Consider the following 72,089-nt stretch of genomic DNA (forward strand, 5'->3'; position numbering starts at 1 on the left):
CATTCATACCAGACATCATAACATTTTGTGGGCTGAATGGCTGTTGAGGAGAAGACCCCGGCCTGTAAGGTGGGGACAAACCTGTAGGTGACATGGTTGGCCAGTTGGGAGTCTGCCCCTGCTGCTTAGATGAAGACCCTTGTTTACTTGCAGCCAGTTGTTTAAGCTGTTGCGCATGCCAGTTTGCACTAGGCATGTTTGCCATGGATACTGGTAACATGGACTGTGGCTGGCTCTTATTTTGTGAAGGGGGTATGGGAGACTGAACTGGTTTATTTGAAGGAACTGAATAATTTGTTCCAGTGGATGATGGTCTAATTTGAGGGGAGCCCACGCTAGTAGGATTACAACCAGTGGAAAAATCTTTGCTTGAAATATGGTTGTCCATGTGAGATGTGGATTGTGGGGACAGCTTGGGTGTTGTACTCAAGCTTGGTTGAGAGTGACTTATAACAATTGGCTCCTCGGCCTTACTTCCCAATATATTTTCGAGGTCCAACTCATTTGGAGATGGATCAGGCATTTTAGTGAGCTCTTCTAAGAGATCCTGCAGTTCTTGGTCTACAGACTGGAGGTTACCAGACTTTTCTTCATATGGCGCTTTCTGACCCATTTCTGTATTCTGAGATACGGAAAAGGGAGACGTCATGCCTGTACCATTCATATGGTTATTTTCCAGCAAAACTGAATGACTGCTCACTCCCATGGATGAAGAACTATGATTGGTCGAGAATGGGGAATGCTGTAAGTCTGAGCAAGATATGGCAGAATTGGTATTTTGGGCTTGGCCCATAGAAAGGGTAACATCGTCAAGACAAAGTCTTTTGCTGTCACTTGGAAATATTATATCATTCATTCCAGAGGACACTGGGGAGTTGTCATCTTCGATTTTTCTCTTTATGGATCCTTGCAGCTGGAAGAGAGGGATATACATTATTATGTATACTTGAAAATCAATATGAATGTAATCAAAGCAGTGATTTCAATGTGTATGTTTGAACAGCTTATACATATGTAAGACTCGGTCGCTGAAGGGAAAATATCACTACAAATTAGATAAAGTATAGATATATATCCAATGTCAAAAGTAAACTGAAATCTTTAATTAATGTTAGATCTTCCCATGATGTCTCGACAACAAACTATATTACTATAGGGTCAAAATATTGGAAGCAGCACCTGATAACACAAGAATAACAGCCATCTGCAGTAATGTTTAGAGAGCACCATATATTTCTATTAATAAAGGGCACTGCTATTATAGGTTAGAAACTTAAATGTTATTTAACAAAATAGATAGATAGCATTGTGTGGGTGAATTTTGGTTCAAATTCATTTTTGGAAATAATCTTTGGAAATAAATGTGGGATGTCTAAAATCTAAGATTTTTATCTTTCCATACATACAATTTAAGGTAGTTTATTTGAGCAAATGTATTGAGAAGGTATGAATCACAAAAAAATGATATGTTCCCTGTTCATTTGACAACTCCCATATTGTAGAAGCATTGGACATGCCATCTCACCATCTCTGCCCCATATTCAGCAACAGGGGGGTCTGGTCACTAAATGTGCTGCTATGTCACTCGAGTAACTTTTGACGAAGAAATGAGTTGCAGCATATTTACTGTGTGATCCATGTGAACCCACCCAACAGACATTGACCTCCCTTGTAAGTAAGATGTCAGTCCATTACACAAGATGCAGAAAATCTTGTTTACGCAATACAGAAAGATAACGGAACAAATCTCAAAATTCCAATCTCCATTAAGCTGTATAATGTGCAGCCTCTGTTTTAATAGCTATGACCTGTGTGTCAACTTGATTAATCTATCATTAACACCACTGCCTCACGTAATGAGAAATAATCTTTATGGTCCAGAAGATCAGCAAACAAAGAATAAGAAATCTTTGCATTGTTATCAAGACACTAAGAATGCAAGGCAGGATAGAAAGGAAATATACATGTTGATTGTAATTACGGCTGTCCAGTGGTGTAATGAGTAATGATGCTCTGCTGAGACCTTCCAGCTTTTGCCTGACAACTAGAAGGGCGAGATTTCTATTTTTCAGACAATATTACCTCCCAACACTCTCAGTTTTCACAGGACTGTTTTTTTAGGAACTGCCCCGCTGTCCCGGATAGCTGCTCCGCTCTCCTGTTTTATTGGGCAGTGGGGATCCCCTGATCTCCTCTGACCCTTCTAGTAAGCTGTTAAATCAATGTAGGTCTGTGGCTCTTCTGGTTAGGTGGTTGGATGGCCACCTTTCTCCTTTATGGATACTCCTTGCCTCACCTCCTCAACACAGGTGTCCCGACACCTGAAATGATGGGAAGTATGATATTTTGTATCGCAACACAGTGCAACTGAAATCAGTGAAGCACTACAAATGATAAAGTAGGAGGTAGTTATTTTTTAAAAATTATAATTATGTTTTCCACATAGTTAAGAAATACCTGCATACCTGTATATCTTACAAATGGCGAAGTTTAATGGTCAACAATTATACTGTATATGCATGAACACCACACATTAGTGCAGCTTGAGGCCTCCAAGTTGTGAACACGCAGAACACTACGTCTTATAAGTTCTTCGGGTTCAGAAGCAACACATTTTAAAGGGAAATTCCTCCAAATGTATCAGTTACATAAATTACATTTCTCATGGTTACAGGACACTGTGTCCTTGAGACTGTGGTGTATAGCACTTTACATGAAGTGTATCTGTTTATTTAAGTGGTTATAATTTACAAATCAGAAGATCGAGAACTAGGAAGCTGCTTAGGCAAAGGTGCAAAGGCAGCTAATGCAGTGATCCCATATAAAAGACATATAGGTCAAGTGAACCTATGCGAACCTATACGGCACATAACTGCTGTGTGTGCAAAGGATTAGAGATGTGACAAAACAGGTAAATCCACATTCAGTGTTCCTGAATACTATTTATGTATTTGACTTAACCTGTGACTGTTTGTATTGTGGTAGAACCACAAGGCAATTGAATTCTACTACCCATGACCTGCTTGTAAATGACATGAAATGAGGTCTTGGACTTTGCTGTCCACACAAGCAAGAAACTGAATGTAAAGAAAAGGGGGTAATGATTTGAAACCATAGATTCTGGTTTACACAAACCAAAGCTTTCAAACACTGGCAACATTATTATGACAGTTCATGTTGTTGACAGATCATTTGCGCATAGACAAGGGCATGATTTAGACCAGGGATTCTTTTTTCTTAAATTAAGATTCCATTATATGAAAAATTATGTGAAAAACCAATACTCGTTAACAATAGGCTGTAAGCTTGGATGTAGTCAAACATCTACTGCAACACGTGTATACATAACTGTGTACACCCAATGGGGAATGCTTTGATCCAATAATAGGCAATTCTCCTCCTGGCTTAGATATACAATACTATATGGACATTATTATATGGACATTGTCGTTTTCAGGAACTATAGATAAGCACAGTTCCTGAAAATAGTTTGTAAAGCATGTCGGTGACATCATCATGTGTGTAACAAAAACCAGTTCTTCCCAGGGATATCTCTCTATTAGGGACACCTTTTGGGGGTCTTAAGTGCCTCTGCCCCTCTTCCCCGCCTCAAGTTCATCTTCTGTAGGATCTCGGAATGTTTGGAAGGGATATAAGTAACACAGTGTTCTACAGTCCTATAGGACACAATAATTTCTCTAAAATACCAAAACATTTACTTCTAAATACAACTGTAAAAGGGAAATATATTCTTCATCTAAATACTTTATTCGGTTAAATAAATACCAGTGAATATCAGTAGGTCACAAAGACACATAAAAAGTCTTGGTAAAGACCTTCTCCCTAGTCATGTCTCTAACCCATAAACCCAAAGAATTGCACAGATGTAGGGTGGTATGTGAAAATCACAATTAGAACTCATACATTTTAATGTTTCCCATTTAGCTGATATCTATTTTTGTCAATATTTCTATTTTGGTATTGCTTTGCTTATCAACTCCCATGCAATCTGTTTCATGCACTACAATTCAGCCAAAAGTAAAAAAGCAAAACAAAAACAAAAAAATTGAATCTTTGATAAAAGAACACTCTGTACTGAATCTCAATTTGTTGCTGTACCTGTAATAATGAACCGTGTACAGGATAAGCCAGATCTAGCTCTTTGTATCACACTGAGATCTTACAGTTAGCTGCTGACCTCACAGAATAAACATGAGCGCAGTTTATAAATGTGAGTCCTATAATTGATTGTTCGCTGCATTAAACAAGTTATAGGCTAAAACTATTTAAGCTCTTCTACCTTTTTAATAAACTAGCAGTACGGACATTACAAAGTAGTATCCTTCTTCTTTTGGACATGTAGAGGGCTAGCAGGGAAGAAGGTGGGTGAGTCTCCTGAAGCTAATCATTAGATGACTAAATTAAATCTCCTCCTCCTGCCAGCTCATACCTAAGTCCTTAGATCTCCCATGTGTTTTGACTATATCCGGGAAGTATGTGGGTTTGATCCGCAGTCTCCAGGTACACTACTTTCTTCAGGTAGGGGAGAAGCATGTGGCCATGTTAACTCCCTCCCCACCCACTTTCCTCTCCTTTCCCCCAGTTCTCCCCACTAAAGGCTCCCTGGTGCCCCACTCTTTCAGACTCAACCTTCAGTTATTAAAACACAGATATTGTAGATTATACAATGATGAGGGAGCTAAATACCAAAAAAAAAAGCTTTTTAGTGCAAAATTATAATAGATACCTGCTATTTATGCATATTTCAGAAAACTAGTTATTCTTTCAGTGAGCATCTCTGGCTACGAAGAGGATGTTATGAAAATTTAGTCCAAACCATGACTTAACAAAATATTTGCTGACATTATAAGGCACATCACATGACAACAGCTGGATTCCTTAAGAGCTTTTCAAAGGACAGATGTAAAACACAGAGTAGGATTTGTTTTCCAACAATTAGCACACACAAAAGTCCCCTAAATGCGCAGCAAGGCACCAAGGCTGAAATGAAAATAAAACAAGAATGTTTTGATAAATATCTATTATGTTTTCCATAGGGCCCTGGTTAATGTAATTATTGCAGAAATCTTAAACATGAAATTGCAAGGTCTTAGTGAATCCAGCGATTATGCGAATGAATGAGGAACAGAGCTTGTTTTCACATATTTATTCCAGAAAAAAAACATCCTGACCTTTGTTTGCTGTAATTATCACCAGAAAGCATTAATCTTTGAAAGATATTACTCCCAAACAGCGTGAAATAAAACACACATAAATATATATTTGTCAGATGCTACATGGCAACAATTGCATGTGCAGACACTCAAGGTCATTTGAAGGTTAGTCATCTGGCTCAATATGATTACCCTATACTATATCTAGTAATTTGTATATTCTTTAAACTTATAAAACAAAGACACATATATCATTCTTAAAATTGTATTTCTGGATTCTAATATTTCGATTATACCATTCTCCATAGATGTAGCTCTTCTATCTGTCGAACAATCTATACAGGCCAAATTGGAATGTAGATAGCTCTCACATTCTGGTATTTTAAATAACCAAACAGGAGCACATTTATTTTAGAGGGACTGGTAAAGGTGTGCATACATTACAATATTTAGTACTGCTCGATTAAAATATTTGGCTAATGCCAGGGCTAGGGTGTCGCTTTGCATATACAGCCACCTCGCGACATAAGAAAATTTTGTCTATAAGTTATGGGGTGGCCACGTGGGAACTGTGATTGAGTTTTTTGCTGCAAAAGTGCAGACCCCAATAATTTCTACAGCTCTAGGGGCCAATCTGGGAAGATCCACCAATCTCTCCAACTTGCCTATGATCACCAGAACCTGCAATGGTGGGAAACGAATCACAGCAGGACAGTCCACGGAAACTGCCACTGTCCAGCTTAAAGGGACTCTTGTGTGGTATAGGAGTAATCTGCTCATGGAATACTGCAATTTCACATTTTTTAAGGGGAAAAAAGAGGGACGCAAGGGGCGGATATGGAAGTTTGTAGATACAGAGATCAGTAGATCTTGTATCGCATGACCGGATCAGCTCCAGAAGCCCTGTGAGCTAAAATTTCCACAAGTGGATTCTTTGTAAAAAATAAAATTAATTAGCAGCATTTCTATTTTAGAAGCATATTTACATATTAGAGGGCAGCATGTTCTAGCACTGTGCACAATATCCAGTGTGCTGTGAATGTTAAGGAGAAATAAGACTATTTGTTAAATGCGCGATTCACTCTGATGTCCGCAATTTGTTTAATAAATAATTCGGTTCCTGGGTCAGTTAATTGAGGACATTTCTCTTTGTGATGCTTCTGTATGCATTTGGCATTCATGCTGTTCATTATGAGGATTGTAGATACGCGCTTTTGTGCGCAAACGTTGCATATACCTGCCAACATTTAAGAAGTTACTTTGGGTAACAATGTTAATAAATGCTACTTTTTTACATTGATTCTATAAACATAGTAAAATAGTATATTTGAAGAATTGGATATCGGGATGGCTGAAGAGTCACTCACTTCAGTCCCCTTGCAATTATAAATGCCAGTTGTTTTTTTTCTCTTGATCTAATGGAGTACAAGTAGTTTCCAACGCATTTGTTTCTTGTCCTGCAAACAGTGTTTACAGGTACAGTCAGGTCATCTAGTGTTTCATATGCTTATTCTTTGGTGTGCCCACTGATTCCCCATACATCCTAAATGTTCATGGATCCTTTAAAGTATAAAACACATTGATGTCCTTCAACTACAACCCTTTGTCATATGTCCTCCAATAGGCAGTTTAACATAGAATAATTAACTGGTATATATATATATATATATATATATATATATGTGACAGAAAGTAAAACATAACAGAATGCAATCATTTGATTTTTTCACAGCACAACCAATTCCTGACCTCCACAAATGTGGTCTAATTTTTATTTTCATGTCTCCACGCAATGAGAAAAAAAAAATCAGATTCTCTCCTTACAAAGTCACAATACTAAAAGGCTGGACCACCAACATAAACACTGACTTTACTGAAGGATGGACTGAAAGGGCAGCTTACAAATAGACAGCCATGCATTTAAGGTTTCTGGACACAGTGCTTGGGATGTTGGCTACAAACCAAATCCGTATTTTCATGGGAAGTTCACAAGGGAAGCATGGGAAATTTTACCAAACTGTCTTCCGCTCCTTCTACAATGAGAAAATAACATTTTCACAGAGTAAAAACCTTTCAAATCATAAACGACTTTTACATCAGGTACGTTCCCATTAACACAAGGAGTTACAAAATCATTCAATTCTACCTCAAGGGCTATAGCCATAGGCATCTGCATGGAAGGGCAAGAAATTTGCAAATCTAAAACACAGGATATACTATTATATTTAAAACTAGGAAAACTTTATAAATTTAGTTATGGATTTATACCGTTGCCGTTCTGCTAAAACTTTGGTGTCCCATACCATTGACATCTAAAAATGGCCAGTAAACACCAATTGGCCGAAAAAGAAATTAAAGTATATGTATGTTCAATGATTTAACAAATCTAGCACAGCATCATTAAAGATGACCATAGATTGTGAAAATATGGGAAAACAACATTATTATCTTCCATTACTCATATATAAGAAGTTTAGCTTTGTAATGGCATCTCAAATTATTTCAAAACTGTAAAAATGGTTTATTTGTGGTTTAAAAAATCCATGATTAATTAGTGATCCCAACGATGAACAAGTTCTGACTAGATCCCATGTACAACCAACGAAACCACAAAAAGAAACTAAAAACTAGACATTCAAAGAGCTATAAAGATCAACAGGCTTGTGGTTTTAGATATTTACCGGAGCCAGGATGTGAAACGCCATATGCACCAGGGTTCAGCTTGAAAGCATTTAGTTGGACAGTAATAAAAGCGGTGATGTAAAAAAATTCAGGTCAACCTCTTCTAAACATGGTTACATTGAACACTAAAGCTAAGATCCATCATCCATCTCAAGCAAAAAACTGTGGGTCAGAGACAGTGAACCCCTCATGGCAGAAGCTTAATTCAATGATGACTTTGTATATATTATTCACCCCCGGAAACACAATATAACTTTGAGTCTGGATCTCTGAAACGTAGCAAGGGCTAAACAATAGGAATTTTAGAAATTCTTACAATGCCAGTACTGCTAATGGAAGTCAGGCGTTATGGACCACATGTAGAGGTTTCCCATACCTGTCCTTAAACATGTGTTCAAGTATGAGGAGGTAAAAACGTATGACAAAAAAAACTATAACCCAAGGACTCGCGATCTGACTTTAGTTCAGTGAGGAATAACAGGACCATAATCACATAAGTAATCACATTTTAATTTTATGTTGACATTCGCTGTTTCTTTGCACAAACTGTAGCAGTTCTGGGCACATGAATGTTTGCTGGTGGACATGTTGCCAAAACGTAGCCTGACCTGGACTTTTTACTCTTGCATCTTTCAGCAAAGAAGCTTGCGAGCTCCATGACCATCAGTCTATGTAAAAACTAAAATTACAACTTAAACCTCACTCTTACCAGCCCAATGATCTCAGAAACAGCAAATGCTTTAATAACTACTTAAATACTGATACTTCCCACCCTTCCCCTGACTTTTAAATGGTTCTTTTTTCATGACCTGCTTTTGGTCTCAGATATCTCGGGTTACTTCCTGTGACATCAATTGTTCTGGACATCAATTCAGTTACCAGTGTTCCATTTAGATATACAGAGTTCAAGGGAGCTGGAGAAAGAGTTGCATAGCCTGCAGGCACTTGGAATCGAGCAGTAAAAAGTGTGTAATACTAATATTAAATGAACATGTTGTAAATGGTATACATTCATCAATACTCATTTCTTATCCTAACTTAAGTATCATTTCTTTGAACAGACGGTTTAATGTCCCAGGCAACCTAACTAAAGAATGCATTTGATAAACGTTTGTGAGTACTTTCATATGGATTCTTTAAAAATAAGATCCGACTGGAGGTAAGTAGACCACATTTTGGGAGATGTGTTGAGCTGACCACACACCCTGTAACGGCATATAGCAGGGGGTTGGGGAAAGGGACAAACGCACATGGGGCATTCTGCAGAATCCCCTCCTGCATTTCCAAGGAGTGCACCACGTAAGCTGAAAAGGACCACTCAGCTATCATATGCACTAAAGTAATTGTGATGGCTGGAGTGGCCCTTTAAGGGAAGACATTGTAACTGCAGGTTATCTCCATATTGATTGTTTATTTCCACATTTTCACATCAATTGCAGTTTTATGTCCTCTGGGTCAAGAAAGCCTCATTAATAAGCTCCATAGAATGAAGAGAGAGACTAATTAGGTCAGAGACAGAACCAGACAGCATTTTTTTTTTGAGTATGCGTTCTTCTTAACAACCTTTCCAATTAGCATACTAAATACAATGCATATATGTGTCTTTCCTTATGGGATTACGGAAACTACAAGAGAGCCCTCCACAGGTTTAAAAAGTTAAAAGTATTTGTCTTAATGCACTACAGCTAGCAAGCGGTCTACCAGGCACTAAATCAAATCGAAAAATAAAATGTCCCACGCTCAATGTAAGGGAATACGCCTTATAAAGTGCTCAGTGTTAAAATACACCTGATATACTGCATTTGAATACTGAGCACTTTATACGGTGTATTTACAAGATTATTTACATCCATTACCTTATCTCTGCCTTGCTGTTAACATGCTGATTGTTTTTGATTGGTTCAGGAAGCCTTTGTCAGGGTGGGTGAGAAGAAGGGAGAGAACTTTGGGACAGGAAATGAATTAGATAACACTGGCTGTGCCATTCCAACCAACAATTCTGTATTCTTTTGGTGGGTCAAACATGACATCCTCTGTAATCTTACGCCAACATAGGTATGAATAAGACTGACACAAGCACAAAAGGCATACAACATGCACACAAAGGCACACGATACGTCACACTTTGATTCCTTACATACGGTTACGTAGGCGCCCTTGTGTGTCATTTTAAGACACAGATCTCAACATCCTTGAGGTTAATGTTTAAACTAAATATCTCTATCAGATTGCCAAACAAAAGGCACGAGCTATAGGTATTTTTTTTATTAACAAATGACTTATTCTAAATGACTATTCCCCTTTAAACTATAAAAACAAAAGATAAAAATAGCTCTAGGAGGATAATCGCAGGTACGAGGAAGCAGTTTGTCAGTACAAATAAACTTAAATGCCATTGTGTTATTTTCAAACCACCCAGATATTCATATAACCGACAGAACATAAAAGACTATTTTGACATGTTTTTTTTCGTTGGATAAGCAGTTTTTTAAGATCTTAATCTATGTGCTACATGCTTGACATGTATAAATACAAGCTGATTAGCTATAATTTAAATCAATAAATGATTGTCCTAAATTTTATTAAACCCACATATACTAATCTTTTTTAATGACCAATCTGTCTTTGTACTTATTTTCTACATATAGATTTCTACAACAACTGGCCAATTGCTGTATTTTTTCATTTGCTTTGTACTTTGTAGTTAATAATGAAACCATACCTCTTAAGTGTCCCAGTTTTCACAGAATAGTCACAATTTGGAGGTACTGTCCCTGTTCGCTGGCCCTCTGTCCTGCTTTTACAGGCAGTGGGGATAATGGGTCAGTTGGGTTCAAATCAAATGTTGGGAAGTAGGACACATAATTTGTATGGATATATACCGTATTTGCTCGATTATAAGACCTCGATTATGAGGTATGACTATTAGACTAAGATCCAGATCGCTGCAGGGGACCTGGATTCTCCTGTATGGTAACCTCAGCTGCTGCCGGCGTCTATCACCGAGCGCCGGCTAAAGTGCCGGCAGCAGCCGAGGTTGCATACGCGCGTACCTTCCTGCTCCCGGGATAGCCCGCCCACTGCGGGGAAGCAGAGCCGGTTGGGGAGATTGTTTCATGTAAAGAAATCAAGACACAGTATTTGCATAATAACTCCATAACAGAGATTGCTCCAGAAGCAGGACCGGGACCCGGCGGCACTGTGCCGTCCCAGACCGGATCCAGTAGACCTCTTCAATTTTCTGGAGGAGGCGGGGCCTAGCGGGGGGTCACACAGCGTCATGCCGTAATCCCGTGGGAGCTGCAGCAAGCGCCTGCTGAGGCATCGTGGTGAGTGAAGTGCTTGAGTGGGTATATTAGTGTCTGGGTATCTAAGTGTCAGAGTGGGTAGGTAAGTGTCTCAGTGGGTAGGTAAGTGTCTGGGTGGGTATATTAGTGTCTGGGTATGTAAGTGTCCCCCTATATGCCACTCTGTCCCATTATATGCCTTTTAAAAGGCATAACATGGGGCAGAGTGGCATATAGGAGGGTATAAGGCATGCCTGGGGGCAGATGTGCATAACTGAGGGCAGATGAGCATAACTGGGGGCAGATGAGCATAACTGGGGGCAGGTTGGTAAAGAAAGGGAAAAAAAAAATAGTTTACATTAATTAATATTTACTAGTAAAACTTTTTTCCTATAGGGTCGTCTTATATTCAGGCTTTTTCTTTTTTTCCTAAATTAATATTCAGATTTGGGGGGTCGTCTTATAATCGAGCAAATACGGTATATATATGTGTTTTAGCTATTGAGCGCTAATAGATTTCCTTAGTGCTTTAAAGTTTACAGTATAACAAAGGGCGGTACAATACTTTTACTGGGGTGCAATAGGTATGAATTTACTTTACTGATTGAGTGGTAGATTGATGGAACTGCCTCCCAACGGAAGTACAGTGAGATCATTTAAACATGCATAAGCTATCAAGGCTAGAGTGGTTCTTATCCGCAGTCAAATCCTATGTTTTTATTAGGAAAGGAGGTTTCTGTCCCATAGAGCTTACAGTCTAAGTAAGACCAGTACAGTATTGATGTGAAAACACATCTGTGTAACCATGGGCCAGTCGTGGTCAGTAGATCAGCAACACACTAAACAAACAGAAACTAAACCAGGGCTTTCCAAGAAAGATCAATTTAGGAATTCAAGAAAAAAAATCAGTTGTTTTTTGGAATTTTGAGAGGCACTATAATTAAAGGCATATGCCATTATCACAAGTGGTACACTTCCTGCTCTAAGTCTGAAAATAACCATTTAACATTTATTTATATATATATATATATATATATATATATATACACACACATATATATATATATATATGTGTGTGTGTATATATACATAAATAAATGTTAAATGGCTATTTCATATATTTATATATATATATATATATATACATACCTGTAAATATATATATATAAATGTTAATTATTATCATTATTATTATAATAATCTTTTATTTTTATGGCGCCAACAATTTACGCAGCTCTTCTTACAATGCATACATTCTGGGGTTTTTATAAGACAGACTAAGAAAAACCTTAATGCAGATTTTACAAACAATACTAAAAACACATTTATATTTATGATACTTGGTAATAGATTGCAAGCTTGCATGCACCAGTTTGTCTTTACATGTGTTAATCCAGGTAACGTAATACACAAGGTGAAGTGAACTTTTACAAATAACAGACACAGCATCGACTCAGCAGAGGCTGGAAAGCACACAGCACGCCCGATTTCTCTTTTCTGCACTATTTAATTCTATTCACTTTCAATGGCGTGTCTCATTGCAGTGGGAGTACCCACGTTTTATTAAACACATAAAGCTACGTTTTTCCATACTTGGTGATATGTCTCATTTAATTTGAACTGAAAAGCAAACAATCTGAGACAAAATTCAGGGGCCTACGTGGAACGCCTGGGGCATGAAATAAACTGCGTCTATCAGCCACGTTAAGCTGAGACTTGGCGTGTGAGCCAGATAGAATGGGCACCAACGTACATCTCCATCATGCTTATCTACCTTCTCTCCTGACCACAAATCATAAAGATTTCACTCAAGTCCTAAATCGCAAGTACCACCAAAACACAGGGGAGTTGGCGGCTATGGTAAATATGTGAGAGCCGCCAAGCAGATATAATGGACTTGGTGTCCATTTGTGTTGATTAATTAATTTGGCTCCTTGAGGCTGAGAAAGCTAATGACAGAGAAGAAAAGATATCAGGGAGATGGCATCTTGAAGCAAAAAGATAATTGTCAGCAGGATACATAACAAAAGTTAAACAGAAAATTTATATTCTAAAACGGGTCCCAAGGAAAATAGTCAAAGAATATGTAATATCTCACAGTGGACCAACAGTCATGGAATAAAATGAACCGTCACACCAGACCTCACCCTAATATGTGAAGAAGCCACCCCTGAGGTCTTAAGCAATTATATCACAAAAAACTATTACAAAATACCATGAATGAATACAAATAAATATTGTTTTTATAAGTAAGCATTTCCCTGAAATTAAGTTAATAGGATAATGATTATATTGGAAAATACCGTAATTTTAAAGTGGCCGGAAACTTTTTTGGCGGTTAAGAAACCAATTAAGTAAACCTTGTTTCAGAAGTAAGGTTTGCAGAATCATTTAAGAGTTTCTTACCACTGGGTGTTCATCACCGCAGACGCCTGTCATCGATAGTACAAGCAGAGACGTATTTACCTCTGCAGCTGCCCCTGACCCAGGGAATCACCCCGAGGCGCCCCCTTCCCAGTGGCTGCCATCCTCGCTATGACATCATATCCCGGCGCTTTGTGTCTTAATGGTGCAGCATTCAATGCAGTCTATGGAGGCCAATGTCGGCTCAGCACAGGCCACCATAATGTAAATGGTTGGTAACGAGCCCATTGAGAAGCAGCACACCAGGGGGCCTGATTGCCCAAGAGGTATAGTTGGCCTAGGCCAGAATACATTGCTGCACACATGAGCCAACTGCTTCCAAAATGTGCTCTTGGCTATTCATTTATTTAATTAAAACCAAAGTTTAATTCTGCTTTAACTTCATGTTTGACAAGTAGAGAAACCAGTTTCATTTCATCTGGAGCAGTCAGGCATTTTCCACCCAGACACTTTGCGGAAAATACTGTTTTTCTTTGAACAAGTTGTAATTAAGGGAGGTTATGACAGAAGTTATTTGCGTGGGTGCAACACATGTATTCCGGCCTGGGCATAGGGCAGCTGGTCCAGGGGGAAGGCAGTCCGCCGACACAAGACCTGGTGGTAGATCATCCTGTTGGGTGATCAGGACCCCAGGTTTGCCGCTGTTCAATGGGCCGGTTACAGGGGAGATCTCTGATATATCCAACCGGCCCATTCACACTATAGAGGCGTGTACTGCGCCAACACAGGCCTTCATAGACTCGACTGCCAGAGCGCCAAGTTACGATGAAGCTCGAAACTTATATCTGTGGTTGTTGATTACCTTGTACAGAGGACATTTGGCATTCATGTTCCAGAGCGGCTATGACTGTAGTGCTTGCTATGAAGCAGAGCTCCTCTGCTGAGCTGTTTTCAAACTTTTTGGTATATGATTTCACCCTTTAAATAAGATGTACACTGGTTCTCTACGGATAAACCTTGGGGTAGCCTCCACCTATCCTCTATGCAATTCCAGCACAGACCTTATAAAACTCACCTAAAGCCTGCAAAAATCTGTGCAAAAGAGACTATCTATCAACAGATCCTGAAAGGCACTCATGTTTTAATTACCGTAATTATTTTTGTCGTCTCCTTTAAATAATTTTATGTTCAATCCTGACCCTATTAACCCCACTTTATAAAAAATGCCCCGATTAGGGCAAGAAGAATCACAAGAGTGAAAGGGAAGACAAAATAAAAAGGGGGGAATAAAAGGCTAACGCAAAAAAAACAAAAAACACCCACAAGGGGCAAAATGAATGATGTAATGTGTTATTCAGGAAAGCGAATTACACAAAATGTTCATTTTAACACAGACTAAAATAACGTCTTTACAACATACACTGGTAAGTACTGCGTTCTAGATTTAACCATAAGATCCTCCTTATCCTTTATTTACTGTAAATGTTTAGTCATTTCTAAACCACTTCTTTCCACTGAAATATAGAAATACAATCCATTATTAGAAAGCTTGTAAAACGTAACTGATGCTTATGATTTTAATGCAGTGGGTGTCTCTGTTTCTCTAACGTTTATCATAACAGTCCTCACTAAGAAGATTTTGCACTAACAAGCTTCTTCGGATAAAGAGAATTTAATTTGTTGCAATTAGCAGCTGATGAGTGCCGTGTCTCCAGCTTCATAGAATCAGACTTGTCAAGTGTTGTACTGATGACTGTCACTTATTTTTAAATCCCTAAAATAACTTTAGTTAACTCTTTTTAAGATGTACTAACCAACAAGTTATCTAAATAGTGATTATTTATTACTCGTTGTTTAGTGACATTACCTAACTCTAGAGTTTTAGCTCTAGACGTCAGCTGCTCTTCGGTTTGACTTAGGATACAATAAACTCTGCAGATGATGCGGATTTGGCCAAGTCACAGTTTACTGAATTGCTTGATGTCCTACTGGGTTCTGTCAAGCAAAAACTCCACTAGCTTCAATGGAAAATCAGGGTATAAGCAAAACTTGGCTAAACACTGCAGCACTCCATGGACTTAAAACTGGGTTATGGGGTATACTGAGTTCAGTTTATTATATAGTATAACATTAACTTAACCCTGCTGGCAGCACATGGGCTCTCAAATATTTGTGAATGCCCATTCATCCCTGAATAATTGCTAGGCTCTGTGGTGTCCTTCCCATTCCAACAATACAGCTCTATTGGATACAGTAATGGGAATCTCTCAGGCGTTCAAAAAGAACAAACTCACAGGCACTCTCTAATAAGAAATACGACTTGTTGTACACAACATCATCACTTCGGTATATACAAAAAAAATATATCAAAGCAAAAAAATGAGAAGCATATATCACAAAGAGCTTACAGTCTAAATATGTCACACGTTTTTGTTGAATTCTCTGTCCTATTTGATTTTTGTTCTTCCTTACTATTGATTATCGTAATCAATAACGCTATTCCAGTAACCTAATACATCACGAGACAGGGCAAATCAAGAGATTGTAAATATTCTTAAGAAATACCATTAGCGTGGTGGACAGAGTAGCAATGCCACCAGTTATGTGTTCAATGGTTGCAATCAACAGCTGTAGTCTTTCTCTGCGTAGCATCAATACTGCTAGTGTTTGCCTGTCCACAAAGAGAGACTTACATTATCAGAACCATATCTATCAAGTTAGATTAAAGCAAGCTGAAAACGATGGAGTAATCAAGTAAAACATTTAATTGGTTGCTATGGTGACTGCTCCAAATATAGTTCTGTGATTCCAGGTTTACACTCAAAAACATATTTCTCTAACTGAAAGCTTTCACCAAAAAAAATCATTACGGAGACAAAGACTTATGTCAGCTAATAACAGTCATATTATTATATTGTTATTTAATTACAGGGTTATGGCGTTACAATGTGTTTGAAAATATAAAATATTTATTAACTTGTTCCACAATTGCCCTGAGTACAATAAAACGCATTGATTTATTAAGGAAATTGTCCTTGTGGATGTGTTCAGTCCCTTAGAACCGCGGTAGCCACCCTTTTGTAAGTATATTCTGTTCAAGGAAATAATACCGGTCTTCACGACTCTTAGTAACAATACTGTCTGCATTAGTAAAACTAGAATGTTCGTGGCTCTGAGGCCTCGGGACATGCCCATCTGTTTCTAAACACAATGAAAGCGCATCACCAGCAGGTATCTTGTCCTTGGAGATTCTCCATTGTACCTGTATGACTAATTACACGGTGACAAGGATGAGCCGTAGCAGGAGAAACAATTCTCTCTGGACAGCAGCAAATCCAGTGACTCGGTGCAGCATTAAAACATAGCAATCTTACCTAAAAAGCCCCAAAATGTGTTCATAAGTAACAATAGCTACGGTTACAATAGCTAAATAGTATAAAAAATTATAATAAATATATATATATTTATTTTTCTTTGACCTTAAACTCAGTCAGCGACTGAATCCAATCCCTTACCACAGGATACAAGCTATTGTTATGGAGATTTCCTGCCACATTCCAGACCTCTGTCTCCATTTGGCTCCACAGTAGTGAGGCCCAAACCATACATACCCTAACAAGCATGGTTATCTCTTTCTCGCTTTTAAAATTAAAACACCCTTTTCAGTTTCCTGACTGAAAAATATCCGACTGATTTTCTCAGAATCACATAATCTTCATAGAATCGTTTGAAAATGTAATTCATAGAGTGTATGTGATATATAAACATGACAGTATTACAATAGAATGCTTACAAACACACAATGTGACCTGAAACCTTCAGTCCAATTTCAGAAGTCATATGACTTTGAATGATCCCTTCATTCATTTGGTGCTAAAGACAAAACCAAAATCTTAGACATATTACAGAAAGTGCCTGGAATGGATTAATCTGTGGTACGTTAGTTTATTAATCTGCAGCACAATCAAACGGCCCCTCTAGCTCTGGATATGTTAAGGATCTCATAATGATAGCACAGCCGCAATAAGCCACATAAAATGCAGCTTCTACAACCATCTTCTGAAATATAAATGATAACACACAATACAAAATTTGATAACGATAATACGCTTTTGTCCAAAAGATAATGTCACTGAACAGAATTGTTCCTTTGGTCTATGAATATATATATACGGTACTGAGCAAAAGTTTTAGGCAGGAGCGAAAAAGTGCTATAAAGTAAGAATGCTTTATAAAATAGACATATTAATAGTTTATTTTTATCAAACAAAATGAACAGAAGAAAATTCTTAATAAAATCCATTTGTGGTGAGACCACCCTTTGCCTTCAAAACAGCATCAATTCTTCCAGGTACACTTCCGCACAAAGGCAGGGATTTTGAAGGCATATAGTTGGGTGTATGATTAAACAATGACACCAAACAGGTGCTAATGATCATCAATTTAATATGTAGGTTGAAAACCAAGCATTAACTTGAACAGAAACAGCTGTGTAGGGGGAATAACACTGGATGAGGAACAGCCAAACAAGGTGAGGTTGCCGAAGACAGTTTAATGGCAAAAGTCATAGATCATGGCAAGACTGAGAACAGCAAGGAGACACAAGGTAGTTATACTGCATGCGCAAGGTCTCTCTTAGGCAGAGATTTCAAGTAAGACAGGGGTTTCCAGTCCTCAACATCACATTTGTCTGGGATTACACGAAGAAAGAAGCAACTGAGGCTGCCTGTGTGCAAGTGTACTTTGAAGATTTGATGATTTAAATCAGAGCCTCTGGTGTAGGGGACTGCATCAAAACCAGAGCAATGTCCGAGGTCATGTGATCATGATTCCCCCCCCCTTTATCTTAGAGGGATATTTCTTTAGTTTGAACTAGTTTTATGCAATTTGCCTTGCCCATCATGAAACAAAAACTTTATGAATATGCTTATCTTTTAGTGAACCGGCCCACCTGCATACCAGAAAAATAATTTTTTTAAACGTCCATTTCAAAAGAGATTTTTTAGTCTTGTGTTTTTCACATTTTTTTTTTTGCAGTGTATGTGGGATTTTCTATAATAAATGGCTGGTGAAATCCGCAGGTGAACCCAATAACCCTGCTTCCCTGTGAGATTATTCTGGAGTGAAACAAGTAAAATGTATTCTAACGTATTAGATAACTTTATAATTTAGTAAGGAAGCCATGCCGTCTTCAGCAGAGAACCCAAAAAGCACATTGATGAAAACCTGCAATACACAACTGCTTACAAATACCGCCCGTTCTTATCATAACCCTGACAATTCCCGGAGCAGTTACTTACAATCATCTATGTACAAGTTGGTAAAATAGGAGCAATCAAAGCAGCCACCTGAATGTCCTGTTGACTACTCCATTTTTATAAATGTTCTTTATGTATAAAATCTATATAACTGTGAAATAATATTCTAATTGCATTTCATTTCCCACGTTCTTAATACAAAAGATGTCACTATATGGAAGCATGCAGTTGTGTGCAGCGTGATTCTTATATAACGTGTGCAAACCAATCTAATCATTTCCATGTCCTGAGCTTCTCTCCTGTCCCTGGCAAAGGCTGCCTGAGCCAATCAACAATAACCATGAAGGAGTAGTCATGAAGGTCCTGAGAACAGGAAGCTAAGGTGGTCTACTCCACCGTTGTACACCCAATGTAAGTGCTTTACACATATGGTGCTTAATTTTGGTGTATAAATTTGCTAAATAGGCACAAGTGGCGCATTAAACTGTAGAATCTAGGATTTTGGTGGCCTCCTCCGCCATATGATGGGCTTGAAAGATGCCTTTTTAAATTTGGGACCTAGACATCAAGTCACAATAGAGCTTGTTACTCAACAAGAAAAATGCGGCATCCTAGTTTGAATCTAAGATAAACTGGACCATACTCCTGAGCTTCAATGGTTGCAAGTCAAAATCTGGATTGGTATTTTTCTGTGGTTGGTATTTAAATAAACTTCTAAAAAAAATTGTATCTTCATGTGTCCTTATTTCAACATACATAGTAGAAGTCAGCTACATTAGCTAATTTATCACCTTGGGTACAATTAACACAAGCAAGAAATAAATCACATTATCTGGTTTATATTATGACTCATAAAGCACTTTACAAAAACTAAGAAAATAAACAGTTTATTAAAAAATGTTTAAAGCAGTACCAAAATATAGCATACGAGGGAAGATACTATTTTCATATATTGTGTGTGTGTGTGTGTATATATATATATATATATATATATATATATATATATATATATATATATATATATACATATATGTATTGTGATTTTGTTCTAATGTATGCATTTAACAGGCCTCACTTTATTTTTTTTTTTTAAAGATCCGTGTATGAGTTTTGTTTTAACAATGTCATTATCACCCCCCCACAGCTCCAAATTATAACAAAGTAAACTAATTTATCACCATCTTAAACTCCTGTGACCTGTATCTTAGAAGTCTCTAGCTTTCTCCTTAACCCCTATACTGCTGCCCCTGTCTTACTTACATGCTTTGTGATTAGTATTGATTTTGATTGGATAAAAGGAGGTTTTATACGCTCAAAAGCTCATCCTTAAAATGGAATGTTAGTCCAATTAAAAGGTATTATTAATATTGCTGTACTCATTTTTTTCCCCCTTCAATTTACTCTACTGGACTAACACAACTATCCCAAGCTATATATACAGAAAATATTATATGCGTGTGTGCGTGCTCCTTTTGTAAAATATGCGATAAATAACAAGGGCAATAATACGACTTAGGTTCTTAAAATATATGTATTTGTGTTCACAGTTAGTGTGGGGACAAAGTTTATGGTGGCAAGCCTACTTGAAATAAGTGTAAAGGCTTTGCTGTATAACAACATCTACCTTGAGAATAACAAAAAACAGAACTCAACCAAGTGCAGAACCAATATGCAAAAATCATCGATTCTATATGATGTGTTTTTAATGTACATATATGTAACATTTTTAGTATGCCCTAAATTGTGTCCGTACAGAACTCCACCAGGTTTACACAATGTTTTTAGAGTTAATGTGTCTCTCATTATTTCACAGGAATTTGGAGAAGGGAAAACAACTTTCGGCTTCAGTGACTTCTGCAACATTGCAGCACGCACCAGTCATCACATATTTTTACATCTAAGATCGTTCGCTGGCCGCTCGCTAGAAAAAATGTTTATCGCTCATTGGAATGTTTCAGATTATTGTACAATAATCTGAATAAGGACACATTCTTACGTGGCACATCTATTTACAGAACGCGATTGGGGAATATACCAAGTAACAGCAGCTACTCCTGTGTATGGTACTTGATGATCATTTGTAGTGATATAGAGCACACACAGGAAGTGTACTTAAGTATGCTTCCTGCTTTCAGTCGATGCAGCTGGAGGAAAAGTTAAATGCTAGAGGCTTCTTTTGTAACTCCAATAGTGCCTGCACTGACTTGTATGCAGCAAAATGCACTGGCGTCCAGGCAGATTATTATTATTAAATATTATTATATTTCAGATATTATAATTATTTGTCAGGGACAATTTTACCTTTGCAGAGCTCCACCTTGTGCCATGTTCTGCCTTGTGTTGACAGTTTTGCATAGTAATTAATTCCCCTGTCATGAGCCCATCTGCCTTCATTGTACATCTTATTCTGAAGCTGTCATGACATATTAGCATCGTTCAAAAGAGTGGAAAACATTAATAAGCCGAAAAAGGATGTTCCTGGTAAAGGAGAACACTAGGGAAAATAAGAGCATATTCCTTAAATCTATTAAGATCGTGGGGGGGGGGGTTAAGCCCTCGCCATGGTCTTACAAACAATGGTCTTACTAAAACAGATGCATACATAACATTCTGCATAGAGAGAAACTGAGTTAAATGTCACAGGCCATTACCTATCCATGTCTAGCTCAATTCATGTTTTGAAATAATTTTTTTTTTAAAAATGAAAATCTAGATTGATACACTTAATTTTCTCTTGCTGTCTGGAGAAAATAAATTATAATACGCATCAGATTTTTTAATAAAGATATAAAGCAGACAAAGATCACCGTGCAAGACGGTGGCTCTGCCAGCTTCAAAATGTTTCTTTGCCTCAATTTATTATCTTTTCCTTTTTTTGTAGAACAAATTCCCTAGAGTCTACAACAAATACACAATGACCTTTAATAAGGTAGTGGCCTTTACCACAGTATATCAAACCTACTGACACATCCTGTGTGTGTAGAGAGTTGAAAGCATGAAACATCTCGGCCGTGCGATGGGCAGATACACTGGACGCCAGAGGCAACGTTCCTTGTGATTCTGTTTACCGAGTTACAGTTTGGGTAAGATTCGCCTGCATTACCATTTGAGTGTAGAAGTAGTTAAAATAATTATTAATGGTTGTGTGTCATAACAAATAGATATTATTAAGTTTCTGTAGTATTAGTAGCGCAGGCACAAACAAGAAAGACTCCTCACAAAGCTCCAGTGGAATGCAGACAAAACGACTGTTCTTCTCCAGACAAAGAGTTGATTCTACGAAGCACAAAGCTGGCCAATTCACAGGCACCACATTCCAGGAGCAAGTCAATGAACAGCCAAATGAGTACAATTTCATGTCGATCTCTCCCTTAAAAAGCAGAGTCAATCGGGATTTAATCAAACCTTAATGAGAGTAACTAAGTCAGGCTAACTATATAAAGAAGCAGGAGCCAAGTATTATTACTTCTAAAACAATATTTACAAAATATATATTTATATATATATATATATATATATACATACACACACATATATATATATATATATATATACACACACATTAGTACGTTACATTAGTGTACTCCGCAGCGTTGCCCGACCAGCGCTGGTGCCGACTGGAGTTGGGAGTATCTTGTGTTTGGCTGCAGGGTATGGAAAGGGGCAAATGCACATGGATGGATTCTGAAGAATCCCCTGATACATTTGCAGAATGAACCACATAAAAATTTAAAGGGACCACAGAGCTACCATATGCATTAAAGTGTACAGCACTGCAGAATATGATGGCGCTATACAAAACAATAAATAATAATATGATGGCTAGAGTTTCCCTTTAATGGAGGCTTAAAGAAGAAAAATAAGCACTTTAAGACTAGGGTTGGCCCCTAGCCAATATTTTTTATTTCATTACATAATAAAAAGGCACTGTTCCACCAAGTCTGCTAAATTTCATACTTTTGTAAGTAAATGCAACTTCAGAAACAACATTCCTAGTGCTGTTGAAAGCAGGAACTATTCCCACATTTTTCATATATGAAAATATATGATAGGTACTGCTATGTTGTTGCCTCTTAAATGTTTCTGTGTTGTTTTTATGCGGTTAATCCTGGTGGATCTCCTAAGGTTTATATTCTTAAAATGCCAGCGAGAGCAATTAATGCTTGTTTTTTAAAGTGGAACAACACCTCTAATTAAAGGTTAATCAGTACATACATGCCACTGCTAACATAGCGTGTCTCATTAGCCTGTAACATGCATACCTGAAACTAAAGTAGAACGATGCCACAATCAGTTAAACAAAGTAAATCAGTTTAGCAGCCTTTTTGGTGTCAGAAAGTCTGGTAAAAATACTGTCTCCCTGTCCGGCTCCAGAGTCTCCCTCCTCCCTGCCCGTCTCCAGACTATCCCTCTTCCTCCAAATTCGTCTCCCTCCCTCACTTCAAACTCCTTGGGAGATGTAGCAAGAAGGGCATGCATAGAATGATTAATAAAAACCATGTCAGGCTCCAGAATTATTACCGGAATAAAACAAAAGTTTATTACATGTATCACTTCTTCTTCAACAGCCTGATCTTTTTACGAAAATCACACAGCCTTCCAGGAAATCCACAACGATGACAAAATGTACCTACAAATCCTATCCATGATTCAAGTGGAACAAAGGTATAGTGAAAGATAGTGTGAGATAAACCGTGACCTTTTATGACCTTGTTGGGTAAATTAAGAAAAAAAGACATTGAATTTCACTGAGCTTTAGAGTAACTGTGCAATTCTTCAAGGCATGACCTCAAGATGCCTTTCCTCGGTGTCTACCTGCTGACATAGCCAAGAATCTAACTTACCAACCAACTGGAACAACCAGCACATTATACAATCACCAGGAGGTATATTCCAGCATTGTTACAGAGGGACATTATTAACACTGCCTGCTACAACGTTTCAAATATCTAAAGTTAGAGATGGGTTTCAAGCCCAAATAAAATTAAAAAAAATGAAGCGGAAAGAAGCGTATTCTTGAGTATGAACTTTTTAAAATAACAATACAAACATTACAAAGATACATTTTTTATTAAAGCACTTGTTTCACTTGTAGGAGAAAAAGAGGTTGAATCTCTTGTTATTTTAATGCTAAATGCGTTGGCTGTCTTAAGTTACAGACTACTTAACAGCCTAAACTTCCACTAACCTTCACAAATTGCCCGGCTAACGAAAACTGAAAACGTTAACAATCTACAAGTGTTTTGCTCTCATATATACATATAAAGGCAACGCTGCTAAAAGCAGATTTCGCCACAATCAGAGCTTTGTAGCATAAATTAACGAAGCATCTACCAGCCTCTGAAAATTATTTAATGATATCACAGCTCATATAATGATAAATCATTCTCTGGCACAGGCAATTCAATAACCTTTAAGAGAAATTGCTTCATTCTCCAGTAAAGTGAAATGTAAAACATTTCTGATTACACTGGTCAAGGAGAATGGAAAAACACAATTTGTAAGCACAATCCCTCTAGTGAAGTCAAATTATATATGCATTATACTTAGACAGCAGCAATTTATGTTAAAGGGACTATCCCCATTGAATTTCACTTCTGAAAAACTCATTCCGTTTAGGCATTAGTGAACGAACACCTGACATGTCGGTAGAGCCAATTTATTGTTAGATATGTACAATGAATTAAGCGATGTCCCTTGATCCAACTAGCAACATTGATTCATCTAATGGCTTCTATCAGGTTATTCAATTGTTTTCAGATCCTCTTTCTTAAGTCTTTAAAAACAAAGATCCTTGCACAAGTCAGCTTGTGAATAGCTAGACAAAATGCGGGCCACGTGCTTAATATTATTGGTGGGCAATCCTGAAAATGGGCACTAAAGGCAGAGGGCGATGCGGAGCCCGGGATGGCTCATGGAGCAGACACACAAGGACCACATGTGACCAGAGGTACCCTCTAGAACTTGTGGAGTGAGGGATCTCACTCATCAGCTACAGCTCTGACTTGTTCTCCTCTTCTAACACTGACCCCAGAATGTGGCTTGAGCTTGGAGGGACCCCCACCGAATCGGGGTAAAAAAAAAAGTCTAATTGCACAAATGAGGCCGTCAGCCAGGTGTGCTTGAGTCAAAGTACATGGCCTATAACGGATGACACAGTACTAGTGGATATCGAAGAAAAAGTGGTCCGTCAGAAAGTTTGTAAAATAGTAACATAATATAAATGTGGCCTCTGACAAATTTACGGAAACAGCCACCAATCTGATGTTAAAAAACCATGTTACTAGCACAACGCTGCTACACAGTCTGCTACACCACAACATTAGCTGTTCCAGGTCAGCCTTTTTTTAGGTTTTGCTTATGTCACATATCACAAGGACAGGTAACGTTAAGCCAGGGAGAAAAAGCAAATCAGGGTAATAGCGTCACATGCATATTATACTGAATCTCGATGCACAAAAGCCGTTCTCTTTCCAACACAATCCGGCAGCAGATGCCGTGACAGGGATTGGTCATAATTCCTTCATCTTAGTCTAGATGTTCACCTGCAGCTATGATCCAAAGGTCTCCCACTTTACATTTTATAAGAGCTAGTTATGATCCGTGAAGTATTTCACGACTTGTTTATTCATGTATTGATTTACGATCTATCAGTTTATTTTTTCTCTGTACTTCTATCCAATGATAAGCTGTATTATAATATACGCCACCATCCTCCAGCAGGCAAGTAAGCTGATCACCTGCGATTCTTTGCCGCAGTAAATGAGCCACTAGCTTTCAAGCTACCAGTTGGAGACCCATCTAATAGAACCATTAAGAAGAACGTGTAAAGTTACTCCCTTCACCAGGGTGAGACCGGTTCAGTACTTTTCTGTTCTTCCGCAGTGAATTAATTGCCTTATTGGTGCTCTTAATAGGAGAGAAACAATATAACCTTATTGCATTGGTAAGAATCCACAGGAAAGAAAAGGTAAGACTCACCACTATGTACCGTGGGTTAAGTCCTATTTATACAGCACCACAGAATAGGATGGTGCTATAATAAATAAATAATAAGTTATATTATAATAATAATAAAATAGTTCCAGACTTCTAAAAAAAAAGTGTAATGACCCTGTGCATGCTGGCTTGGCTTAGTATCTAACAGCAGATGACATACAAAGATCCGGAACAAAAGAGGAAAGCAGTGTTTTGCAAACACTTAAAAGAGATACGGGGAGTAAACATCTATGTTAAACAGAGCAAATCTGATAAAGTAACAAGCTAATGGGGTGAAGAAAAGCATTTACGAGTGTTTACCAAATACAGCTTCTGAGCACCGAACAAAAAGTACATTCACTGTTGTCACAGCATCTCAAGTTAACAAGTGACATAATAATAACAGCTTTAGGTCTGTTCCAATTTTCATTCTTCTCCAAAGAGAGCTTTGTTTGTGTCGCTTTGGCTAAAAAGCAGTGTATTACTTGGCCAGATATGAATCATGTCCAGGCCTTAGGGAGTGTATAAATCAAAGTGGGCATGACAGAAATCCCAGTTCCTAGCAGCACAGACTTTCTGTAGTTTATTTCGCCTGCCTTCACGGTAAATGTTAAAGGAATGCAGTTCCACATCGTAGAACTACAGGGTAAAACCTGCATCGCCTAATTAAGTTCTGTCCCAGAAGTTTGGGTCACACCATGTAGAACTTAGACTCCACCTTTACAGGTGCTGTTCTACTTACTCGTTACTTGGTAATAACACCAATTAAAGGTGACTTCTGGAATCTTTATTGCCTCTAATGTAAGAATGATTGTTGTGTTGTTTTTTTTAAATTCTATTCCAGATAGTCTATTCTAGATATTCTGGTGTAATTCTGTTATCCTCCCTGAAGAAAGCAAGTAAGTATTGCTAATGATGTTGTCACTTAGCCTCTGGCTAACATCCGAGAAAATCAATTATTTATAGAAACATCTAGCTAAAGAATGAATGGCCATGTTCTGGAAAGCCGCTAGATTCACATTATAGACAGCATTTCTTTGTGTTTGTAGCCATGTTGGAATTATATCCAGTTTTCTAAAAATGAATAAAACTCGACCATCTCAACTCAGAACAGATTTGGTTTTTTTCACGGCATACACAAATCACTAATCAACCTAAAGGATTTTTAAGTGGATGGATGAATAGTTGTCAGTAACCACTGGTTTGAGGGTATTCTTCACATTGGTAATTCATATTTTGATCTATGCATCGTGCCTAATAAATTCATAGCAAATGTATAGACTAAAACGTCTTTTATTTTAAAAGTGCTGCAGCTGCATAACAACATACATTCTAGGTTCTACTGCAGGTAAATCCTCGACACCACGATAACCAAAAAAATAAAAAAAATCCAGGAAATATATTTTGGTCTGTACATTTTATAGCTATTAGGCAAGTACAATGTAATTAAAAACTGTACTTTAACACACATCCACATCTGTGAAAGGTGCATACAATGCATATAATTAACAAAAACCTAAAAAGGGCCGTTTAAAATATATATCAACCCTGATATGCATCATTACATGTAGAGATGTTTTGTGCTGTTGAATACTGGATCCTGTTTCCTTTACACGCAAGCAATGATGTCCTTTAAACTGCATTTACCTGGAATATAATATGAAGAAATAGCGCATTACCAGCAGCAGCGCTGGATGTGTGGTTTGTACGGCTGCAGGAAGTGTTCGGGTTTACGAGCCATTTGTGTCCTCTGACAATTGACAACAACAGAGGGCTGTTTGTGTGGAGATTGGCAGAACCGCTTTGCGAGTTTGAAAGGATTCCAGGAATCATTTTCTCTTGGAAGAGTCATTTAACATAACCAAGCCAAACAGGTATTAACTTGAAATGAAATGTAATAGGGATTTGCTTATCTCAATGGTTGAAGAAGTAACGAGGGTGTTGCGTTGGATACTTGCGATGCAACACGCTGCAGGATCATCAAGATGTAAGAAGCTTGTTGCTATAGGTTAACTACCCAAGAGAGGTGTGCAGAGATTCTCCATACACTGACGCTTGATGTTTGTGGTATATGGGAGAACTTTCTGGTTGCAAACCAGTACTCTCCTGGCTTTCGTGGCCCGGGAAAAGAAGAATTTGCAGGACCCCTTTGTCCTAGGGAAAGTGAGGTCCAGCTGTCCCTCACACTTGAGATCCTATGAGTAACCCTGTTAAAGTATTGTCTGATCCGTAATAAAATAAATAAGGAATTTACACTGTATAAGTATACAGATTTGCAGAAATATTTTGATAAAATGACATCATATCCCAGTGGTTCACATGAGAGGCTGCCTAAGCACTTACCTCTGTAATGTGAAGGGGCCAGTTTGAATTGACCCAAAGAGCTACTGTGCACCAGACTAGATCGCCAAACAGGATGATCTGCCCTACAGCTAGTCCAAAATACGCCGCTCCTACTGTTTTTATTAAAAAATAAAAAATTGGGGCCGACAGAAAACATAAAATTATAATAAATATTATTTCTAGAGACAGCTAAACAAATGATGGTTTGATGTAACTGAAAGGTCAAATAGTGTCTGTGCGGACTTGAGGAAATATTTGCCCATGCTAGCCATACGAGATTAACAAAGGGACACAAAGTAGGACATCATCCTATATGGTATCACCGGACACTACATAAACCAATTAAAGACGTAATATTGATTTGATGTTTAGCATGTTAATGGGACAGACTGTAAAACCCCAGGTAGTATTCACCCAGCAACATGTATGGTATCTAATCATTACTATTTATTCCTGTCTGATGATCAGGCTGTCCATGGGAAATCCAGAAGAACAGGAGATACTTGGCATTACAAGCGCTACCCTGTCTTTAACACCATGGGCAGCTCCTTATAAATTGACCTGTTTGTTTAGAGCAGTCCCCCGTGCCTTCAGGATCGCAAACAAACCGAACGCAGGAAGTTCAAAGGGGTTACATTGTTTAAATCACTGCCCTAGCAAGGATACACAGAACCGGTGGTCTTTCTCCAGCCCTTGAGTCCTAGAGCTTGACATCTCTCGCCTGCATGCTGGTTGTCATCCGCAACTATATATAAAAAAAAAGATTTTGTGCAAAGGAGATTATTTGGGGAAGCGTAACACCAGCTGCTAGAACATTGTTTTAAGCTTTTCCCCATAATAATTTGAAACAAATGGTAAAAAAGAGCTGGTGCTTGACCCAGATCACAGTCCTAAGACTATTTTTATTAAAATTACAGAACTGTATACACCAGTGTGCACACCTGGGACCTCTATATGTCCCAAAGCCAAAATGATTCATGGACCTCTGCGGCTGGCCTAATCTCTTAATTATTTGGCTCCTCCTGCTTCCTACCCCTGCCTCCTCCTCTCTGACCCAGCTAGGCCCAACGTGGTCCTTGTCAGGACCAGTCCTGCTGCGTATGTAGAGGAGAGAGGGGATCCTAAGCAAATCTTAGCCATCACAAGCACTTTAGCGCATATCATAGTTTAGTGTCCCCTTTCTGTGTGCCCCCCTTGCAAATGCATGGCGAGATTCCGCAGAATCCCCTAATATGAATTTGCCTTCTGTCGGAGGAACTTTAATATGCATTCTTCATCGGTGAGCCTGGATGGGACACTGGTGTGTCTCTTTAATGGCTAACTAGCGCTGTGTTACATTTTCAACTGCCTTTATATAATGCTTTATAAAATTAGATGCAGAGCGACATCACATTAACTCACTTGACCTAGAAGCTGAAAGTCAGACTCATCTGATTAAAACCCAAATAGGAACATTACAGCCAAGAGATGTCCTTGCAGGCTGAACAGTTCTTCCAGCGAATTCTACTGCAGAGGATTCCTATTGGTTGCCATCTGAGTACTTTTGTAATTAGGAATGACTCATTGGGCCTCTAAATATTTCAACAGATCACATGTAGATGCAGGATTTACCCATCAAATGCCGGGACCCGTTTTTGTTTTTTTGCAAGCAGATCATTAACTCATCATCGTAAATAGGTTTCCTTTAAATTGAGCACAAATTAAAAATAGAAACAAATGGTGCGGTGTAGTCTGATGATGAAATGATATCATGCTGAATTGCCATGCTTTGCCTTTTTCAACAGGCAACAACTAGTAACAAGCTGGGAACATAAGGGTTACAGTCAAAAAGGAAATGGATACACAAAGGGTGGACCTGGTTTTATAAAAGGATGTCAGTGGACGGTTTATCTTATGTGTCCAGGATGACTTATGTATGCTATCGATAAGGCTGTTTTGGGTACCACCTTACAAATTATGAATACTGTATGTAGTCAGGCCTGATAAGACGTCGGTGAAGTTATAGGATGCACTAATTTACCACGATTACTGTTAACTCGGAGTTAGCCCACTCTGTTTACTTTAGTTTATTTGCTATGGGCCACGCGCCTGTGATCACCAAAGATTGAACTGTACAGTAGAATTAATTCAGCCATTAGGCAGGGTGATAAAAATGACACTCAAGACTATACAATACACAAAAAATACAACAGCGATATAGAAACAATAACATTTTTAACGATTTAGCTTTCACCGTCAGTGCCAAATTTCCCACTAGGCTGTGCCATGTTTTAAAAAATGCCAAGGCATGGAGAATTATATGCTATGGAATATATATAAATCTATAAATAGTAATAATGGACGCAAAAACTTCTGCTGTAATAGCAATAGCGTGAGGATTCAGTCTGATCTCCACCATAATAAACCTTCCTCCTTGACTGTAATACAGGAGCAGATATATGTTCACCAGGCTGGTGATTGCCGGCAGACAATGGAAAAAAATCTCCCTGTATCACAGAGCATTTCTATACATGCGCGTGTGAATGGGCAGCGAAGCATCCCTTTACCATGTGTTTAATTTTATACCAAGCTGAGCTGCAGAAAATGGTTCAAGGAAGGTTGCCTGAGATAACCTATTAACCCTTTCAGGCTCAGAAATATGTGTAAAACTCAATAATGTATGTACCCCACTCATCCTTGAAACAGTCAAAACAAACAAAGGGTTGAGTGATTCATGACAACTTATTTGCTTAATGTAAGAGGACAGCCAAATCACACATAGATCAGATGTATACTCATTATGTCCATAATATGCATTACTGGGGAAAAAAAGGTATGACATGCTAGAAATGGTTCATATAAAGACATGCAACTTACAGTACTAGGGAGGCTAAAAGAACCACAGACGAAGGAGCCTGACCGAAAAAGCTTACTCATCTAAAGAGCAAAGACTAGACATGCAGAGCCACTAAAGAAGATAATAAGCACATATCCTGTAACATTGGGTGGAATATACAATCAAAGGCGAAAGAGAGAGCTCAGAGGGGAAAAATGGTTAGCCTATAGACCAACAGGACATATTAAAGGGTTAAATGGAAGAAAATTATAAGATTTATAGTTAAAGCTAATATTTTGATAATATTGCCATACGCTGCATTTACATTTTGCATGTATGCATAGCAACCATAGTACATGTTTCTCTTCTGTTGTGTCCCCTGCAACATACAAGAGGTTTACATATAATGATAGTATAGGTGAAAAACAGTATATTAAAAAAAAAATGGTATAGGTTTTTATAATTATTTTTTTGTTTAAACACTCACTCTTATTAATTTTCTATAAAAACACAGGATATACCACTTAGGAATCTAGGAAAATTCCTGGAAGCCCACGTATATCTCATTTACAAGGTTGATGACCACACGACCTTTGGGCTGGTTTACTTGAAACCCGCCGACCTCTGGCCCTTAATACTAAAGCAAGTTTTAACACAAAACCCATACCAAATTAATGAAAACTACCTGCTCGAACCTATTATTATGATATATAAAAATAAATAGAAAGAGCTAGGGTTGATAGATGACATTTAATGAGATAATGGCCACCGATAACATACATTGGACACCAACAGCTTGAGGTTATAGAACCCTGGATTGTTTCCTTTGTTTTTTTTTTTTGGAAAGAGAATCCAAATACCATTTTGTTCATGTCAAAACCCTACGAAAATCAGCTATTTACATAACCTTTACTAAAACCTAGGGATGATGTTTCATTTTTCAATCCTGTGAAATTCTAGACTCAAATATATTTGAACGTGAAAACTCTTTCCAAAAAAACAGCAGTAAAACCACTACAGAGTAGCACAAGGCAGTAAGGGCTAATTATGTTTAGTAGACACACTCGCCTTTTCTCTTCTGTGAGTGTTTATTTCAGATCTCAGTGCTCTGATAGCTCCTGACAGCTTGCTGGGACACAAGAGCAGAAGTAGGTCATGGTAAGCAGGATTCAGCATTGGAGGATCCCATTAGACAGGCTTGTAGGGCAAGGATGAGTCTGTGATGTAGTGACAGTGTACGATACATATAACAAAAGGCCTCAAGACAGCTTCTAGCAAAACAAGTACACTTATCTTTTGTGTGTTATAATGATCCCTCGGATAGCTTAGGCAGTTTGCGATTCACAATACAAAGGGTTATCGAGGAAGACGTGCCATCAGAAAGTGTTCTTGCACCGAGATAGCAATGTGTTAAGCCACAGGACATGCTAAACACATTCAAATCTCTTATTTGCACATATGCAGCCAATTCTCTGCTTACGTCAGCACTGCAACACACTTTGTCCTTCACCTTCACCTAGACTGCCTGCTAGAAGACATGACCTCTCTCCACCGTTCTTGCTGCATTTGTTAGACATAAAGTTCCTTGGCTTGACTGAGTCCAGCTTCCACCGTGATTGCACAGATATATCAATCTGCATCCACTAGCAAAAGCATCAGGAGTACATAACCTAGACTAGAACACTATTAGGTGTAAGTGAGGTTCTACAATTCTCTAGTAAATAAAGGTGTATCCATCTGTAAAATCAATATTGAAAATTCTAGATAGGTCATGTATGAATTACAGAACATAGAATACCATGTTCTTAAACAGTCCCTACATTGTAGACATTTTAGAAAAAAAATTTATTATATATAAAAAAAACACCATTTTCTTTTTTTTGTATTTTGGTCATTCACACCATAAATCTCAAGAATGTATTCAGGATTTGCTTACACAGAACAATTCAAATTAGTTCACTGTTTCTACTGCATGGAGGAACTAGAACCTCCTCTGAGCTAGAATGCTTGATTGCTACTCCATCTATGATCCCTGCCACTGCCTTTTGTTAATATGTAAGCAGAAGGAGATTATCTATTTATTTCTGTAAGGCTGCTTTGTGCTGTCCTAAAAAGCCATACGAAATATGAGTGCCTGTATCCGATTGTGACTAGTACCCACCATGTTATGTCTACAAAAAAACATCTCATTTGTTTCTGTTTTATTTTGGACCTTTGCTCATTCTTTCAGCAGCCTCATGCTAAAGTGCACAGGGTAATTGCTTCCCCCGGTAAAATGATCCCTAATTCTGTCAAAAGCTCTAGACTTTAAATGCGTTTGTGTCAAGATAAAGAAAGCCCACAGCCAAAATATACGTCTATGAAATGGGTTAAAAAATCTTTCCTTTGTTCCTGTTTGCAGCACCTTCCTTGATCTTAAGAGTTAAATACAAACTGCAATTTACCTCTGACACGGAGAGAAGTGGAGTGAAATATCCCTCCTCCTCTCTCTCAAGGGCAGCTAACATCTGTCATGATTCAATAGGGTACAATTTTATTACCACAACAAAGCATCCCACATGATTAATCTCCAACAGGTCTCGCTCAGAAGGCACAACTTGTAGTGCTGTTTGTTTCTGCGGACTCCTAACACGCGCAGCTTACTGCCATTTTGGGAATATGGCCTAAACGGCAAGACCTAAAAAAACCATTCACTGCAATGAGACGGTTTTATTGTTCAAGAAACACTTAATTAAAGACTAAGTGAAATGCACCCAAAGGATCTTAGTCAAACATACATTTATTTCTGTCTGTCAACATGGTACTTGAGATATATTGCCTAGTAGAACGTGTTGGCACTTTATAAATAAGTAATGAGGAAGGCCTGGGATGTACGCTGACCATATTCACAACTGGTTGACCATGACAAGTATTTGAAGGATAGCACCGCTAATAACTAATATTACTATTATTATTTTATATAGCACCGCTGTATAATGGAGTATGTATTCATATACTGCTCAAGTCATCAGGAAATGTATTTAGAATAATTAAAATAATGAAAACTCTCCAAAATCCCTTAGTCCCCTTTTCCTCCTCTTTTTTAGCAGCTAAGAATGTTGTCCACGTTTGAGTGGACCCTAAAAGTCACAATAACGTGTATAGAAACAACAAAAGATGTGTTCATATTTTTGCTTACAGGTTAATTAAAAAAATCATTTTAAATATCTTACAACAGGGCCAAATATTCTAGACCTAGCCATATGCCTCTTTGGTTATTGCGAACGTTGGGACAGATCTGCATCCGTCCTGTAATGACTTGCATAATTTGCAAAATTTACCAAGTTTTTACCAGAAAGAAAATAAAACCAATATGTGCACACAATAAACCGAACATAGATAAGCCATTTAGCTACTTGCTATGCTTTCAACAATCCGAGCCGTGTTTGTGTAAAGGAGAAGTTTTAGACGTCCTCAAAAGCCGTTCACGTGGTATGGTGGTTATGCATAAAGAGCATTTTGGAGCAAAAGTGTGTGAACACCAACACAACCAATGGAATGTTCCTGCTGTTTGTTTCATTTTTACTACTTAACACCAGATTTTGCCCCTTATGTAGCCCCCTATAAACATGAATCGATTGGTAAAAGGAGAGATTAATTGAGTAGTTAACAGTGATTTACCCAACATATTTTGTTCTTGTAGTATTTTACCATTATTGAAAGACATGTTTGTTTATCCTTGCATTTTCTGACCAATGATGATGATGATTTGAATTCACGGCTGTATTCTGATTGGCTCAAAACTGAGGTAGCCATCTTTGTCCAATTGAATGACTAATATACATGCAACATGTTCTTGTGCCCCATACAGATACTGACGTTACTCATATTTTGTCAGCTATATTCCTTAATGTGACTGGAATGTAGACACAATTGTATGTCATTGTTTTCTACAACCATCAAGGTAACTTCATCACTTCTCCAGTATAGGAGTTCTGGCTGACAGCGGAGCAAAATCTCATTTGTATAAAACAGTCAACAGAAAAGCATAAATAAATGAAATGAATTGCGTTTTTCCCCAACATTCAATGAAATAAAGTTGTTGTTTATTTCCCATGTGTTAGGGAATGCACTCATTTGTGAGATCTTGATGTATTGTCTGACAACTCAAGCTGAACTGTTCATTTTGGTGTCAGATTAAGTGAGCAGTTGAGCTTTCGTTGATGCCCAGCGCAGGGAGATTTGCAAAATCTCCAGTTTTCTGTGACAGCCAAGGCTATTTCTTGATTGTTTTTCAATTAAATAGTGTCCCCCGTTACAAAATCCCACAACATAATAGGGTAGATATAATGGCAATGTCAAGCACACACTTAGGGTGCTTTTGTTTTTTGGGTTTCTTTTGTCTAAACATAAGGTTCTATATTGTGTCAGCCTATTGTTTAAGATGCAAAATATACAGGACATCAATATACGAATGATAAGAAATTGGGATCTTTCTGCCTGTTCTGAGTTTAGCTCATTTTGTGTAGTATTACTGTGGGAGTTTTTTCTTTAAAGGAGAATTCTCACTATCCTGTACATTATTTTTTTTTAATAAAGCATTAAGTATGTAAGTGAAACTCCCGTAATTATACTTAAGTGTTTCAGGCAGGTATTCGCCCACCCATGATTGATTCTTTTATGCTTGTGATGCTTATCCTTGCAACCTGAAAACCTCATGAAGATTGGAACACTACGTCGGTTACATCACACACATTGTAGTGTGTGATGTAACTGCATAAATACAGATGGCGCATGGCGTCATATATCTGATGCACAAACCACCTAATGCATCTTTGTTGAGCTCTTATTCATACATTTGCTATTACCTAAACCATATGAAAAATACAGAGATGTCTCATCTCATCTTCTTGTATTCTTTTACCAACATTAGGCAGTAAATATTCAAAATATTAAAACTGTGACTGGCACTAACTTGTTATTTGAATAGCCATTGCATCAATATATTTCTGTCTATCCCACCATGTCCCTGCACCCTCACAGACACTAATACCATTGCTCCAATTTTTTGGACATATGCTTAAAGGAGTGTCTGCTTTCGGCTTTTCGTATTGCAATACAGGGTCAATGGCTGAGAGCTTTTACTGCAGTTTATGCCAAGGATAACAAATCCCCACCTCTAAAAGTTAAGTATACCCAAAATGTACCAGAACTGCATTTTGCGATTGTAATAATGTTTGAAAATTCATGTTTTTACTGAATCCTTGTGTTAGTAGATGGGAAAACCTCAATATATAACATAATATTTTACAATTATTGCTACTTCTCCTCTAATAATGTATCTGACAGCTCCTTCTCCACCTCCTTTGAAGAAGGGGCTTTGAGTAATCTGACATGAGCAAATGGAACGTGCGTACCAGATAATGGGGAGAAACGGCAGAAGTTTAAAAAAATCATGAATGCTGAAACGAGGCTTTCGGGGCAATAACAGATAAAATTGATTTGTACACATTTTAATAAAAATCAATACAATTAGTAAAGAGCTGGACGATGGAGATGGAAATTAATTGCCAACAGGCTCGGAAGACAAGAGAGAGAGATTGAGGGAATCCTGATGTTTCCTAAACTATAAAAATATTACTTTATAATAAGCCTTTCCTTTTTGTTTTACGGTAATTAATTAAATTGTCATCTACTTATTTGCTGTGATCATGCTTGAGCAAACTGAAAGCATTTGCAAAGCTGAACATTTGGGCAGCTCTCTGTGTGTTTTCTTCCAAGTTATATTGGGTAATGGAATCGAAATTGGTTTGCTTAATATTTTATGTATGGCAGTTTAAATAAATGTTTAGTATACACAATTGGATCTGCTCCATCAGTTTTTTCAATTTTAAAGTAGATTCACATTTATTCTATAAGAAATCTTCTTATGGAATTTGACCGAGTGGTATTTTAATTCTTATGACTAATGCCTTTATTAGAGGTATCTACGTGTACAATAGCTTAAAGAGAAGAAAATAATAAAATAAGAAAAAAAGTAGTACTGGGGACAGGATTGTATTACCATTTAAATAACGAAGAAATAATTTTACATGCCAGATAGTATTTAACAGGTGCAAATAAGTTATTGGGTAATTATATTGCCACTTTATTTCAAGTAAATAATTTTGAATTTAAGGTAAGATGTTAAGCATTCCTTGAATGGTTTATCTCATGAGTCAAGACTTAACGTTAAAGGCCTCAGTTTATTCCTTTATGTTTTACAGCAGGCGTTTCCAAACTACATGTCAGTGGAGTCACTTGTCTATTCACTCGGCTGTGAACTCGGCTGTCAGCGAGACTAAAGTTAAAGTTGGCTTGACTTTCAGCTCCCAGCGAGTTGCTGTGAAAAGCGACTCATATTCGCAGACATTCAAGTTGCGCATAGCTGGCAGCCAAGTTGGAAAAGGGCTTCAAATCTCTAAATCAGCTCTGCTCCTCATGATTCAGAACCTAGTAGGGTTTCTCCACCCAGCCTTGCATGACTCGACTGCTCATTTGCACAACTCATCGACTCAACTGACAAACAGCAATAAACTCAACCTGTAGTGAAACGCAGTTGAATTTAACAATGCTCGACTAAACCTTTTGTCTCGAAAAAGTTGCTTTCAAGGACTGGAGAGTTGTTTTTCAAATTCAGTCAATCGAGTTACCGTTTTAACTTTACTGACAACTGGAACCTTAGTGAAACATGCCTGGCCATCTGTTTCAATGTTCCAGTCTATTGTTGTTACATAAATATACAATAAAACTTTAACATTTGTCTGCCCTTTCAACTCCATACATATGCAAGGTGGGCATTAATCACACCTGTTTGCTATACTAACAACATGACATTTCTGAATTTATTCGCCATTACTAAATGCCATGGTTGGGCCAACAATCCATGCTTAGCTTGGATGAGATTGTGGAATGACTTATCCATGGATAGGGTGAGAAGCGATGGAAACCCAAAAGGAAAACCGAAGCCCACATGGTTTAGGAGGACACTCAAAGGTAGAACACACATATTATTTATTATTATGTACTGATGAGAAACTGTGGTGCATTTTGCCAAATTATGATTACTTTTGTTCCTGTTGTTTAACCAGAATTAACCAGTCACATGCTAATATTGTTCTATGTTCACAAGCTGTCACAATTAAAGTCAGGGGGATGCATTCACACTTACAATTTTTCCGGAGGATTCAGTGCTAAGCAAACCTGTCTGCTGTTATAAATTAGTTTAAGTGCATAGCTCTGCTACCCATTAACCAAGCTGACCCCCCCCATCCCATTTCTTTCTTGTAATTGAACACCTCTCAGTTACAGACCTCAGGCTGTCTACCAGAATATTATTAGCCAGGTGAAAAAAGAAGGCATTCCTTCCTGATATGCTGTGAATTCTCTTTCACGACACAAAGAAAAAAAAGAGTCTTTAGGGCTTTCAATAGTGCAGTCTACACTGAACACAAAAAACCCATTGTTGCTCTAGTATCTAAACAGATTTTAAGTCTGAAGGTGCCTGCAATCAGCACTTAAGTTGATCCAAAGTACAAAAAGGGCAGGACGCATTCATGCATTACCCACAATGGACCATGATCGTGATTCTTTGCATTTTGAGCATGAGAGTATATAATGTTGGACCCAGGAGTTACTCTCTGTTTAGGATTTTATGCTCTCTCTTTGGATGGATGCATTATAGTCATGAATGGAATGATAATCTTGAAAGTTCTGGTACCACGTGTTCTTTTGTCAGGCACTCAAAGTATTGGAGGGCAAGATGTCTTCTATATGTTATAATGGGGAATCAATGGTTACAGCAGGTAAGAATATGTAAATACATTGCTCGCTAATAAGCCACAGATAAGAAACCTATACCAACCAGGATGAGAAACAATATATGAAACAAAATAACATAACAGAACGATGTAATGGCTAGATTCCAAAACACTACTATGTAACCATTGCACTATAGTTAAATACATAATTATGTCCTATTAAAGCAAAGGGCAGTAATGTCCCTTTTTTCCTTCCAAGAAGCAGTAAAGTAGTATATGCTAGTTTTCAAGTCGAGTTTCACTTGCAGACTTTAAACTTGCCAACTCCTGTATGTGCCAATGGCACGTTATCCTGCCAAACAGACTAACAGGCCATGAAGGTAAAAGGCACAGAGGACGCGTAGCTGGGACAAACTATTTTTTTTATATGACTTCCTTTAAACCGCAACAAAGCTGTCCTTTTTACTGGTCTTGCAAAACCAGACTGTCATGTTATAAATACGATAAAATGGTTCTTTTACTTTCTTGTATTTTTTTTTTACTATTCTTGGCCTGGTAAGCATCATGCTAAATGACCCTGTGAAAACCAATGGTGACTTTGGAAATACCTTTGTCCAAGGGAAGCAAGAACATCCCATCATTATAGTAATGACAGAAGTACTTCACATCTATCAGCTTGTTTGTCCTCTGACTGTTAGATTGGCTCCCCATTCCCAAGGCACATAGATTTATTCTTTTAGTTTAACACTACAGAGTAATCAAATCACTCCATAACAGCTGACAGGCTGTAAGAAGAGCTCTGGGGCTATCACAAGGCATTTCATCTTCAATCTTCTTTGTGTAGTAGCATTGCAGGCTCCGTTTGCCTCTCACATCTTCTCTCTGCCTGCTGACTCTATCAAGTACCTGTTTTGTAGTATCATCCGACGCTACTTTATAATACAAGCTTCCTCCCACAGCCTCAATGTAACCACTAATGGAACTACCACTGTTTTCAAAGCTCTACTGACCTTCTGGCCTCCTTCCCATATAAATACTATATACATACATACATACAGTACTGTGCCAAAGTTCTAGGCAGGTGCGAAAAAACTGTAAAGTGAGAAAGCGTTTAATGTTAATAGTTTATTTTTATCACTTAACAAAACGCAAAGTGAGTGAACAGAAGGAAATACATCAATATATATCAAGTGTATGAATGTTATTCTTGCAGTGGATGACCCTCACCCCTGCAGACGCATTGTTTTATATATACTGTCCCAAAAAATTTAAAGCATGTAAATTTCCAATCCAAAAATAGACGACATGCAATTAGCCAGAACGTGTTCTGTTCAGATATTCTCAGCACTGCATGCATTTGATTTTATAGCCAAAAAAAATTGATTTTGCTGACTTAACTTTTCATGAGAAGAAACAACCCACAAGGGATCTGTATTAACTTTTAAAAAAATGCAGATTAATCAACATTTACATGACAAATCAAATTTCCCATTTGTATATGTCTCGTATAGCATGGCACGGAAAAGATGCTTACTTAAAAGCTCACACGTTAGTTGACTACTAAGCCCACTTGTTAAGGGTTTGCCACCATTTCTACTATTTTACTTGCAGATTCTATAAAGAATTATAAACCTATAAAAGAAATGTCATGGCAGCAATGCATTTCCTTCCAGAAGATGCAAGAATCCGACTCTTGGCCCTGCTGATCAATATACTGTTTTATACACAGAGATATCAGAGAGGTGACAGAGTGAAGTTGGTGGGTGTAACATGTCTCTTTTACTATTGGAAAAATGAGCTCTACGACACCATACTTCCGTTTGACATCTATCCACTGCAGAGAGGGAGGTAACGTACTCCTTCATCTCCTGTTCCATTTGGCTATTCAACTATGAGCTTATGAAGTTTTTGAGATCCAACAAACCGTAACTTAATCTAAATACTGGGCCATTATCTTCAAAAAGCACACACATTTATTCCCCAAATTGCATTGTTGACGTTGGCTATCAATGCCCACACGAAGGGTGTAGTATGAACATTACTTGTATCTGTATTAACAGAGACACCCACAAAGGTAAAAATATAACATTTCCATGCTAACAGCTGAAATTTAGAAGCAACAACATGGGACTGTTCCAGCACAATGTAAAAGAAAACTGGATACCTCACTCTGAAGAGATTTTACTGTCATTAAGATGTACTGAGTTAATCAAGAATGAAAAGCAAAAAGCACAAGCTATAGGTCATTTTAATAATTAATTTTAGTTATGCTAATAGGTGTGATGGTGATGTTCCTCTTTAAATCACTCTTTCTTTTGCTGCCAGTTTGTACCTTGTTGATGACATCCTCAGGATAGATCGATAGGTAGATAGATAGATAAAGCATGCAAGACACTGTTATCTATCGATTTCCCTTAAAGGGACACTGCAGTCATTATATATATATATATATATACATATATATATACCCTCCCCCCAGCAATGTTCCATGTAGACAATGTGTTTGAACACATCTCCTTACACATAATGTAATTACTACCAGTCGGCTCCAGACCTGGCTCAGAGAATACTGTGTGGGGTGGTATATAAAGAACCCTCTGCACGTTCAGAAAGCATTCCCATTAATTTGAATGGGAGCACTTCCCTGCGACTGATTGGCTGCTTCAAACTGCCAATCAATAACAGGAATTGTCAGACCATGGAGGAGGACGGTAGCTGCAGCTCTGCAGCTTCTACCTCAGGTTAGTGGGGGGGGGTTTGTTTTTGATGAAAGCATATTAAAGAACACACAGTGGATACTTTAGTTGGTCTAGTGGGTCAGTCAGGGACAGTGAACAGTCCATTTAAATGACCAATAGGAAACAGGTGTCTTCTGGGAACACGATTAAACCCAGACCCACTTTAAGAAAGCAAAGGTTATGGGGATGATAACTAGTTTCCTTCAGCAGGTCAACAACTGTCAAATATCTCAACGATATAAGATTATCTCCTCCTTTTTGATGTGTTCCAAGTAGAATATGTGTTTAACATAAAACCACTGAGATCACAGGAATTTGCAGGTGGCCGGTAAACATACAGAAGGATATTAGTCAGCACAATGATTTAATCACAAAGCATCTTGTACTTTAAAGGGTGATACACCAAAGACATTAGGTGTTTGTATCTGTTTTTTTTTTTTTTGGAGAACACGTGTAGCAGTGTATATGTACTAATTAGAGGTTAAGGTAATCAATCCCCGGCTGACAGGCCAGCTGCGTCCCCTTAAGAATACATAACGTTAACCGTGGCAGATAGAATGCCATGTACAGAAAAGGGCACCTAATCCAGAACACAGGAGCTCTACAGAAATCAAAGTACAGATAATGGTTTTTTATACTTCAGATGATCGTATTATACCGCGATCCCCAAAATGTCCACATTGGGTCGGTTTGCAGTGTCTTATCATGGAAACTTAGCTGAGCTGTGAAATCAATACTTAGCCTGCTTGTGTTGGGAATGTCTAGTCTATCAAAAATACACAGACTCATTTGAGAAAGGGGCATTGTCAAGTTGAGTTTAACTAACGTCTCCTTTGAGGGACCCCATAACTTTGCACAGAAAAACACTATAACAGCCTACATAACATTCCGAAAAATTATGAAGTGCGTGACACTGCAATATAATGGGTAAGCTAGACATGGAAGGCACTGTGAAGTCCACTGAGGTTTACACTTTTTAAAAGGACTCTATATCTATAGAGCATAGAAGCAGAGTTCATGTTTTGTTTACACATTGATCATACCAGATGGAAGTTTTTAATAAAAGATTAGCATTCTATTTTAACTTATATTTTTTTGTCTCTTGAGCAGACAAGACGAGGTATACCAACCTGCGCCTTTTTACATCTTATCTGATAACAATGGCCTCTCCACTCTTCATTATTCTAGCTGCTTACTGGCAGGAAAGAGATCCCACAGAAATCAATCATAAATTGTCTCTTGCAAACAAACTTTCCAATATGAAAAAAGACTGAACAGACAGAAAAAGATGGAATAGCCATAGCTGGACTGGGGAAAAAAAACCCACATCAGTGTGCAGCGAGCCCAGTGTAGATTAAAGTCTGGTAAAAGCCAAGCACCCAGGCTGGCTTGTAATCTGATATTAATGACCAGCCAGACTCGGAAAATCCTGGAAAATTTCTATTGGTAAATGTATCTACAATAAAACAGCGATTATATAAACACCTTTACTCAAAGATCTTCCGCACCAATCTATCAGGTTGGTATAGATCATCGTTTAACTCAATATTTAAAAAAAAAAATTCTAAACTAAAAAACAAAAGTACAAGTAAGACATATCCAATAGTTAAAAACAATGTCCTTTCCGGGATGACTAGGAGAGTGACAGGCTAATTACTACTATAACACAGTGCTGTCCAATTTATTTGATTTATTTATATCTGACAGGGGTCATTAACATACCTACAGTGTCACTTATACACTCAGGTTTGATAGTTTTTATTCTTGTACCATAATCCAGTGTTTGTCACTAGCTCAAGGCTTCTGTAGCTACACTACCATGAAAATCATTACCTCAACCTGGAATATGTATACAACCAGCTACAAGGTTAAAAAGTTAGAACCAGCATCAAAAGTCTCAAAAGTAAAGACATTTGGATTGCAGGGCAATAAACAAATGTGACCAAGAATACAGAATATTGGTACTTGGTCCTTGTCACACCTCCTGCAACTCCAAAATTTAGTCCCTTGGAATAATCTTTAGATAATAATTAACTATAACGCGGAAATACTTTTAGCATGATTTATGTAGAGCAGGAAACCATAAAGTCTTTCTGTAAACCATAAAATGTTTCTGCCAATCTCACAGGGCAAACAAAATGGACTAACACAAATGTACGGCTAAAGGCAATTCTGCTACAAAGCAATCAGCACAGAGCAGTTTGTGAGCAGTGGGTGGCAACCAAATATCACATGACCACCTACAATGGCTACCTCCAGGTCTGCTGATCAAGCAGGTCAACTTTAAAACAAAAACGCTACAAATAGTATGTTTAAATATATAAAGTCCATAAGACTTCCTTTTAAGTTTTTTTTTTATACGTATAATTAAACCCCAAAAATTATCACATTACGAAAATGACAGTGGCTTTAATAAGAATTGAGCTTAACTTGAGAAGCTTGTTAGTTTTAGACATATTGTTTGTAACTTCCCAGTCAACAATAAATATTAAAATCACTACATCCCTTCCAGTGAAATTCTTGCCCAATTCCTTAGAGGTTACAAAGTAAAATATTACCACATAAATATGTAAAATACACCGTGTCTGCGCACCTCACCGCATAGGTTATCATCACAGATCTCTATTACAGAGGGAGCAGCTGCAGGAAATAATGATTGACGCTATTCAATCACTTTGTCATTGTGGGTCAGAATATGGGGCTCTCTGAACAAAAGAGCAAAAAAAGTTATTGAAACAGATGAAATTATAACTATACAAAATCTGTCCTGATCTAAAGTAGATTATAAGCTTTAAAGGAAGATACGTGTTTAACAAATACATTAAAATCTATACATGTAGATTGATATGTTGCATGACTTTAGATCCTTAAGAAGCATGGGTACCCACTGAAATATTTTTCTAGGAAGGAAGCTAAGCCACAATTAAAGATTTTTCATTCATTCACCCATTCAAACATTTTCATTCATCTACATTCACTCAAATTCCTCGTTTACTGCAGTTCTCACTGCATTCATTCATCTTATTATTTTAGAGCTCCTCTTTCCTTATATTTGCCTCAGTCCCTTCTCCTTGAATTTAAATGGCTCTTGTACCAGTGAAGTCATAATTAAAGGGACAGCCTTCACATAATCAGGAAAGGCATAACCTAATAAATCATGGCACATCTAGGAAACATTTCATTATCTAGTGTACAAATCACATCCTTCTGATGTAACATTCTTGTTTAAAAGCTCTGTTCCACTTAGACAAAACATTAGTTGAAATAATTGCCATGTTGAACAAATAATCGTTAACAGATCTATGATTTTCTTTCTGCTAAAGGTTTAACTACCTAAAAACAAGACAACAATGTTTTACAACCTTTTTTAGTTTCTATGACAACAACTTATTGTTGCCTGCTTTTGTCACGTGACGGTTAAACAACCGCTGAGAAATTAAATAATTGTTTGGAAACGGCAGGGAAAAATCAGTAGGTAGAACAGTAACTTTAAATTAATATCCAGGCCTTGGCGACCATCATGTCTCTACTTTTTAATGATAATAATTATATAATTACAATATAAATGTCTAAAAATACATTTAAAAATATTAGTAATAAATTGCTGCGTTTTATTTTGTATACCATGTTCCACCAAAAAAACCCTGAAAATCTGAAACAACCCTTTTGTAATATAGATAAAAGATCATTGAGAAAAACTTACACTTGGCTGGTGCTACCTAGGTTACCCATCAATGGCATTAAACCTGTATATTATTAAGAGAGGTGTATGATGGGAATTGGTTTATTGTGCTGATCCATAGTAACCAGACCCCGTTCGTCCATCATTTATCTCCCGAGCCAGTGACATATGGGTCTGTCTATTCACACGCTCAGCATTCTGTCTGCTCCAACAAACACCCTGCCTTTTCTGCTTGGATAAGGAGATTTTTTAGTTACATCCATTATGTGTTTCAACATTTATGGCAGCAAGATAATTGCCCTAAAACTCACGGGAATAAAAGCCCTGCTTTATAACATAACCCCCTTAAAAAATAAATAGAAATATACATATGTACGTTCATACAATCATTATTATTATTATGAAATGCCCCTAAATACAGCCTTCAGATTTGGTTCTAAACACTAGAGATCAAATAAAAAGCTTGGCAAAAATAACTCCCTGAGAGCCTTAAATGATAACAAATAAAGTGAAAGTGATATTATGTACAAATCATGTAGACTAAAATTACAGATCCTTTATAGAAACAGGGCCTATCACTTCTTGGACGGAAATGCACTGTAATTATCTAGATGCTGTACATTTATTGATTTATTACAATATAAAAAAACTGATAAAGTCCCCTATGACATTAGACAAAACCATACAGTATTACAGTACAAATATTAAACAAGATGAGTTAAAAAGAAAATTAAAGACACCAGGTGACTAAAAATAACAATTGTCCCTGACACCCTCACTATATATATATATATATATATATATAAACATTTTAAAGTACTTTTTCTACCTAGGATAATTATCACTGCACAAAATGTCAGCAACTCAAAGAAGTTTTCAAAAGAGAAGAGACGCATTCCGACCACCCAACTCCGGCGTCTAAACAGCCTAATGGAGGAATTATTACATTGGTCTCGAATTAGCAGCATCAGTTTTGTAAAATAATGGGGTTTTTCTTCTCTGTATCATAATCTCCAAAAAAAAGAGGTTCTAAATTACCCGGCTAGTTAACAGTGGTGAGACATCTGTGACGTTATAACGACCTCGCTGTGCTTTTTGAGATTGGAGAGGTTCAGTGATGAAGATTTCATTTGATCCAACTCAGAAATGCAAGTCAGCCTTGACAAAAGCTATTTTTTATGGCATGATAGAGAAAACAGCTTTCAATGTTTTTCAACAGATAAAATGGCAAATCGCTTTACTTGTTTTAAGAGCTTACAGTCTAAAAGCACTTTGACTTCTTATCTCATTTTCTGTGGCAATAAGGCAATGCTGGACTGCATTGTAAAATAAGGGTTAATAGGCAAGTGAGCGTGCAAGGTCTGCCGCAAGTTCTTGAGTAGAATAAGGAGAATTCCGATGAAGGGGTTCTTCGGCAGGTAACTTGCCAGTACTGGTAGTTCTCTGGATACTGCTGAGTAGTTCTCAAGGGACCAGCACGTACTGTCTGTGGGGGAGGGGGTGGTGCATGTACCTATTCAAGCACAACTAGAAAATATCTGATATGCCTAAATATAATATTAAACTCTTAAATAAACTCTTAAGACAATAAATATTTTTTTATCTACAGTCTCTTAAGTGCTTCCAGTATAGCTCTCGAAAGCTTTATTTTAATGCAATACCTGCATTATGACAACAGCGCTGTAGTGAATACTGCTGGCATACCCTCAAGGGCAGGGGTGCAACACCCCCAGGCTAAACCCAGTGTCAGCTTGTTAAGAGACAGCCTAGGAGTTGGTGAAACCATGGGTAGACGCTCTCTTGGAAAGTCATGCTCCCCGATATACTGCTGCTTCCGCTGATCAGAGATCTCTCTTGTAACTGGTCCAGTTAGAGTAGCCCTACCCAGCGCCATCCTTCCTTCTGAGGCAGAGCGCTGGACTATGATGTCATATCCTGGAGCTCTGCAGAGGAAGGTGGTGGCGGCAGTAGGTTGCGGGGGCAGCTGTGGTGCTGCAGTGAAAGAGCCCAGTCTAATAACATCTCTACAACAGCACATACTATTTCATCCTGCACAGTGTGCATTTGGAAGGGGACCACACAAAAATGTCCGGGGACCACTCAGTGACCATATGCATTAAAGAACAAGTGTGGTTAAATGCGGGGTGTTGCACACACATCATCAGTACACAGATATTATGTTCAAAAGGTGGAGGTTCATTATACAACATCCAGGTTGCTGGTATAAAGGACAATGTCACGTTACTTTTACTAGTAGGTGGTTAATGCCTAAAGCTGTGACCCTGACAGGGTTAAAATAAACAATGTTAATGTGGAGAATTATATATATCGGCTTACACACACAGAAAAGGACTGAGCGCATGTAAACTACCTTAAGAAAAATAGTGTGAAATAAACCCTGACTCGCTGGGAAAAAAACTCCAAGATGCTAGCCATGAATTCTATGATATGTTGTTTGTTTTCCAACCTCTCGGCAACAGGCTGTTTCCTGGTCGAGCTCAAAACTCTGTGACGTTCCGGCTTCAACCCACACAACACATCTTTGTCACCCTTGACGTCAGCAGTTGGAAAAACGTTAGAACGCCTCAACTTTGCTTGGAATATCCTGGTCTTTCCTTAACCATTCCTGTGCCAAACTGGCAAACTACACAATGTGTTAAGAAGGAATAAGCAAAATGTGCCATTGCTAAAGTGACTAATTCTACGGTGGCCAAGTGGTTGGCTATGCCTCCTGGGATTTGTAGCTCAAGATAGCTGGAATATAGGAAAGGACTTACCATAAACACACTGTATAGGACTTGAAGCTATAGTGCCGTAAGATTATTGGGTTTGATGACATGAAGAAGTGGTAGCTCTAAAGTGAAACAAAATCCTTTCTGGAGAGTTCAGTGACAAATTGCTAATTAATGGGAGGTAACTTTAAAGAAATGTCAGTAATTGTGGAAAGAAAAAACTATTGAGGGTACACTTGATGTCATGTCCAGACTGGGCACGGCGTGGTTGCCCTGGCGCTAAACGGCTGGCGGCCACCAATGAGCCAAGTGCAGCTGATGGCTGGACATGCTAATCCCCATACAAATGTCACGGAGCTGATACTTTTCTCAAAATACAATGTTTTTGGCAAGTGCATATTTGTTTTGTGTAAGTGTTTTAAAGCCACTATCTTATCCTACTCTAGCACACACACAGATAAGATCCATATCAATTGTCTTTATGGTGAATCATAAACTGCCTCCATCTTTATCTTTCAGAAAGGACCATCTGAAAGTCCATGAGTAAAAGTTTCTTGGGGGACTCAGCTTAGTGTGCTTTCTGAGTAGGGGGTGGAAACTAACTATCACTGACTTGCTCCGATGACAGCCGCCAGGTCCGAAGATGAACGCTTAAATTACAAAAATACAAAAAAAAAACATTTTTACAGTGTTCCCCGGGGACACTGTTTTCACAGGTAGAATGCTTCAAGATAATATTACAAGTGAAATGAAATAATAAATGTTGTTAACTAGTAATACATTCTTGTATACTCTCTGTAAGTCTTCCCCAACACCTTCCCTATCACGCGGGTTACATAACCGACAGCAAACCTTCCAAAAAACACAACTAATTAAATACTGCTTGGAAAACGAGCTGCTCGTTTGAGAAGATGACTCCTTGATGAAACAAAAAGCTGATTAGCCGTTCCCGCTGGCAGAAAGCAGCTGGGCAGTCCGGCAAGTTCAAGGCCATTCTGATTTCCCTCTTATGAAGACACCATATGTTAAATCTCTCACATCAGCAGCTTTGGTTTTTCGATAATCTCACTCTGCAGAAGTACAGAAGGCGAGATTGTGAATTCAACATAAAGAAAGAGAAGGAGAGACCAGGGGACAGGGCCGCTTGCAGTTTTATACACGCTAGTTAACCTTGCAAGTCTCTACCACTTGTGCTTAAATACATGTTCCCAAGGGCTGTATAAGAGACTAAACTGGTTGTGGTTCCTTTAAATAATCCCTAAATCTTTCTCCGACTGGGTTCTTGTGCTCTGAACATATTGGGTTCCGGTATTACAGACATTAATGTGATTAAATAATAATATGGTATCATTACATTTTACAATGTTGTATTCTAAGCTGCCACCGGCCTTCCTAAAAGAATTAAACCGCAATTTCTTTTGTTGGCCAGACCCTTTTGGTTTTCAAGCATCGCCTTGCTGATAAACTTTATGTTTCAGAAATCTCTCGTGGAACATGACGGTATCCACTAAGCAATTTACAGAACTAGCACCGAACATACATGTAACAACAGAGAATGTTTTGTAACAAATGCGACAGAATATAGTGGCTATAAACATGTTTTAAATGCACACTCTAATATAAAAAAGTTTGGATTTCCGGTCAAAGGGTTTCTTTTAAAACAAACTTTTACTAAACATCACCGGAGAGGCTGTGGAGGTGACTCCCTGTATTTTCAAGAGGAGTCTTAAGTAACAGCCATGGAGATTTGCCATGAAAAGGACACACAAAAGCAACATGACCACAGCAACAGGAAACCGGTAGGGAAATAAGCCTATTTATGGCAAGAACCTATCCTATGCGGTTACTGATGTGTCATCGGATCAGGCTTAACCCCTTCCTGACTGTAGCATAGCGAATCCACCCCCTGTCCAAAAATTGGTTACAATAATTTCAAGTTACATGTATGAAAGATAAGAACTGATTGGCTTTAAAAGAACAGCCGGCAATATTTTTTTCATGGGAAAGTACACTTTGATTTCTTGCATCATTTACATGAGAAACTGTATATTTTGCCTTGCTCATAGACCTTCCTGTCTGTTGGCACTCATAGGGTGCCAGCTGTACCAGGCTTCCAAGGGAATACATTTAGAGCATGGGAAAGTAAGCTCTGTCCTTGTACCAACATGCGCAGCTGTGCATCAGGCCCGTTCTCCTGACCATGCTCATTTGGAGCCAGAGAAGCCAGGAGTTAAGAAAGAACCAACTTGCTGTATGTCCTACAAAAATGGAACTTATGAATTAAAACCCTAAATGTAATGGTTTGAGTACCAGTGGAAAAAGTCACATTAGAAATGTGTTGCTCACACATTTACTACTCCAACCCCTGCTGCACAAAAAGGGTTAATTTATCCTTTAGGGGTTCAGGATCCTGTCCATGGAGTTGTTTTATCTTCTTGTGGCTTAGTATCATGGCACCAATTTATTCTATGAATCCGCCGGACTTCCTGCAACACCTGCATCTAATACGTCTCTATGCCCGAAACATACATCTCCACGCCAGAAACATGCGTCTCCACACCAGAAACATGCGTCTCCACGCCAGAAACATGCGTCTCTTGCACTTCTCTATACCCGAAACATGCGTCTCCACGCCAGAAACATACGTCTCCACGCCAGAAACATACGTCTCCACACCAGAAACATGCGTCTCTTGCACTTCTCTATACCCGAAACATGCGTCTCCACGCCAGAAACATACGTCTCCACACCAGAAACATGCGTCTCCACACCAGAAACATGCGTCTCCACACCAGAAACATACGTCTCCACACCAGAAACATGCGTCTCCACACCAGAAACATGCGTCTCCACGTCAGAAACATGCGTCTCCACGCCAGAAACATGCGTCTCCACGCCAGAAACATGCGTCTCCACGCCAGAAACATGCGTCTCCACGCCAGAAACATGCGTCTCCACGCCAGAAACATGCGTCTCCACGTCAGAAACATGCATCTCCACACCAGAAACATGCGTCTCTTGCACTTCTTCTTTAGTTGAGTTACTTAGTATCTGAGCAGAAGGAGGGAGATGGGAATTCACACCCTGGATGTCTGTCCCCACAACTGCCCCCATCCTCTGCAAACTGAACAATTTCCCATGCAAATCCATCTCTGGTGCCTTGACTGATGCAGACAAGGGGAGGAGGGCAGAATTATGGGAAGGAATCTCAAAAGACTTCTCCAGTGTCATGGAAACAAAGAAGATCACAGCTTACATTTTAAAACTGAATATATACAAACATTAAAATTCATCTGGGAGGGGACGGGTGACAATAATTTGTCATTATCACAGAATCAAACTCAGGGCACAAGTATTACACTCTGCATATAGAAAGGGTTAACAGGACCACTATATGCTCCAAAGTAATATGCTAATCACATGTCAGTTTCACGTCTGAGGGACATTAAATATTCCGACCTTAGAATGTCCCACTGTTTTGAAATATCAGTATTATTTCATGATTTTAATTTCAAGGCCTCAAACATTTAATATGACGGAGGTTTAGACAAATTTGTAGTGTGACAAAATAGCTGTCATCCCAAAAACATTGGTCAGGGGTACGACAAAGTTATTTATTACCAATGAGGCTGGGAGCCATACAAAAACATGAAGTAAGTAAGTCAGGGCAACCATTTCAACGATCCCTGGGATAGACTGTAGTTCATTCACTTCCATTTCTAAGTATTTGATGTGTGGAGGTGGTGGAAATCCTGGAAATATGGTAAATAACACCAGAGACGTTTTTGCCTTTCGGCCGACCTAGGGCAGCTCCCACAGCCACCCCCTCCACGGTCAGCGTCTTCCCTGCATTGAAAGACGCGCCACTACTTTAAAACAGAGCGCTGTGTCTTAATCCCGGCGCACAGTGTCTTAAAGGCCGCTAAATGCCCTCTAATGTAGTCTATGAAGGCTCTGCTGAGCTTCCCTAACTGGAGTAGAGAGACACCGGGCCTGATGCTGCCCCCTGGACCTGCCGCCCTGGGCCTGGGCCTAGTCTGCCTACGCCAAGATACGTCAATGCATAACACACAGTCGGGCAATATTAGAGGTTAAACTTCTAGTATACAAATCCACACTATATGGTCTTTAGTAACCCCGAATGTGACTACTAACAAAACTCAAACCGAAACAAAAGTGTTTTGGGGCCAAACGTTCTATGATGAGGCAATCATGCCAAGAAAGTAGGGAATTTCAAGGCATATAATCACACCAGAAGTATAGGGTTAGTATGTCAAAACACAACAAATATATACCGTATTTGCTCGATTATAAGACAAGGGGTCGTCTTATAATCAGACCTCAACTAGGTCTGACTATGAGACTAAGATCCAGATCCCCCGCAGCAATGCAGGGGACCTGGATTCTCCTGTGTCCCCCCCCCCAAGTTCCCCATGATCTCTGACAGCCGGGGAAGGTCTGCGCGATGGACGCACACAACCCCCGCTGCTAGCCGCACCTCCTCCCGGCTGCAGCGGAAGTTGTCTACGCGAATCGCGTAGAGCTCTACACACTGCCCGGACTACGCACCGGGGCCTCAGAAGCTCAGGTAAGTTTGGAGGAGAGAGGGGGAGGGAGTGTTAAATGGGGGGCATAAGGCATTTCTGGAGGCAGAGTGCTCTGTGAAATGCCTTTTAACCCCCTTAATGCCACTCTGCCTCCAGAAATACCTTTTAACCCTCTATACGCCACTCTGCCTCCTGAAATGCCTTATACCTCCCTATATTCCACTCTGCCCCATAATAGGCCTTTTAACCCCCTAAATGCCAGAGTGGCATATAGGGGTATAAGGCAATTCTGGAGGCAGAGTGGCACATAGGGGGTCAAAAGGCATATCATGGGGCACAGTGGCATTTAGAGGGTTAAAAGGCATATCATGGCATATAGGGGCTATAAGGCATTTCTGGGGCAAGCCTGGGGGCAGATGTGCATAACTGGGGGGGGCAGGTTGAAAAAAAAAGGAAATAAAAACAAAATATTTTTCTCAATCATAGCTTTTATTAAAAAAAAAATGTTCACATAGTTTAGATGAATTAACATTTACTGGTAAAACTTTTTTCCTATAGGGTCGTCTTATATTCAGGTTTTTTCTTTTTTTTCATAAATTAATATTCAGATTTTGGGGGGTCGTCTTATATTCAGGGTCATCTTATAATCGAGCAAATACGGTATATATATACACACACACACACACACACACACGCACACACATGCACTATATACGTATATTACGTTGAAGTAGCCTAAAAAGCTGTCAACTTGCTACAGAGGTAAAACATAAAAACTAGATTAAAAGTACAGGTGATTTATATAATCACCCTTTGAATGCCACATGACACATGATCTCATTATTAACTTATTAATTAAGCACTGCCTTGTTACAGTATAATGGGGTTTCAACCAATGTTAGAAATTGTGACGATTTGATGAAATAAAAAAAAAGGAATAAGGATCTTGCTCAGGTGTGGTTACTATCTAAATATTTAATTTAAAAAAAGGCACAGTAACATTCTACACTACAGAAATAAAGAAGGAAAACAGATAAAGAATGTTTTCAGAAGAGTACTATGTGAAACGGCATACCTCCGTTTTGTTTGCTTCGACAAAGAAAAGGGATATACGTAGGAGCTATACAATAGGAATAGAATTCCTGCTTATTTTAGATGTTGCATTTTTAATGTCTATAGCCAGTGGAACTGCAGCTTTATTCATGCTAGCTGCAAGAATGATTACGCGTACTAGTCTTTTATTAGCCAACTTCTATTTGGGCTTTTCAATAATCGCTTATTAAAATACACTGAATAACTGTGATACAGTGTCAGGAGGTTATCTGAATAGAGAAAAAAAGGCCCTGATCTATTTTTTCCATGACCGCCAGCCTATTTTCCATGGCAGTGCAAATAAGTATTGGCTCTGCTTTCCAGATACAGACAAGAGGGATTAGCCTCAGGATGCCACAATAACAAAAGCCAAGTCTGTGATCCAGGGCCTGGCACCGCTGGGACAAGGGGGTGGGAGGAGAAAGCAGGTACTATGTCATACACAAAAAAACTTTTTTGGTCTTTCCCAAGGAACTAAAGAGGTCATTGTACTAACACTGAAATCATTTATCATGCTGGCACAAGATGTGTTAATGACAATTCAAACATTGTTATAAACTGTTACTTCCAGTAGCATACAAGTAGAAAATGTCACATCCATCTAGCACACAAAGAGTTAAACACATGATAAATGTGTTGGCAAAATTGAAATCAGGCTTATAAGGACCCTTATGAACTCTTTCAGTGCCAGAGACACGTGCAAAACCTTGCATGTGTATTTCATTTATAAAATACCCACACATTCCACAGTGGGCTATATCAATTCAAAGAAACTAGTCTGTGTCACACAAAGGGTTAATACACTGTGATACCAGTTTGCTTTTTTATAAACGGTTTTATTTGGGGGGGTTCCAAAATCAGGTTTGCAAGTCTTTGTAAATAGTGCAAAAGCTGTGGTGCTGAACAGCTACAATTTCTATAACTTGGAAAGTATCTTTTGAATTGTAAGCTCTTCAGGAGAGCTATGTTCTCCCATACCATCCAATGTAGACTGTTGCATGTATAAGCCCTCTTAGTCCATAGAGCCTTGTATCACAGCATTATGTTGATTAGAAACGACTGACCTCCCCAACTGGCAGGCAAAGGGTTAAGCAGACAAACTGAAATCCTTTTCAATACTGTAACTTAAACTTCCGCCATGTAAAAGGTATAATATACGCATACAGGCTTAAGTAAACGACAACTAGCTGTGGCTCCTTAAGGATTACTGTCTTTAACCCTTAAATTTACACACTACCTTTTCAGTAGCCTTATTCTCCATGTTCAACGGGGAGGAAAGAGTGAATGGTAGGTACCCAAATGCATAGGTATCAATCTGATCTAGCTTTCAATCTTTCTGGTGTGTCATGTGGTCTAAAGGTTTTAGTTTGTAATAATAATCAAAACAATAAATATTTAATTTGAAAATATTTAAGTTTATTGTATTGTGGAGTGCTGCAGATAATGTGTTGCAAATAGATAACCCTCTTCAGTTACAGGTGCCTGAAACTGGGGGTTCATAAACCGTTTAGCATCAGGAGACTTCAAAGGGTTAAGACAAGAATAACATTATCAACCCCCTGATGTGTCTGAAATATTTTACCCCGTTTTTTTTCAGGGGGGGCACAGAATAATTAACACATGCAGTGCTGGAAAGATGGATTTATTTACACAATGATTTCCAAATTAATGTCATAGAGCTCTACATAGAGATCCAGCCTCACCCCCTGCTGGACAGGGCTCCAGTGATCTGCTACACACCATTCTCAGCATTGTCATTATCTACACACCATAACACTGCCAGGCAGGTGTCATTTTACAATAGCAGGATTAAACAAGTCTACAAACCGGTGATCACAAAAAAAGCAATCCAAGTCAGATTAAAAATTGCTTTTTTATAACACATTAGCTTCTAATAAAGCAGCAGCGGCTTCAGATGTGTTATTGATGCACATACAATGATACAAATGTCATAGACACCAATAATAATTATACCATTTCTGAATATACATGGTTATGCTGGAAGGATTAACCCTTGACATGTAATAAGAGCTCTTTGGGTGTACTGACTGCAAATGACACACATATGGATAAAGCCTTCTGACTTTGCAGATGAAGTAGTCATTAACACTGACTGTCTCTAATACCCCCCATAAAAACACCAGACAGTGCAATTAAGTAACTACTACCCTCACTTATTGCTCTGTAGAGGGACCCCTAAACCACCATCACATAAGGTGTTTCTTTAGAGATCCTCACTACCATTATACAGTGCAGCATGCTGTAAGGTGACAAGGAAAAGACATGGAGGCTTGTGTAACCCATTCACTGCCAGGGTGAAAACCCCTCTGACTGCCAACAGGGTTAAAGCAGCATGTGTGCTATCCTCCTCTCAAAAGACCCAGATCATTAGGATATAAAGCAGACCTTTCCTGTACAGCTCTGTTTACACAGGGATATTAGAGCTTTCAACCCAGAGTTTATTGGCATCTTTTAATCCTATTAGTCCCTGTGCGGTCAGCATTAATCTAGGATAAATCAGACAGCACCCTACTAGCCCTGGACCTGCAGCAAGAGGATACAGAGCACTCTAAATAGACACGCAACTGTCTGACACTCCAGATCAGCTGTCCTTGATCTCTAACATTACCATCACACACTATATATATAATATATATATATTATATATATATATATATATATATATGATACCTAGATATCATGGATTACATTCTGCATATCACTTTAATTCAGTCTAAGAACTCGTTCTATGAAATAACTCACGAATTACAGTCACTACATTGTGATCAATACACACTTTGCTGTTTTTGCAACACAACAAAGACTCCCTTTAAACACTATTGTCACCCTCTCACTTTGAAACCATTTAAACACCGAGTACTTCGCTAATACCGAAGCAGGGGAAAAAAGCCTTTCTCTCCCCAGTTTTATCCAAGTAAAGACAATGATCATACGGTAAAGCTTGGCTCTGGCTGACATCAAAGCCATTCGAACCCTCGCACTAAGAGCAGTGACACCCTCCCTGGGACCAGAGGGTGATACAAGGCAGGTGGGGTGGGATGAGGGGGGTAAGTGTAAAACATGCCACTTTGTTAATGTGATTGTAAAACATGCCACTGGGGTACTTACTGGTATGTATGGCTCCATGCGTGGTGCTTGTATGCGCTGGGATACCAGCAGCATTTTGGACTGGAGCTCCACCAGATATTACATCCACTTTAGTGTATTCATAAAAGCCCACAATACAAAGTCAGACAAACAGATCGTGCAGGATCTAGGAGTATTCCTCCCTTTTACACTCCAGACACAGTCACCCCAATGAAGCAGTTGGCTAATGATTCACCCAGTGCCTGTCTCAGACTGCTCGCTTACATTTCCATCAGCCCACAGTTTCTCACTTAAAGGAGGAGTCTGTGGGCTTTAAATTACTGATAGGACACTTACAACTATGTGTCACCAAGGGAGGAGGAGACATTAAGGACTCACTCAGTCTTAAAGGGGAATCAAGTATTCACTTAGCACAAGGCATTCCTGACAATTAGCCACCCAGTGTGCCACGGAGGCTCCTTTTGATCGTTGGCTTCTGCTGCCTTGGTGTGATTGGAGTTGTAGTTCAAGCCTGTACCCTGGAGGAGGAGAACATACCCCTGCAGTTACATCAATTGTTATTAGAGAAGCAAGCATTAAATGTTTTAAATACAAATTAGCATAATAATGATTATTATGATTGTTTTTTTGTTGTCTATTAATTTTATGACGCATCTGTAACTGGTAGTCATTATTCTAGACAGTAATAAAAAATATTTTTACAGCGCTGGTAAATATTTAGAAAGAAAGACCCGAAGAAAAATATATATTTCTATTTCTAATATATAATACTATTTGGTTTTATTTATATTTTTTTCCCCACTGCGTTATACAGTATTTCAAATGACCAAAATGGGATGCAGGGGAAAGGCATGGCTCATATGGTAACACTGTGGCTTAAATAGTTAGCACTATATAAATAAAATATAATAATGATAATAAATAATATCATGCTGTGATATACACAGTATTGTACCTTTTAGGGCTACATACAGCTGCCAATTAGCCTGAGGTCCTACAAAAAAGGAAATCAGAGAAGAATAGGAGGACATATACAGGTAATTTTGTCAGAGTTCTGATGCTGGCCCTGCCACAGGCAGCCACTGCCAACTTCCATAAAGTAACATTCTAATGTAAATATTTGGAACAATTACAGATATGCAAACAAACATCATAACCCATAGGTAGTTTAATAAATTAATTTAATTATGCTATAAGATACACTAGTTCTCCTTTAAGCACCAAAACCGTACAATATATTATGAATTAGGAAGACAGCTCCTGAGAGCTTTAAAAGCACATGGAATATTCTTTAATGGATGCCCCCAATACTGGGTTGTCAGTCTTCTGGTTACCAACTCGTACATTGGAGTTTACACACCAAAAAGTGTGTCAAGTGTTTATTGTTCATTTCATAATGCTGCACATTAAAATCCCATAGCTGTGTGTTAAGAATTCACCGGATTAACCGGCATTAACTAATCACATTGATCCTACATCTTGGGGCACTGAACATTAGCATTGACAAGTTTGTCAATAACATAAATCAACACTTGTGTAATTTGTCTATGAAGAAGACAGAATAATACAGCCCTGTAATATATAGATAAATGATCATGTAATGCATCATTAATGTTGATTTATGCAATTAACAGGACTAACAAACCATAACTACTCAACACTTGGATCTCCTAATACTAATGTAAATTGGAATTATGGCCGACGTAGGTATTCAAGGTGGCAATACTTGGGATGTTAGGTTGCATAGGTCTCAAGTGTCCCTTTTTTAGGGGGTACAGTCCCTCTTTTCTAGGAGCACAGAATATTTGCTGGGTGGGAGCGTATAGTGCCCTTCAGACATACACATCTAATGTGTATAGAAGGAACAGAAAATGGGTATAGACATTACATTGTGCATCTAAAATGTACCATTCATGTTCTAAAAGCTTTACTCCTTTGCATAAACAGGTATAGACGGGTCACAAAGTCACCTAAAAAAGTCTCCATAAAGACCTTCCCCTTAGCTATACCCCGAAAAAAGTGTCCCATATATGTCTGGAGATATTAAATTGCATAATGCATGAATACTAAATGTTTTGGGTGGCCCAGTGTGCGCTGATTTTAAGCAGGAAAACATCATGTTAACAATTCGTTAACATTGTTGCAGTGGAGGTTTCTTTCCTGTAACCGAGCAAGTGGTGTGCTTTCCCCAGGCTGCAAAAGGTGTGAAGCTCGCTCTACTCAGCAGTAAATGACAGTCCGTTCGCGTGACCTGCTACCTTTTTCTGAAAAAAAAAAACCTCTTGGTCCAACCGTAAAAACTAGGGTTGGGGTGGGGAATGATTGTCATCTATTTTTATATAGATGCGTCATCCGGTAACTCAGTTTGAGTGGAGGACACAAGTTCTCAAACAGCAAATCCCCGTAACCTTCCGTAACAGGCACATAGAGAACAGAAGGGGTCATAGGACTGAGCCTTGGGGTACCCCGACTAAGAGGGGAGGGGAAGTGTTACTGCCGAAAGGTAGGGTAGTGGCCCTTGGATATAGCAGATAAAACTACATATCACTGTATGCCTTTATCACTGTGTGAGTGCACCTGGGTCTGAGACCATAATAGGTGACAGTTGCATTAGAAGCATAATTCCATAATTCCATACTCAGAATGTTTGATAAGTATGACTTACCACCTCAACATCACAACGTAATGTGTGTAGAAACAGCACAAAATATGTTAATAAATTATACTATAAATAAAATACATTATTATTAGAAATAGACACAAACTCACAAAAACTTGCCTTTGGCCACATTTCTAACGACATCCCCTAAAACAAAAAAGTTATGCTGAAGTTAATTGTGCTCTCTATAACCAAGAGCCACCTAGCAATAGCTCTATATTTTAATAGTTGAACTATCCCCTATGAGTTACCATTCTGAATTTTTAGCTCAATAGCTTAGAATTGACTTTTTGCTCTGAAGAATTCTCCACGTTCATATGGATATTTTGCCTGTTCCTTATTTGCTCTCTCAAGACATTTGGGACTTATTTCCCTTCCAGCAACACAGGAATGAATTTAGGATTTAGAAATCATTCAAACGTTAGATGAAGTTTAAGGGGTAAACCACGGATTCATATTAAAAATATTTTACTAATTAAACTGTGGCATCTTTTTTTTATTAAAACCACAGGAAAGAAAAATGCTTGCTTTCAATATTTTCTTTTTACAAGTTATGAACTCAGAACAGGAAAGAACATAAAATGTTTTTGTTTTTTTTGTATTCAGTGTCTACACATAACTCAATTAGCAAACATATCTGATCATCAGAGACCAGCGTGTGCTGATTCCACATGTAAACCAATGTGGGCCTGATAACATCAAAGAAAAACTTCTAATTGATGTTAGCGTAGGTCATTGCCACAGAGGAAGCTCCTTATTTTATATGTGGTATGGCTAGTATTGTGCTGACTTTTATAGTTGCTGATATAGTCTGCTTACCTTGTGTTAATATATATATACGATATATATATATATATATATATATATATATATATATATGGTATATATAGTTGCAGCTAATAATATGCTAGGCTCTCCTATTGCTCTATTGCTGATTAATTGCAATTAGTGCAGTCTCCAATGCTGGGCTATGGAGCCCTGCTTGCTGATCACGTTGTGATCAGAACAAACATATATGGAGAAGGGGAGGGTAAGAAATACAACCTAAAGCAGTGTAAGAACAACAAATTCTTAAACATAAGGGGAAAAATAAATATAAATGAAACAAAATAAATAAAAATAATAATATAAATAAACAAAATAAATAAATCCCCCTTAGCCCTTCCACTATAGTTTAAAAGAAACCCTAAAACTTAAACCCTTAAGTCAATGGTATAAAATTAAATGTAAAGTTTTGATAGTGATGTATTTAGGCCTAAAAGGACTAGGTCTACACCTAGGGCAGCAAGGTTTTGGGGCAGAGTGTCTTCATGGGTGATAAGCCCCCCAGTGTGCCATTACTCAGTGGGACAGTTACAAGGGTGATCTCCCCAACCGACCCATTTACGTTAGGACACAGCCTCCATAGGGCACTGATATCATGTCCTGATGCCGTGGTAAGGTGGTAGCTGGCTGTGGAGGGGTCAGGCTGAGGGCAGTTCCCAAGGCAAATACACCTCTGGGTTTTTGCCGTCTTCTGGATCTACAGGGGGTTTTAACTTAATATGCTTTGTTTCAACCTAAATGTTGCTGTGTTACTTAACTTAATGCATTTATGCATATTTAATACCTGTACCGTAAAAAAAATATATGTAAGGGGGGACCCAGCAATAAAGCTTTAACCTAACTATTTACATGATGGAAATATTTACACTATTGTTTTTTTATTTTTTTCCCCTTATGTTTATGCGCGCCATGGTGTATCGTATCGTTAGTGTTTTGAGATCATAAAATATTAGAATATTGATGTCTTATTACGTCTTTGGGTAGAAAAGAATATTACCCTCTATATGTCTGCTAACAGTGGGTGATCCAAATGACAAACTTATTTTTCCTGTTAATCAGCAATCAGTAAAGTAGTAAGAAACTTTGTAGACAGAACTGTTGCAACTTTCAGTGACCGTTAATTTTGTTCAGTTTACAAACGTTCCGTTGATAAGAGGCCATGAGCCACATCTATCTTTCAGCACTTTCTGCTGAAGATGTGATATACGCAGTGGTGTCACAGTCAAAACACTATCATGGCAGGAAAAAGATAAGAAAGTTAGACTGCAGAAAAACTGAATTATCATCAGAAGGATAAAGTTAGAAGGCATTTACTTTTTTACTTTTTTTTTCATTTGTCACTAAAGGTTGTTTTGTCATACGTCATCAAAATATTGTCATCAAACACAACTCCTTTAATGTGCCAGCTGTCACACTGGAAAAAGGACTTTTGGTACGTTTCTAGTGAGTAGAAATTACCTTTCAATGCTGTCATAGTGATAGCAAATCCATTACTTAATTGATCTGGTTTTTAAACCAGGTTCAACATGTATAGAAAAAAAACCACAAAATACAAAGGCTTCTCTAATATATGCACACGTGGCATTACCACATCAAAATATTAAGTAGCTACATATGGCCCCCTTTGGGCTAAGGGCCCCTTCAGAGAGATGGAAGTGGTGGAATTTATATCACTGTAAAAGATCAGCTTATGTTGCTTGTTTCTTGTGTAATTATCCTTTTCATCACTTGTATGTAAGATGCCCCCCTTAAATCTTTCAAGCCTCTACAAACCTCAATATACACTGGTCAGCCATAACATTATGACCACCTGCCTAATATTGTGTAGGTCCCCCTTTTGCTGCCAAAACAGCCCTGACCGACTGAGGCATGGACTCCATTAGACCTCTGAAGTTGTTCTGCGGTATTTGCACCAAGACATTAGCAGTAGGTCCTTTATGCCCTGTAAGTTGTGAGGTGCGGCCTCCATGGATGTATACTGGTGCCATGTGATGTAAAAGAAAATGTGGTTCATCAGACCAGGCCACCTTCTTCCATTGCTCCAGTTCTTATGCTCACGTGCCCCTTGCAGGCGCTTTCGGCAGTGTGCCCCACGTGCATCAATGAGCCTTGGCTGTCCATGACCCCATTGACGGTTCACCGCTTTTCCTACCTTGGACCACTTTTGATAGGTACTGACCACTGCAGACCAGGAATACCCCACAAGAGCTGCAGTTCTGGAGATGCTCTGACCCAGTCGTTTGGCATCACAATTTGGCTTTTGTCAGAGTAACTCAGATTCTTACGCTTGTCCATTTTTCATGCTTCTAACATCAACTTTGAGGACGAAATGTTCACTTGCTGTCTAATATATCCCACCCATTGACCGGTGCCAAGATAACAAGATTATCAGTGTTATTCACTTCACCTGTAAGTGGTCATGTTATAGCTGATCGGTGTATGTTCTGTTCTAAAGAGGAGGGGAAGAATAATGGGCATGCACTCCTATTATTACCTTTTTACACCTGGGCAAGATACTGCACAATTGTTTTTCCTTTTCTCTTGCTTTATCTATCATTCCAGATGGAAAGATATTGAGAAAGGCTTGAATATAAAAGAAACACTGTGTGCAATACTTACCATTGGTTGAGAAACTAAACGTACTATTAGTGGCTACACCACTATATCCCCCCCCCCCCCCCGGATTGGAAGTGTGTTTTGTTGATATCAGCATCTGGAGAATGCTGTTCTAAGGCAGCATCTGGGAAAGCACTACTATCATTATTATATATATATTCACTGGTATTAAGTTATTCACTGGAAGTCACGTTTATATTGTTTTTATCACCTTATGGTTTGAACTGGTACCCTTGACACTTAATTTTTATTATAGCTGTCTGTCAGCAAAATTTGTTGTGAACCCAACATCCTAGTCAGTGTCTACATATGGGTGAGTGGACATGTCATTAGGTGAGCACCATACCTCCATTTGTACCTGTGTGCATTCCTATCTAGGGCCACCTTAATGCCAGAACCAGAATACATGCACATGCAGGGATTTTAAACCAAAGAAAGAAAAATATAATATAACCAATGGATCTTGACTGCTGTCAAATTCTACATTTCTGTAGATGAGTAAAGGAAAATATGAAACGTCTTGTAGCTAAGTTCCCATATACAGCAAAAGTGAACTAATGTCATTGATATTTGTATTGGCTTCATTTGCGTTGATTGATGATTCAAAACAATTAGACATGCTAGTCCTTTTTTAATACTTTTTGAAAGTTGCCAAGGGAACAATCACAAACACTGTAAATGGAGACTTTGGATCTATTTTAATGATCTCATTTTGTCTTCAGTAATGTCAGATGTTTTTTTTTCTTCTTCCTTTCCTGTTTAATAAGTGTCCAACATTTTCATGTAAGGGCTGTGTGAAATTAAATAACGTAGGCTTTTGCTATGTTATGGGCGCAGTTTAATTTTAATGGTGTTTAAGTAATATAAGAAGCTAATATATAAAATGTATTGATAAAATGTACTTTTGCCTTGTACTTTTTCTCCAGGTTTTACTCAGAGTCTCCAGGTGAAGCCCTTCTTCCTTGGGTCTCCGAGTCACTTTACACTTCTTCCAGGGAGGAAATTGATGTGTGGTTATGCCCACCAAATGCCCATGTCCCACCTACTCTCCACACATTCAACCCTTGATCTCTGCCCAGTTCCCTCCTACTAAAGATTCTCTAGGACTAGCCCTTCCCCTACAGGAAACCCCTCCTCCATGTTACGGAATCAGGCACCGCAGGTGATGGACCCACAATGCAGAAATGGCGAGCAAATCCAATAAACAAGCCGGGATCGAGGCAGGCAGCACAGGAGCGAAGTCAAACAACAATAGCCAAGGTCGGGACGGGCAGCGCAGGATCGTAGTCAAAGAACAATAGCCAAGGTCGGGACGGGCAGCGCAGGATCGTAGTCAAGGAACAATAGCCAAGGTCTGGTACACAAGAATAGCAATCAAAAGGCACAAGCGAAACAAACACCCCGAGAACAATGATTTGGACTCGTTGAACGGGCAAGGAAACACAGGACCAGGAAGTTTAAATAGGACCAATGGCGGGAAAGCAGGTACGATGACGTCATCGCGACCGGCGCAAGAGAAGCGTCGTCGCGATGACAACGAACCAAAACAAACCCTACTGCCTGTGGTACCTCCGCGAAAGACGCGGAAGCGCCACACAGGCAGGGGAGGAAGAGACAGCAACCGTGGACAGGCAGCGGCGATCGAACACTCGATCGCCGCCGACATGTCCGCGGCGGCTAACCACAATCTCCTCTCTGCCTGTGCTGCCGCCGCGAGCGACGCGGCGGCGCCGCACAGGCAGAAGAGGTACTGGTCGGGCGCCGCGAGCATGTAGCGGCGGATCGTCTCTTCGATCGCCGCTGACATGTAGCGGCAGCCCGATCAGGACTGACAGTGGCAGGAAGGCGTGCCTGCCCGATACACACGCCCCCTCGTGTGCGCGCCGCACGCACGGCAACACACGAGGAGGACGGGCGCGAAGGACGCCGAGGGACCCCAGCCGGCCGGGTAGGTACGACACAACCCCCCCTCCCAGGAGCGCGCTCCGGGCGCGAAGGACCGGGACGGAGAGGGAAGCGGGCATGGAATCGGGAGACACAGAGAGGCGCGTGCACAGCACGGGCAGGTATCCAGGACCGCTCCTCCGGACCGAACCCTCGCCAGTCGATCAGATACTGCAGGGAGCCGCGGTGCCAACGGGAGTCGAGCACGCGGCGGAAGACGTGCTCCTCGTGGCCGCGGACAAGGACAGGGGCAGGAGGACGAAGGGCCACAGAATAGCGGTTACGCACACAGGGTTTGAGGAGAGACACGTGGAACGTGTTGGGGATACGCATGGAAGGAGGAAGAGCAAGGGACACGGCGACCTCGTTGATACGCCGGACGACGCGGAAGGGACCGAGAAACCGGGGACCTAGGGTCCTACAGGGTTGACGGAGTGCAACATTCCGCGCGGATAGCCATACGTAGTCGCCGACCCTGTAGTGGGGAGGCGAAGCACGATGTTTGTCAGCAGCCGTCTTGCTGCGGGCTTGGGCCTTGACCAGCTGGTCATGGAGAGCCTTCCAATGGGCACGCATGTCAGCGACCCGTTCCTCGACGGCAGGGATAGAGGCACCGCGAGAGGTGGCAGGAGGCGGCAGGACAACGGGATGGTATCCCAACGCGGCAAAAAACGGCGAACAACGCAAGGATTCATGGACAGCGTTGTTGTAGGATAATTCGGCCAAGGGTAACAGGGAAGACCAGTTGTCGTGGCGTTCATTGACGTGGAGGCGTAGGTATTGTTTCAAGGTCTGGTTGGTGCGTTCAGTCTGGCCGTTAGATTGCGGGTGATAAGCCGAGGACAGATGCGTCCGGATCCCTAACTTGCAGCAAAGGGCTCTCCAGTATTTGGATATAAACTGGGGACCCCTATCTGATACTACGTGGAGAGGCAGACCATGCAGGCGCACCACGTCTCTGATGAACACATCCGCCAACTGGGATGCCGTGGGTAGCTTGCGTAGGGCAATGAAGTGGGCCTGCTTCGTGAACCTGTCAACCACAACGAGGATGGTAGTGAACCCTTGAGAGACAGGAAGGTCGACAATGAAGTCCATAGCGATGTGAGTCCATGGGATTCTTGGGACTGGAAGAGGCAATAGGAAACCAGAAGGCCGAGTATGTATGGATTTGTGACGGGAACATTGAGGACAGGTGGCAATAAAGGCGCTGACGTCACGCGTTAAGGACGGCCACCAGAAGGTTTTCCGGATGTGGTACTCGGTCTTGCGGGCTCCAGGATGACCGGCTAGTGGTGGGTTATGACCCCAGTGGAGAACAGCAGCACGAAACTGTTGGGAGACATAGAGCCTTCCCGAAGGAGGTCGTTGGGACGCTGTGATGTGCGTCTGTTGCATACGAATCCGGTGCATCACGGAAGACGATAAGGAAGAGATGATGCGTGCCTGAGGAATGATGGGTTCCTCTTGGGCGACGTCCCGATGGCTGTCGAATTGACGGGAGAGAGCATCTGCTTTGATGTTTTTACTTCCGGGCTGATATGTCATGACGTAATTAAATCGGGTGAAGAACAAGGCCCATCTGGCCTGTCGAGGGTTCAGGCGTCGAGCGGATTCTACATATTGTAGATTCTTGTGGTCTGTCATGACCACAACAGGCAGTTTGGTTCCTTCGAGTAGGTGACGCCATTCCTCGAAGGCCAGTTTGACCGCGAGAAGTTCTCTGTTTCCTACGTCGTAGTTACGTTCGGCGGACGAGAAACCCTTGGAAAAGAACGCACAGGGGTGGTACTTGGAGGTTGTCGGATTCCGCTGAGAAAGCACAGCCCCCGCACCTGTCTCTGATGCGTCTACTTCAAGCAGGTATTGCAAAGCAGGATCTGGACGTTGCAGAACGGGAGCTGAACAGAAGGCATGTTTGAGGCGTTCGAAGGCTTTCACAGCTTCCACAGACCAGTACTTGGGATCAGCCCCTTTTTTAGTAAAGGCGATGATAGGCGCTGCGATGGAGGCATAATTGCGTATGAAGCGCCGATAATAATTGGCGAATCCCAAAAAGCGTTGTACTGCCTTTACGGTATGGGGGATTGGCCAATCGAGGATGGCCTTCAACTTGCTAGGGTCCATTTCGAGACCGTTAGCGGAGATGATGTACCCGAGGAACGGGAGGCTGTTTTTTTCGAAGTCGCACTTTTCGGCTTTGGCATAGAGACCGTTCTCACGCAGTCTCTGCAGCACTGACCGTAGATGCAGTCGATGTGTTATGATGTCCGGTGAATAGACAAGGATGTCATCGAGGTAGACGACCACGTGTGACAGCAACATGTCTCGGAACACGTCATTGATGAAGGCTTGAAACACGGCAGGAGCGTTACATAGTCCGAAGGGCATCACCCGGTACTCATAATGACCGAATCTCGTATTGAAGGCGGTCTTCCATTCATCGTTTTCCTTAATGCGTACTAGGTTGTAAGCCCCTCTTAGGTCGAGCTTGGTGAAAACCGTAGCCCCCTTCAACCTGTCATAGATCTCCGTGATCAACGGAAGAGGATACCGGTTCTTTACGGTGATACGATTTAGTCCCCTATAATCTATGCATGGCCGAAGGGAGCCCTCCTTTTTGGAGACAAAAAAGAATCCAGCCCCTGCTGGTGAGGAGGAGGGTCGGATGAAGCCCTTCTCCAGGCTCTCTTTGATGTATAATTCCAGAGCTTCATTTTCTGGCTCAGATAGGGGATATGTACGTCCCCGAGGAGGCGTGGTACCTGGTAACAAGTCTATGGCACAGTCATAGGATCTGTGAGGAGGTAGGCGTTCTGCCTGTCGTTTGGAGAACACGTCCAGGAAGGCCCAATACTGTTGCGGCACTAGCAGCTTGGGGTCTGTAGGCTTGAGTTCCAAAACGAGATTCACCCTTGTGCAAGGTAAGGAACAAAGGCGGTGACAAGAAGGACTCCATGCAAGTATCTCGCCTTTGTCCCAATCGATGCGTGGATTGTGAAGCCTTAGCCAGGTGAACCCCAGTATCAAGGGGGCATGAGGTGATTGTATTAGTTCGAAAGTGATTGTTTCTCTGTGGGTTGCCCCAATGAACATAGAGAGCGGACAGGTCTCTCGGGTGACCACTCCCCGACCTAAGAGGCTACCGTCAACAGCGGTCACCACAGAAGGAGTCTCTTTGGGACGTAGTGGTAGCCCATGTTGTACGGCCCATTGTTCGTCCAAAAACACTCCAGCCGCCCCGGAGTCTATGAAAGCTTGGGTGACCACAGAGTGGTCTAGCCACCTAAGCGAGACGGAGATCAACATGCGATGGGGAGGAGATGTGTTCTTACTGCTTAGGGGTTCTCCTCCTTTGGTCCCTAAGCTTTTTCGTTTCCCGGACGTAACGGACATGTACGTAGGAGGTGATCCGCTTGTCCGCAGTAGAAACAGAGACCGTGAGTCCTCCTTCGCGTTTTCTCTGCTTCCGTGAGGTGCCGTATAGTGCCAATCTCCATGGGTTCCTCGGGAGGTTGGCTGGGTGCAGTAGGTGGTGTGTGAGAACCGCTATGGGAGGGAAGCGGCCGATGTCGCCTGCCTTTGTCTTTCTCTGCGTTTCTCTCCTGAATGCGCTTGTCCACACGCAAACAGAGGGTAATAAAGTCCTCTAGATCAGATGGGGGATCGTGGAACAACAGCACGTCCTTGATCTTCTCATTGAGACCCTTCCGATACGCTGCTCGGAGGGAACCCTGATCCCACTGGAGTTCACATGCCAGAGTACGGAATTCCACAGTATATTGGGCTAGAGTCTTATGTCCTTGCTGTAGCTCCAACAAGGAGTTTTCGGCTGTTTCTTTGCGGCCTGGCACATCAAAGACCGATCGTAAGGCCTCCATGAAAGCAGGACAGTCGTCCATCAGGTCGGATCCCTGCTCGATAAGGGGAGAGGCCCACAGCAGTGCCTCACCCTTCAACAATGAAATGATGAAGGACACCCGTTTGGAGGAGGTGCGAAACGCCCGTGGATGGTTGCGGAAATGTAGCAAACATTGATTCAGGAATCCCCTGCATTCTTTGGGATCCCCAGCATACTTGTCCGGAAGAGGCAAGCGAGCGGCAGCGCCTCCGTCCTCAGGGCTGGGATCCCTGGGTACGAAAGGCGGTCTAGCAGAGGGAGCGACAGCCAGAGACCGTAGAAAGTCAGTCATAGTGTCCATTTTGCTGGATAAGGACTGCAGTTGCGTGGAGTGAGACGTAAGCAGCTGCTCCTGCAGGTCCTGGCGGGAGAGGACGTTAGCCATATCCGCGGGGTCCATGGTATGGCCCGTTCAATGTGTTACGGAATCAGGCACCGCAGGTGATGGACCCACAATGCAGAAATGGCGAGCAAATCCAATAAACAAGCCGGGATCGAGGCAGGCAGCACAGGAGCGAAGTCAAACAACAATAGCCAAGGTCGGGACGGGCAGCGCAGGATCGTAGTCAAAGAACAATAGCCAAGGTCGCGACGGGCAGCGCAGGATCGTAGTCAAGGAACAATAGCCAAGGTCTGGTACACAAGAATAGCAATCAAAAGGCACAAGCGAAACAAACACCCCGAGAACAATGATTTGGACTCGTTGAACGGGCAAGGAAACACAGGACCAGGAAGTTTAAATAGGACCAATGGCGGGAAAGCAGGTACGATGACGTCATCGCGACCGGCGCAAGAGAAGCGTCGTCGCGATGACAACGAACCAAAACAAACCCTACTGCCTGTGGTACCTCCGCGAAAGACGCGGAAGCGCCACACAGGCAGGGGAGGAAGAGACAGCAACCGTGGACAGGCAGCGGCGATCGAACACTCGATCGCCGCCGACATGTCCGCGGCGGCTAACCACAATCTCCTCTCTGCCTGTGCTGCCGCCGCGAGCGACGCGGCGGCGCCGCACAGGCAGAAGAGGTACTGGTCGGGCGCCGCGAGCATGTAGCGGCGGATCGTCTCTTCGATCGCCGCTGACATGTAGCGGCAGCCCGATCAGGACTGACAGTGGCAGGAAGGCGTGCCTGCCCGATACACACGCCCCCTCGTGTGCGCGCCGCACGCACGGCAACACACGAGGAGGACGGGCGCGAAGGACGCCGAGGGACCCCAGCCGGCCGGGTAGGTACGACACTCCAGAGGGTTGAGACGTCCGGGTAGCTTGGCCTGGGAGTATGGTTATAAAAATGTTGCCCCGCATGCCACTGGACACCGCTGATAAAATAATAATCATCATAATAATTAAAATATTGGTCTGGTACACAAGAATAGCAATCAAAAGGCACAAGCGAAACAAACACCCCGAGAACAATGATTTGGACTCGTTGAACGGGCAAGGAAACACAGGACCAGGAAGTTTAAATAGGACCAATGGCGGGAAAGCAGGTACGATGACGTCATCGCGACCGGCGCAAGAGAAGCGTCGTCGCGATGACAACGAACCAAAACAAACCCTACTGCCTGTGGTACCTCCGCGAAAGACGCGGAAGCGCCACACAGGCAGGGGAGGAAGAGACAGCAACCGTGGACAGGCAGCGGCGATCGAACACTCGATCGCCGCCGACATGTCCGCGGCGGCTAACCACAATCTCCTCTCTGCCTGTGCTGCCGCCGCGAGCGACGCGGCGGCGCCGCACAGGCAGAAGAGGTACTGGTCGGGCGCCGCGAGCATGTAGCGGCGGATCGTCTCTTCGATCGCCGCTGACATGTAGCGGCAGCCCGATCAGGACTGACAGTGGCAGGAAGGCGTGCCTGCCCGATACACACGCCCCCTCGTGTGCGCGCCGCACGCACGGCAACACACGAGGAGGACGGGCGCGAAGGACGCCGAGGGACCCCAGCCGGCCGGGTAGGTACGACACTCCAGAGGGTTGAGACGTCCGGGTAGCTTGGCCTGGGAGTATGGTTATAAAAATGTTGCCCCGCATGCCACTGGACACCGCTGATAAAATAATAATCATCATAATAATTAAAATAGAGAGAGAGTTCTCCTCTTGAGTTGAGTCTTTTGGGTTCAAGTGGCCGTGGGACAAACTCCAAGGGAGCACACGTAGGATAGCCAGAAACAAGTCGTTGTCAGGAAGCCGAAGCTCAGGTAGTCGTATAACAGCGCCGAAGCCAGAGAACAGAGTAGTCAAGTTCAAGTTTGGTGAGACACAGAATCAATACTATAGGAACGCAAAGGGACAAGACAATAGGAGAAATTCGTATTTGGCTCAGAAATTCAAATTTAGTTAGAGGTTGCTTGAGTGGCTGCAGTATCCCCCTCGGGCTTCGAGGGACAGCGGTCGGTGGATGGGCCTGAAAGCTGGAGGATGGGATCCCATGGCACTGGGAAGCCTACCCGGCGGTAGACACATGTAGGTGACACATTTAAATGAAAATACAATGACTACAAAACAAAACAGACAGAAGCTAAAGACAGTTTGTCTAATATTAAGTGAGGAGAAATGCTGTATACATAATAGATTCACATTTATTAATTTCAGTATGTCTGGACATACCAGATTTCTATGAACCAAAACTTGTCCAAATGTTTAGAGCAGGAAAAATGAAACAAGCTCGATATATCTTTTGGCTCTTAATTTGATAAACTAATCTTCCACCACTGCTGTACAAGCATTATAATCTTTTAAATAATTCAATTGTTCATTTGTTATGCCTGATATTAATCAAGTGTGCTGTGTTTTACTACCAGACTTCTTTCTGCAAGGCAATTTTGTGGGGCACACTGGTACTGTTTGCGAATTTTGTGATACCAAAAGCAGATGGTACTCAGGTCATTCCACAGAAGGGGGAATATTCAATGTCTGTTATAAATTAAGAGGTTTTAATACTAAAGGAACAGACGACTGTAATTATGTTCATGGTGTCAAAATTCCAGAAAACATAATTTGATGATCGATATCCCAGCAATGATTTCTCAATCCAATTGATAATATTAACTCTGTATTGTAAAATCTTTAAAGGTTCACATGACATGGTGGAACATGGCTCTTTCAGAAGGCCCATTGTACTAGATAAATGGCCCATGTATCATGTGATTATGGAGTTTCCATGGTGAGGATACCCAGTTCCACTGAATAGAGAGGAATGTGCCGACCCACGTTACATTATTACTGGTTGCCTTCAAAGTTCTCATTGTATTCTATCTATATCTTCAAGCATCTCAAGGGTGTTCAAATTTAAGATGTAAGAAAAGAGGCTAGTTAGCATTTTTTGGATCCAATCTTTTCTTATTGTCTTTTCTAAAAAAATAGTAGAGGTTATTGTGTTGTTGTAGGCTCACTTCATGCCACACAACTGCTAATTCATCCACCTCGAGACTCGCAATACCATGTAAGAGTCATACATTTTGTTATTCCATCTCCTTCATTAAATGCTTAATCATATATGCCCTATTCTCATGGTTGTCCTCCATATAAGACAGCTTCATTATTACATTTTTAATGTTTACTCTA

This window comes from Sceloporus occidentalis, unplaced genomic scaffold, assembly GCF_023333645.1.
Source record: "Sceloporus occidentalis isolate IW3139 unplaced genomic scaffold, rSceOcc1.0.p SCAF_34, whole genome shotgun sequence".
Lineage (NCBI taxonomy): Eukaryota > Metazoa > Chordata > Lepidosauria > Squamata > Phrynosomatidae > Sceloporus > Sceloporus occidentalis.